The sequence below is a fragment of the Melospiza melodia genome, chromosome 3, assembly GCF_035770615.1.
Source record: "Melospiza melodia melodia isolate bMelMel2 chromosome 3, bMelMel2.pri, whole genome shotgun sequence".
In the NCBI taxonomy this organism is placed as follows: Eukaryota; Metazoa; Chordata; class Aves; order Passeriformes; family Passerellidae; genus Melospiza; species Melospiza melodia.
Genome location: NC_086196.1, coordinates 90,946,669 through 91,017,659, shown reverse-complemented (window position 1 = coordinate 91,017,659; position 70,991 = coordinate 90,946,669).

The window sequence follows — 70,991 nt, the reverse complement described above, 5'->3', positions numbered from 1 at the left end:
TCCAAGGTGGCACCAGTGCCAAGTCGGGCTGGTTTGATAGTACCAAGTGTCTCCTGCAATCTGCCATCCAGAAGCAGGGCAGCTTACTTTTGTTTGCCAGAGAAATAGGCCTAGGTTTTTGTTTGGGGGCCTGTGGCTAGGAGTGGCCGGCTGGCTCCTTAGAATCCACGATACGCAGGATGGTTCCCAGACCCAAGGTGGCACCAGTGCCAAGTCGGGCTGGTTTGATTACACCAAGTGCCTCCTGCAATCTCCCATCCAGAAGCGGGGCAGCTGAGTTTTGTTTGCCTGTGAAACGGGCCGTTGTTTTTAATTGGGGTCTGTGGCCGAGAGTGTTCGGCTGGCTCCTGACAACCCACAATACGCAGGATGGTTCCCAGACCCAAGGTGGCACCAGTGCCAAGTCGGGCTGGTTTGATAGTACCAAGTGGCTCCTGCAATCTGCCATCCAGAAGCGGTGCAGTTGAGTTTTGTTTGCCAGAGAAAAGGGCCGTGGGTTGTGTTTGGGGGCATATGGCTGGGAGTGGCCGGCTGTCTCAGTAAAAAGATCGATACGCAGGATGGTTCCCAGACCCAAGGGGGCACCAGTGCCAAGTCGGGCTGTTTTTATAGTACCAAGTGCGTCCTGCAATTTGCCATCCAGAAGAGGGGCAGTTGAGTTTTGTTTTCCAGAGAATAGCGCCGTTGCTTGTGTTTGGGGGCTTGTGGCTCGTAGTGGCCGACTGGCGCCTTAGAATCTGTGTTACGCAGCATGGTTCCCAGACCCAAGGTGGCACCAGTGCCAAGTTGGGCTGGTTTGATAGTACCAAGTGGCTCCTGCAATCTGCCATCCAGAAGCGGGGTAGCTTACTTTTGTTTGCCAGGGAAACGGGCCGAGGTTTGTGACTGGGGACCTATGGCTGGGAGTGACCGGCTGGCTCCTGGAAAGCTACAATAGGCAGGATGGTTACCAGACCCATGGTGGCACCAGTGCCAAGTTGGGCTGGTTTGATAGTATCAAGTGGCTCCTGCAATCTGCCATCAAAAAGTTGGCAGGCGAGTTTTGTTTTCCAGGGAAAAGCGACATTGTTTGTATTTGGGGGCCTGTGGCTGGGAGTGACCGGCTGGCTCCTTTGAACCCACGATACGCAGGATGGTTCCCAGACCCAAGGTGGCACCAGTGCTAAGTTTTGCTGGTTTGATACTACCAAGTGCGTCCTGCAATCTGCCATCCAGAAGCGGGGCAGCTTAGTTTTGTTTGCCAGGGAAACGGGCCGTGGGTTTTGTTTGGGGGTATATAGCTGAGAGTGGCCGGCTGGCTCCTGAAAATCCACGCTAGGCAGCATGGTTCCCAGATGCAATGTGGCACCAGTGCCAAGTCGGGCTGGTTTGATGGTGCAAAGTGGCTCCTGCAATCTGCCATCCAGAAGCGAGGCAGCTGATTTTTGTTTGCCAGAGGAAAATTCCGTGGATTGTTTTTGGGGGCATATTGCTGGGAGTGGCCGGCTGGCTCCTTAAAATGCTCGATACGCATGATGGTTCCCAGGCCCAAGGTGTCACCACTACCAAGTCGGCCTGCGGTTTTAGTATCAAGTTCATCCTGCAATTTGCCATCCAGAAGAGGGGCAGTTGAGTTTTGTTTGCCAGAGAAACGGGCCGAGGTTTCTGTTTGGGGACATATGGCTGAGAGTGGCCGGCTGGCCCCTGAATATCCACGATACAGAGCATGGTTCCCAGATCCAAGGTGGCACCAGTGCCAAGTCGGGCTGGTTTGATAGTACCAAGTGTCTCCTGCAATCTGCCATCCAGAAGCAGGGCAGCTTACTTTTGTTTGCCAGAGAAATAGGCCTAGGTTTTTGTTTGGGGGCCTGTGGCTAGGAGTGGCCGGCTGGCTCCTTAGAATCCACGATACGCAGGATGGTTCCCAGACCCAAGGTGGCACCAGTGCCAAGTCGGGCTGGTTTGATTACACCAAGTGCCTCCTGCAATCTCCCATCCAGAAGCGGGGCAGCTGAGTTTTGTTTGCCTGTGAAACGGGCCGTTGTTTTTAATTGGGGTCTGTGGCCGAGAGTGTTCGGCTGGCTCCTGACAACCCACAATACGCAGGATGGTTCCCAGACCCAAGGTGGCACCAGTGCCAAGTCGGGCTGGTTTGATAGTACCAAGTGGCTCCTGCAATCTGCCATCCAGAAGCGGTGCAGTTGAGTTTTGTTTGCCAGAGAAAAGGGCCGTGGGTTGTGTTTGGGGGCATATGGCTGGGAGTGGCCGGCTGTCTCATTAAAAAGATCGATACGCAGGATGGTTCCCAGACCCAAGGGGGCACCAGTGCCAAGTCGGGCTGTTTTTATAGTACCAAGTGCGTCCTGCAATTTGCCATCCAGAAGAGGGGCAGTTGAGTTTTGTTTGCAAGAGAATAGCGCCGTTGTTTGTGTTTGGGGGCTTGTGGCTCGTAGTGGCCGACTGGCGCCTTAGAATCTGTGTTACGCAGCATGGTTCCCAGACCCAAGGTGGCACCAGTGCCAAGTTGGGCTGGTTTGATAGTACCAAGTGGCTCCTGCAATCTGCCATCCAGAAGCGGGGTAGCTTACTTTTGTTTGCCAGGGAAACGGGCCGAGGTTTGTGACTGGGGACCTATGGCTGGGAGTGACCGGCTGGCTCCTGGAAAGCTACAATAGGCAGGATGGTTACCAGACCCATGGTGGCACCAGTGCCAAGTTGGGCTGGTTTGATAGTACCAAGTGGCTCCTGCAATCTGCCATCAAAAAGTTGGCAGGCGAGTTTTGTTTTCCAGGGAAAAGCGACATTGTTTGTATTTGGGGGCCTGTGGCTGGGAGTGACCGGCTGGCTCCTTTGAACCCACGATACGCAGGATGGTTCCCAGACCCAAGGTGGCACCAGTGCCAAGTTTTGCTGGTTTGATACTACCAAGTGCGTCCTGCAATCTGCCATCCAGAAGCGGGGCAGCTTAATTTTGTTTGCCAGGGAAACGGGCCGTGGGTTTTGTTTGGGGGTATATAGCTGAGAGTGGCCGGCTGGCTCCTGAAAATCCACGCTAGGCAGCATGGTTCCCAGATGCAATGTGGCACCAGTGCCAAGTCGGGCTGGTTTGATGGTGCAAAGTGGCTCCTGCAATCTGCCATCCAGAAGCGAGGCAGCTGATTTTTGTTTGCCAGAGGAAAATTCCGTGGATTGTTTTTGGGGGCATATTGCTGGGAGTGGCCGGCTGGCTCCTTAAAATGCTCGATACGCATGATGGTTCCCAGGCCCAAGGTGTCACCACTACCAAGTCGGCCTGCGGTTTTAGTATCAAGTTCATCCTGCAATTTGCCATCCAGAAGAGGGGCAGTTGAGTTTTGTTTGCCAGAGAAACGGGCCGAGGTTTCTGTTTGGGGACATATGGCTGAGAGTGGCCGGCTGGCCCCTGAATATCCACGATACAGAGCATGGTTCCCAGATCCAAGGTCGCACCAGTGCCAAGTCGGGCTGGTTTGATAGTACCAAGTGTCTCCTGCAATCTGCCATCCAGAAGCAGGGCAGCTTACTTTTGTTTGCCAGAGAAATAGGCCTAGGTTTTGGTTTGGGGGCCTATGGCTGAGAGTGGCCGGCTGGCCCCTGAAAATCAACGATAGGCAGGATGGTTCCCAGATCCAAGGTGGCACCAGTGCCAAGTAAGGCTGGTTGTATGGTTCAAAGTGACTCCTGCAATCTGCCATCCAGAAGCGGGACAGCTGAGTTTTTTTTGCCAGAGAAAAGGTCCATGGTTTCTTTTTGGGGCATACGGCTTGGAATTGCCGGCTGGCTCCTTAAAATGCTCGATACGCAGGATGGTTCCCAGAGCCAAGGTGGCACCACTGCCAAGTCGGGCTCTTTTTGTAGTACCAAGTGCGTCCTGCAATTTGCCATCCAGAAGAGGGGCAGTTGAGTTTTGTTTGCCAGAGAAAAGGGCCGTTGTTTGTGTTTGGGGGCCTGTGGCTGGGAGTGTTCGGCTGGTTCCTGAATATGTACAATACGCAGGATTGTTCCCAGATCCAAGGTGGCAGCAGTGCCATGTTGTGCTGGTGTGATAGTACCAAGTGGCTCCTGCAATCTGCCATCCAGAAGTGGGGCAGCTGATTTTTGTTTGCCAGAGAAAAGGTCCGTGGTTTGTTTTTGGGGGCATGTGGCTGAGAGTGGCCGGCTGGCCCCTGAAAATCCACGATACACAGGATGGTTCCCAGATCCAAGGTGGCACCTGTGCCAAGTCGGGCTGATTTGATAGTACTAAGTAGCTCCTGCAATCTGCCATGCAGAAGCGGGGCAGCTTACTTTTGTTTGCCAGGGAAACGGGCCGAGGTTTGTGTTTGGGGGCCTATGGCTGAGAGTGACCGGCTGGCTCCTGAAAAGCTACAATAGGCAGGATGGTGACCAGACCCATGGTGGCACCAGTGCCAAGTTGGGCTGGTTTGATAGTACCAAGTGGTTCCTGCAATCTGCCATCCAGAAGCAGGGCAGCTGAGTTTTGTTTGCCAGAGAAAAGGGCCTTGGTTTGTGTTTGGGGGCATATGGCTGGGTGTGGCCAGCTGGCTCCTTAAAATGCACGATATGCAACATGGCTCCCAGACCCAAGGTGGCACAAGTGCCAAGTTGGGCTGGTTTGATAGTACCAAGTGGCTCCTGCAATCTTCCATGATCACGTGGAGAAATACTTTCTGGTTTCAGCCTCATGCTCTTTCTTCTCTCCCTCAACTTCTCTATCACCTCTCATCTGGTTCACATGCGCTGTCTTCAAGGTCCACAGGCTACTTTTCACAGAATCTTCTGGCCTGATGAAGTAAGGATGATGAATAGAACAGAGCTGGGATCTATTTTCCAGTTTGGATAAAATGCATTCTGCACACAAATCCAAGGAGAACGGGCTGCCCCGATGCCCAGAAAATCTTTCACTCCTGCTAGTGTTCTACGTCAACCGCAACTTAGTCTGAAAGAAAAGCTTTTTCTCTGAGAGCATCTGAGAGGTTTGCATGAAGCACTGATATCTGACATATGCAATTTTGAATAGGAGAGGAAAAAGAAAATGGCAAGGAGTTTTTAATTTTAGTGGTTTCAATTTTAATTTCCGTGCACTTTTTCAAAACTTGTCAGCTCAAATGCCCATCAACATCTTTTAGTCATCTGTAAGTCAGTATTCATATAAAATGTGCTTCAAATCCAAAGAATTTCAAATTTGCACTCCAAGCTTCTATGCCTAGATTTATGATTTCCTACACATATTAGATGAAAGGAAGGCCTTTTTTACTGTGGGAGTGCTGGAACACTGGAACAGGTTGCCCAGAGAAGTTGTGGGTGTCCCATCCCTGAAAGTATTCAAGGTCACCTTGGACGGGGCTTGGAGCAGCAACAAAGGAGAAGCTTGATGGTAGAGAAACAAAGTTGGACTATAGAAGAAACTCGGATTGAAGTATAGGATCAAGTTTTCTCTCAGCTCTTGGGGTAAATTCAAAGTTGTACAAAATGACATTTATCTGTGCTATTCACTACTGTAACAGAAAGTTTCATGAAAACTGTACAGAAGATAGTAAATTTTAAAAGAGATAAGAATTACAGCATAAAATCCATGGGATAGGTTACAACATGAGACACTCTCTAAGAGAAAATCTCTGTGTTTCAGCACTTCATCGGGGTAAGATTTCATGAAGTGCCAAAGAAGGCGGCAAAATATCATTCGGGACATTATTTACTGGAATTCAGCCTGGCCATTAGTAGGAACTGCCTTTGAACATATCATGTAGATATACCACACACACTTTCCCTTCACTGAAAAATTACTGTTTACAACAAATAAGCAATTGACGATCAAAATTGATTGAAAGCATCTTAAACATGTCAAGTATTTCATTGTAGATGATCTGTGATCCAAATGCTTCTTCCACCTTCGAGAGGGACAGAAGAATTCTTCCATATCATGATGGTTTAAAATTGTATCAACCAATGTTTTCTGCTGAAAAGATATCATCTATTTTTTTCTATTTTTGGAAGAAAATATTCCTAGACATACAACAGGTGAGAACTAAGTAATTTTAAAGAAACAAATGAAATGAAAATATTCTGTAAATAGAATGAAATGAAAAGCTGTGTTTTAAATAGGAGCTAAATATTAAACAGAATTTTTGTACCAGGCATTTGAATTACTGCACCAGCTCTTTTGCCCATCAAGAGAGGCATTTAGCATTTCAGTCTTTTCCAAGGTGTTCATGATCTGCTATGCTGATCTCTGTGTGTGCCTAGGTGTGTGTGGAGGGGGGGGCATATGAAGGGGAGTGTGTATGTTTGCTTTACAATTGTTGTGGCAGATTCATGCCTCAGCTCCACATTTTGTTTTAAAAAGGTCACACCGAGTGGATATGAAGTTTACTATCAACAAGAGATCGATTCCCAAATCATCCATTTGACTCTCCCTTATAAATCATGTGCTTTGTTGCATATTTTATCAAATATACTTTCAAGCCAGATGGAGGAAGGAGGATGTGGGAATCCCTCCACCATCTTGCAACTTTTATGTAAGTAGGTTTTCAAGAAAATCATCATTTCTCTTTTAAATATGTCTGGAACAGGCATGATGGTAGTGTCAACCTGTTGGAGTTTTTGTTGCTGGAAGAAGTTGTACAAAAGGATTGGTTTTTACATTGACCAGTTACTGAATCAAGCGCAGGAATACATTGGAAATTTAGCTGGGGGTTCCTTTTCCCAGCAGACTACTTCTAGAACGAGCTTGTACACTGAAGCTGACTCTTTTGCTCTCTTTTTGTTTCTTTCCTATTTTCTTGGCTTCTTTGCCACTATCTAGACAATTTTGGAACTTTGTTCCCAACTAAAATGGTTTCAATAGTCTGATTGTGATCATACATTTTTACAAGGAATTTTTAAAATCTTTCCTCGAGTCCAGAAAGTCAAGGACTTAGATCTTTTTCTTCCCTTATCAATATTGCCATGAAATTGATAAATAAAGACCAACTCTTTATTTTTGTTTTTAACCCACGTAGATAATTCCCATCCATTAATCCATTTTGTGGACCAATAGCTGCCATTCTGATGGAAGCTGTCACTTCTTAACAATAGGCATTCTGTGACTATGTTGACAGCACTTTGGGTGAAGATCCTAACTGGTCTTAGATATACATAGGGAGAAATTTGCTCAGCCAGTGTCAGTCTTAAGCATGCGTATCAGAAGATCTTTCTAGAGCTGGGAATTTTCCCATGAAAGGGATTCAGTTAGGGAAGAGACACTTGTGCCAGAGTTTTACATTCTTCTTGAACACTGCTTAAGGAACTTAGATGCCATGTCCATTTGGATCTCTGTCTGCACAGAACTTTGTCATGCCAGTGCTTTGAAATGCATCTTGAAGAGAATTCACTAGCACAGAATGAAAGAGAGTGGAAGGGGTTGGTGGGGCTAACCAGGCCCAACCCCCCTGCCTAAACCAGGATACCTAGAGCCTCTTGCCCAGGATTCTATCTGGGTGTACTTTTAATGTCTTCAAAGATCCAGGCTCCACAATCTTTCTGGGCAGTCTGTGCCGTGGTTCAGTCACCCTGACAGTAAAGAAACATTTACTGATGTTCAAAGGCAATCTCCTGTATTTCAGTGTGTGCCCACTGCCTCTTGTCTTTTCCCTCAGCATCACTGAAAAGACACTGATTCCCTCCCCTTTGCACTATTGCTTCCATATATATGTGTGATGCCATGTAGAGGTATGTCAAAAACCTCCCTGAAGCCCAGGCAGATAATATTCCCTTCATCTACCAGTCAAGTTGATTCATCAGAGGAGTTTAAAGTGATGTTCAGCATGAAATTCCCCTGAAAAATCATGCTAACTACATTATTTGGTCATCTGTCATGTGCCTGGCAAGGATTTCCAGGAAGAGCTGCTTCATCAACTTCCTGGGGATAAAAAAGAGGCTGGCTGGTTTGTACTATGGCGAGTCCTCTTAATTGCCTTTTTTGAAGATGGGTGTCATTTGCTAACATCCACTCTTTAGCCTCTCTTGTCGTCTACATCTTAGCAAAACGCTTTTCCACTATGTCTGGCTAGGAAAAACTGTGCCAGCACAGAAAACATCTCCCATCGTGTTCTAGAAGTTGCACGGATGTCTGCCAAGTGTTTGGCAGGAAGAAAAGAAAAGTTGTCCAAAACAGCTTCCAATCGAATGTTCCTGTGATTGGAAAAGTCAGGAGAGTGCAAAGGTACTGTTTTCTATCAGTTGGCAAGGTGCGCACACAATCCCAGTGTTGTACAGCTTGCTTCTTCACCTTCCCGAAGCTGCCGCTCTCGCCGGCTGCCGGAGCCCAAGAAGCGGCTTCTTCGCGCAAAGACGATTGTGCCGCTCACAGTGCTCTCCTTAGCGCGGCTTCTGCCGAAAGACGCCCGGCAGCGGCTCTTACCTCCGGAGAGCATCCTACCTTCGTCTTTCGCGTCTTTTGTAGTCTACATCTTAGCAAAACGCTTTTCCACTATGTCTGGCTAGGAAAAACTGTGCCAGCACAGAAAACATCTCCCATCGTGTTCTAGAAGTTGCACGGATGTCTGCCAAGTGTTTGGCAGGAAGAAAAGAAAAGTTGTCCAAAACAGCTTCCAATCGAATGTTCCTGTGATTGGAAAAGTCAGGAGAGTGCAAAGGTACTGTTTTCTATCAGTTGGCAAGGTGCGCACACAATCCCAGTGTTGTACAGCTTGCTTCTTCACCTTCCCGAAGCTGCCGCTCTCGCCGGCTGCCGGAGCCCAAGAAGCGGCTTCTTCGCGCAAAGACGATTGTGCCGCTCACAGTGCTCTCCTTAGCGCGGCTTCTGCCGAAAGACGCCCGGCAGCGGCTCTTACCTCCGGAGAGCATCCTACCTTCGTCTTTCGCGTCTTTTGTAGTCTACATCTTAGCAAAACGCTTTTCCACTATGTCTGGCTAGGAAAAACTGTGCCAGCACAGAAAACATCTCCCATCGTGTTCTAGAAGTTGCACGGATGTCTGCCAAGTGTTTGGCAGGAAGAAAAGAAAAGTTGTCCAAAACAGCTTCCAATCGAATGTTCCTGTGATTGGAAAAGTCAGGAGAGTGCAAAGGTACTGTTTTCTATCAGTTGGCAAGGTGCGCACACAATCCCAGTGTTGTACAGCTTGCTTCTTCACCTTCCCGAAGCTGCCGCTCTCGCCGGCTGCCGGAGCCCAAGAAGCGGCTTCTTCGCGCAAAGACGATTGTGCCGCTCACAGTGCTCTCCTTAGCGCGGCTTCTGCCGAAAGACGCCCGGCAGCGGCTCTTACCTCCGGAGAGCATCCTACCTTCGTCTTTCGCGTCTTTTGTAGTCTACATCTTAGCAAAACGCTTTTCCACTATGTCTGGCTAGGAAAAACTGTGCCAGCACAGAAAACATCTCCCATCGTGTTCTAGAAGTTGCACGGATGTCTGCCAAATGTTTGGCAGGAAGAAAAGAAAAGTTGTCCAAAACAGCTTCCAATCGAATGTTCCTGTGATTGGAAAAGTCAGGAGAGTGCAAAGGTACTGTTTTCTATCAGTTGGCAAGGTGCGCACACAATCCCAGTGTTGTACAGCTTGCTTCTTCACCTTCCCGAAGCTGCCGCTCTCGCCGACTGCCGGAGCCGATGAATCGGCCTCTTCGCGCAAAGACGATTGTGCCGCTCACAGTGCTCTCCTTAGCGCGGCTTCTGCCGAAAGACGCCCGGCAGCGGCTCTTACCTCCGGAGAGCATCCTACCTTCGTCTTTCTCGTCTTTTGTAGTCTACATCTTAGCAAAACGCTTTTCCACTATGTCTGGCTAGGAAAAACTGTGCCAGCACAGAAAACATCTCCCATCGTGTTCTAGAAGTTGCACGGATGTCTGCCAAGTGTTTGGCAGGAAGAAAAGAAAAGTTGTCCAAAACAGCTTCCAATCGAATGTTCCTGTGATTGGAAAAGTCAGGAGAGTGCAAAGGTACTGTTTTCTATCAGTTGGCAAGGTGCGCACACAATCCCAGTGTTGTACAGCTTGCTTCTTCACCTTCCCGAAGCTGCCGCTCTCGCCGGCTGCCGGAGCCCAAGAAGCGGCTTCTTCGCGCAAAGACGATTGTGCCGCTCACAGTGCTCTCCTTAGCGCGGCTTCTGCCGAAAGACGCCCGGCAGCGGCTCTTACCTCCGGAGAGCATCCTACCTTCGTCTTTCGCGTCTTTTGTAGTCTACATCTTAGCAAAACGCTTTTCCACTATGTCTGGCTAGGAAAAACTGTGCCAGCACAGAAAACATCTCCCATCGTGTTCTAGAAGTTGCACGGATGTCTGCCAAGTGTTTGGCAGGAAGAAAAGAAAAGTTGTCCAAAACAGCTTCCAATCGAATGTTCCTGTGATTGGAAAAGTCAGGAGAGTGCAAAGGTACTGTTTTCTATCAGTTGGCAAGGTGCGCACACAATCCCAGTGTTGTACAGCTTGCTTCTTCACCTTCCCGAAGCTGCCGCTCTCGCCGGCTGCCGGAGCCCAAGAAGCGGCTTCTTCGCGCAAAGACGATTGTGCCGCTCACAGGGCTCTCCTTAGCGCGGCTTCTGCCGAAAGACGCCCGGCAGCGGCTCTTACCTCCGGAGAGCATCCTACCTTCGTCTTTCGCGTCTTTTGTAGTCTACATCTTAGCAAAACGCTTTTCCACTATGTCTGGCTAGGAAAAACTGTGCCAGCACAGAAAACATCTCCCATCGTGTTCTAGAAGTTGCACGGATGTCTGCCAAGTGTTTGGCAGGAAGAAAAGAAAAGTTGTCCAAAACAGCTTCCAATCGAATGTTCCTGTGATTGGAAAAGTCAGGAGAGTGCAAAGGTACTGTTTTCTATCAGTTGGCAAGGTGCGCACACAATCCCAGTGTTGTACAGCTTGCTTCTTCACCTTCCCGAAGCTGCCGCTCTCGCCGACTGCCGGAGCCGATGAATCGGCTTCTTCGCGCAAAGACGATTGTGCCGCTCACAGTGCTCTCCTTAGCGCGGCTTCTGCCGAAAGACGCCCGGCAGCGGCTCTTACCTCCGGAGAGCATCCTACCTTCGTCTTTCTCGTCTTTTGTAGTCTACATCTTAGCAAAACGCTTTTCCACTATGTCTGGCTAGGAAAAACTGTGCCAGCACAGAAAACATCTCCCATCGTGTTCTAGAAGTTGCACGGATGTCTGCCAAGTGTTTGGCAGGAAGAAAAGAAAAGTTGTCCAAAACAGCTTCCAATCGAATGTTCCTGTGATTGGAAAAGTCAGGAGAGTGCAAAGGTACTGTTTTCTATCAGTTGGCAAGGTGCGCACACAATCCCAGTGTTGTACAGCTTGCTTCTTCACCTTCCCGAAGCTGCCGCTCTCGCCGGCTGCCGGAGCCCAAGAAGCGGCTTCTTCGCGCAAAGACGATTGTGCCGCTCACAGTGCTCTCCTTAGCGCGGCTTCTGCCGAAAGACGCCCGGCAGCGGCTCTTACCTCCGGAGAGCATCCTACCTTCGTCTTTCGCGTCTTTTGTAGTCTACATCTTAGCAAAACGCTTTTCCACTATGTCTGGCTAGGAAAAACTGTGCCAGCACAGAAAACATCTCCCATCGTGTTCTAGAAGTTGCACGGATGTCTGCCAAGTGTTTGGCAGGAAGAAAAGAAAAGTTGTCCAAAACAGCTTCCAATCGAATGTTCCTGTGATTGGAAAAGTCAGGAGAGTGCAAAGGTACTGTTTTCTATCAGTTGGCAAGGTGCGCACACAATCCCAGTGTTGTACAGCTTGCTTCTTCACCTTCCCGAAGCTGCCGCTCTCGCCGGCTGCCGGAGCCCAAGAAGCGGCTTCTTCGCGCAAAGACGATTGTGCCGCTCACAGGGCTCTCCTTAGCGCGGCTTCTGCCGAAAGACGCCCGGCAGCGGCTCTTACCTCCGGAGAGCATCCTACCTTCGTCTTTCGCGTCTTTTGTAGTCTACATCTTAGCAAAACGCTTTTCCACTATGTCTGGCTAGGAAAAACTGTGCCAGCACAGAAAACATCTCCCATCGTGTTCTAGAAGTTGCACGGATGTCTGCCAAGTGTTTGGCAGGAAGAAAAGAAAAGTTGTCCAAAACAGCTTCCAATCGAATGTTCCTGTGATTGGAAAAGTCAGGAGAGTGCAAAGGTACTGTTTTCTATCAGTTGGCAAGGTGCGCACACAATCCCAGTGTTGTACAGCTTGCTTCTTCACCTTCCCGAAGCAGCCGCTTTCGCCGGCTGCCGGAGCCCAAGAAGCGGCTTCTTCGCGCAAAGACGATTGTGCCGCTCACAGTGCTCTCCTTAGCGCAGCTTCTGCCGAAAGACGCCCGGCAGCGGCTCTTACCTCCTGAGAGTGGCAGCTTCGGGAAGATGAAGAAGCAAGCTGTACAACACTGGGATTGTGTGCGTACCTTGCCAACTGATAGAAAACAGTACCTTTGCACTCTCCTGACTTTTCCAATCACATGAACATTCGATTGGAAGCTGTTTTGGACAACTTTTCTTTTCTTCCTGCCAAACACTTGGCAGACATCCGTGCAACTTCTAGAACACGATGGGAGATGTTTTCTGTGCTGGCACAGTTTTTCCTAGCCAGACATAGTGGAAAAGCGTTTTGCTAAGATGTAGACTACAAAAGACGCGAAAGACGAAGGTAGGATGCTCTCCGGAGGTAAGAGCCGCTGCCGGGCGTCTTTCGGCAGAAGCCGCGCTAAGGAGAGCACTGTGAGCGGCACAATCGTCTTTGCGCGAAGAAGCCGCTTCTTGGGCTCCGGCAGCCGGCGAGAGCGGCAGCTTCGGGAAGGTGAAGAAGCAAGCTGTACAACACTGGGATTGTGTGCGCACCTTGCCAACTGATAGAAAACAGTATCTTTGCACTCTCCTGACTTTTCCAATCACAGGAACATTCGATTGGAAGCTGTTTTGGACAACTTTTCTTTTCTTCCTGCCAAACACTTGGCAGACATCCGTGCAACTTCTAGAACACGATGGGAGATGTTTTCTGTGCTGGCACAGTTTTTCCTAGCCAGACATAGTGGAAAAGCTTTTTGCCGAGGTGTAGATGAGAAGAGGAGCTAAAGACGAAGGTAGGATGCTCTCCGGAGGTAAGAGCCGCTGCCGGGCGTCTTTCGGCAGAAGCCGCGCTAAGGAGAGCACTGTGAGCGGCACAATCGTCTTTGCGCGAAGAAGCCGCTTCTTGGGCTCCGGCAGCCGGCGAGAGCGGCAGCTTCGGGAAGGTGAAGAAGCAAGCTGTACAACACTGGGATTGTGTGCGCACCTTGCCAACTGATAGAAAACAGTACCTTTGCACTCTCCTGACTTTTCCAATCACAGGAACATTCGATTGGAAGCTGTTTTGGACAACTTTTCTTTTCTTCCTGCCAAACACTTGGCAGACATCCGTGCAACTTCTAGAACACGATGGGAGATGTTTTCTGTGCTGGCACAGTTTTTCCTAGCCAGACATAGTGGAAAAGCGTTTTGCTAAGATGTAGACTACAAAAGACGCGAAAGACGAAGGTAGGATGCTCTCCGGAGGTAAGAGCCGCTGCCGGGCGTCTTTCGGCAGAAGCCGCGCTAAGGAGAGCACTGTGAGCGGCACAATCGTCTTTGCGCGAAGAAGCCGCTTCTTGGGCTCCGGCAGCCGGCGAGAGCGGCAGCTTCGGGAAGGTGAAGAAGCAAGCTGTACAACACTGGGATTGTGTGCGCACCTTGCCAACTGATAGAAAACAGTACCTTTGCACTCTCCTGACTTTTCCAATCACAGGAACATTCGATTGGAAGCTGTTTTGGACAACTTTTCTTTTCTTCCTGCCAAACACTTGGCAGACATCCGTGCAACTTCTAGAACACGATGGGAGATGTTTTCTGTGCTGGCACAGTTTTTCCTAGCCAGACATAGTGGAGAAGCTTTTTGCCGAGGTGTAGATGAGAAGAGGAGCTAAAGACGAAGGTAGGGTGCTCTCCGGAGGTAAGAGCCGCTGCCGGGCGTCTTTCGGCAGAAGCCGCGCTAAGGAGAGCACTGTGAGCGGCACAATCGTCTTTGCGCGAAGAAGCCGCTTCTTGGGCTCCGGCAGCCGGCGAGAGCGGCAGCTTCGGGAAGGTGAAGAAGCAAGCTGTACAACACTGGGATTGTGTGCGCACCTTGCCAACTGATAGAAAACAGTACCTTTGCACTCTCCTGACTTTTCCAATCACAGGAACATTCGATTGGAAGCTGTTTTGGACAACTTTTCTTTTCTTCCTGCCAAACACTTGGCAGACATCCGTGCAACTTCTAGAACACGATGGGAGATGTTTTCTGTGCTGGCACAGTTTTTCCTAGCCAGACATAGTGGAAAAGCGTTTTGCTAAGATGTAGACGACAAGAGAGGCTAAAGAGTGGATGTTAGCATATGACACCCATCTTCAAAAAAGGCAATTAAGAGGACTCGCCATAGTACAAACCAGCCAGCCTCTTTTTTATCCCCAGGAAGTTGATGAAGCAGCTCTTCCTGGAAATCCTTGCCAGGCACATGACAGATGACCAAATAATGTAGTTAGCATGATTTTTCAGGGGAATTTCATGCTGAACATCACTTTAAACTCCTCTGATGAATCAACTTGACTGGTAGATGAAGGGAATATTATCTGCCTGGGCTTCAGGGAGGTTTTTGACATACCTCTACATGGCATCACACATACATATGGAAGCAATAGTGCAAAGGGGAGGGAATCAGTGTCTTTTCAGTGATGCTGAGGGTAAAGACAAGAGGCAGTGGGCACACACTGAAATACAGGAGATTGCCTTTGAACATCAGTAAATGTTTCTTTACTGTCAGGGTGACTGAACCACGGCACAGACTGCCCAGAAAGATTGTGGAGCCTGGATCTTTGAAGACATTAAAAGTACACCCAGATAGAATCCTGGGCAAGAGGCTCTAGGTATCCTGGTTTAGGCAGGGGGGTTGGGCCTGGTTAGCCCCACCAACCCCTTCCACTCTCTTTCATTCTGTGCTAGTGAATTCTCTTCAAGATGCATTTCAAAGCACTGGCATGACAAAGTTCTGTGCAGACAGAGATCCAAATGGACATGGCATCTAAGTTCCTTAAGCAGTGTTCAAGAAGAATGTAAAACTCTGGCACAAGTGTCTCTTCCCTAACTGAATCCCTTTCATGGGAAAATTCCCAGCTCTAGAAAGATCTTCTGATACGCATGCTTAAGACTGACACTGGCTGAGCAAATTTCTCCCTATGTATATCTAAGACCAGTTAGGATCTTCACCCAAAGTGCTGTCAACATAGTCACAGAATGCCTATTGTTAAGAAGTGACAGCTTCCATCAGAATGGCAGCTATTGGTCCACAAAATGGATTAATGGATGGGAATTATCTACGTGGGTTAAAAACAAAAATAAAGAGTTGGTCTTTATTTATCAATTTCATGGCAATATTGATAAGGGAAGAAAAAGATCTAAGTCCTTGACTTTCTGGACTCGAGGAAAGATTTTAAAAATTCCTTGTAAAAATGTATGATCACAATCAGACTATTGAAACCATTTTAGTTGGGAACAAAGTTCCAAAATTGTCTAGATAGTGGCAAAGAAGCCAAGAAAATAGGAAAGAAACAAAAAGAGAGCAAAAGAGTCAGCTTCAGTGTACAAGCTCGTTCTAGAAGTAGTCTGCTGGGAAAAGGAACCCCCAGCTAAATTTCCAATGTATTCCTGCGCTTGATTCAGTAACTGGTCAATGTAAAAACCAATCCTTTTGTACAACTTCTTCCAGCAACAAAAACTCCAACAGGTTGACACTACCATCATGCCTGTTCCAGACATATTTAAAAGAGAAATGATGATTTTCTTGAAAACCTACTTACATAAAAGTTGCAAGATGGTGGAGGGATTCCCACATCCTCCTTCCTCCATCTGGCTTGAAAGTATATTTGATAAAATATGCAACAAAGCACATGATTTATAAGGGAGAGTCAAATGGATGATTTGGGAATCGATCTCTTGTTGATAGTAAACTTCATATCCACTCGGTGTGACCTTTTTAAAACAAAATGTGGAGCTGAGGCATGAATCTGCCACAACAATTGTAAAGCAAACATACACACTCCCCTTCATATGCCCCCCCCTCCACACACACCTAGGCACACACAGAGATCAGCATAGCAGATCATGAACACCTTGGAAAAGACTGAAATGCCTCTCTTGATGGGCAAAAGAGCTGGTGCAGTAATTCAAATGCCTGGTACAAAAATTCTGTTTAATATTTAGCTCCTATTTAAAACACAGCTTTTCATTTCATTCTATTTACAGAATATTTTCATTTCATTTGTTTCTTTAAAATTACTTAGTTCTCACCTGTTGTATGTCTAGGAATATTTTCTTCCAAAAATAGAAAAAAATAGATGATATCTTTTCAGCAGAAAACATTGGTTGATACAATTTTAAACCATCATGATATGGAAGAATTCTTCTGTCCCACTCGAAGGTGGAAGAAGCATTTGGATCACAGATCATCTACAATGAAATACTTGACATGTTTAAGATGCTTTCAATCAATTTTGATCGTCAATTGCTTATTTGTTGTAAACAGTAATTTTTCAGTGAAGGGAAAGTGTGTGTGGTATATCTACATGATATGTTCAAAGGCAGTTCCTACTAATGGCCAGGCTGAATTCCAGTAAATAATGTCCCGAATGATATTTTGCCGCCTTCTTTGGCACTTCATGAAATCTTACCCCGATGAAGTGCTGAAACACAGAGATTTTCTCTTAGAGAGTGTCTCATGTTGTAACCTATCCCATGGATTTTATGCTGTAATTCTTATCTCTTTTAAAATTTACTATCTTCTGTACAGTTTTCATGAAACTTTCTGTTACAGTAGTGAATAGCACAGATAAATGTCATTTTGTACAACTTTGAATTTACCCCAAGAGCTGAGAGAAAACTTGATCCTATACTTCAATCCGAGTTTCTTCTATAGTCCAACTTTGTTTCTCTACCATCAAGCTTCTCCTTTGTTGCTGCTCCAAGCCCCGTCCAAGGTGACCTTGAATACTTTCAGGGATGGGACACCCACAACTTCTCTGGGCAACCTGTTCCAGTGTTCCAGCACTCCCACAGTAAAAAAGGCCTTCCTTTCATCTAATATGTGTAGGAAATCATAAATCTAGGCATAGAAGCTTGGAGTGCAAATTTGAAATTCTTTGGATTTGAAGCACATTTTATATGAATACTGACTTACAGATGACTAAAAGATGTTGATGGGCATTTGAGCTGACAAGTTTTGAAAAAGTGCACGGAAATTAAAATTGAAACCACTAAAATTAAAAACTCCTTGCCATTTTCTTTTTCCTCTCCTATTCAAAATTGCATATGTCAGATATCAGTGCTTCATGCAAACCTCTCAGATGCTCTCAGAGAAAAAGCTTTTCTTTCAGACTAAGTTGCGGTTGACGTAGAACACTAGCAGGAGTGAAAGATTTTCTGGGCATCGGGGCAGCCCGTTCTCCTTGGATTTGTGTGCAGAATGCATTTTATCCAAACTGGAAAATAGATCCCAGCTCTGTTCTATTCATCATTCTTACTTCATCAGGCCAGAAGATTCTGTGAAAAGTAGCCTGTGGACCTTGAAGACAGCGCATGTGAACCAGATGAGAGGTGATAGAGAAGTTGAGGGAGAGAAGAAAGAGCATGAGGCTGAAACCAGAAAGTATTTCTCCACGTGATCATGGAAGATTGCAGGAGCCACTTGGTACTATCAAACCAGCCCAACTTGGCACTGGTGCCACCTTGGGTCTGGGAGCCATGTTGCATATCGTGCATTTTAAGGAGCCAGCTGGCCACACCCAGCCATATGCCCCCAAACACAAACCAAGGCCCTTTTCTCTGGCAAACAAAACTCAGCTGCCCTGCTTCTGGATGGCAGATTGCAGGAACCACTTGGTACTATCAAACCAGCCCAACTTGGCACTGGTGCCACCATGGGTCTGGTCACCATCCTGCCTATTGTAGCTTTTCAGGAGCCAGCCGGTCACTCTCAGCCATAGGCCCCCAAACACAAACCTCGGCCCGTTTCCCTGGCAAACAAAAGTAAGCTGCCCCGCTTCTGCATGGCAGATTGCAGGAGCTACTTAGTACTATCAAATCAGCCCGACTTGGCACAGGTGCCACCTTGGATCTGGGAACCATCCTGTGTATCGTGGATTTTCAGGGGCCAGCCGGCCACTCTCAGCCATATGCCCCCAAAAACAAACCACGGACCTTTTCTCTGGCAAACAAAAATCAGCTGCCCCACTTCTGGATGGCAGATTGCAGGAGCCACTTGGGACTATCACACCAGCACAACATGGCACTGCTGCCACCTTGGATCTGGGAACAATCCTGCGTATCGTACATATTCAGGAACCAGCCGAACACTCCCAGCCACAGGCCCCCAAACACAAACAACGGCCCATTTCCCTGGCAAACAAAACTCAGCTGCCCCGCTTCTGGATGGCAGTTTGCAGGAGCCACTTGGGACTATCAAACCAGCCCGACTTGGTAATGGTACCACCTTGGATCTGGGAACCATCCTTCCTATCGTGGATTTTCAGGGGCCAGCCGGTCATTCCCAGCCATATGCCCCCAAACACAAACCTCGGCCCTTTCCTCTGGCAAACAAAACTCAACTGCCCCTCTTCTGGATGGCAAATTGCAGGACGCACTTGGTACTACAAAAAGAGCCCGACTTGGCAGTGGTGCCACCTTGGCTCTGGGAACCATCCTGCGTATCGAGCATTTTAAGGAGCCAGCCGGCAATTCCCAGCCGTATGCCCCAAAAAGAGACCATGGACATTTTCTCTGGCAAAAAAAACTCAGCTGTCCCGCTTCTGGATGGCAGATTGCAGGAGTCACTTTGAACCATACAACCAGCCTTACTTGGCACTGGTGCCACCTTGGATCTGGGAACCATCCTGCCTATCGTTGATTTTCAGGGGCCAGCCGGCCACTCTCAGCCATAGGCCCCCAAACACAAACCACAGCCCTTTTCTCTAGCAAACAAAATTCAACTGCCCCGCTTCTGGATGGCAAATTGCAGGAGCCACTGGGTACTACAAAAACAGCCTGACTTGGCACTGGTGCCACCTTGCGTCTGGTTACCATGCGGCGTATCGTGCATTTTAAGGAGCCAGGTGGCCACTCCCAGCCATATGCCCCCAAACACAACCCACGGCCCTTTTCTCTGGCAAACAAAACTCAGCTGCCCCGCTTCTGGATGGCAGATTGCAGGAGACACTTGGTACTATCAAACCAGCCCGACTTGGCACTGGTGCCACCTTGGGTCTGGGAACCATCCTGCGTATTGTGGATTGTCCGGAGACAGCCGACCACTCTCGGCCACAGAGCCCAATCAAAAACAAAGGTCCGTTTCCCTGGCAAAAAAAACTCAGCTGCCCCGCTTCTGGATGGGAGATTGCAGGAGGCACTTGACACTGTCAAACGAGCCCCACTTGGCACTGGTGCCACCTTGGGTCTGGGAACCATGCTGCGTATCGTGGATTTTCAGGAGCCAGCCGGCCACTGCCAGCCACAGGCCCCCAAACACAAACCACAGCCTTTTCCTCTGGCAAACAAAACTCAGCTGCCCCGCTTCTGGATGGCAGATTGCAGGAGCCACTTGGTACTATCAAACCAGCCCGACTTGGCACTGGTGCCACCTTGGGTCTGGGAACCATCCTGCCTATCGTGGATTTTAAGGAGCCAGCCGGCTACTCCCAGCCACAGGCCCCCAACAAAAACCACGGCCCTTTTTTCTCGCAAACAAAACTTAGCTGCCTCACTTCTGGATGGCAGATTGCAGGAGCCACTTGGTGTAATCAAACCAGCCCGACTTGGCACTGGTGCCACCTTGGGTCTGGGAACCATCCTGCGTATCGTGGATTCTAAGGAGCCAGCCGGCCACTCCCAGCCACAGGCCCCCAAACAAAATCAACGGCGCTGTTCCCTGGAAAACAAAACACGCCTGCCAACTTTTTGATGGAGTTTGCAGGAGCCACTTGGTACTATCAAACCAGCCCGACTTGGCACTGGTGCCACCTTGGGTCTGGGAAACATCCTGCGTATCGTGGATTCTTAGGAGCCAGCCGGCCACTCCTAGCCACAGACCCCCAAACAAAAACCTAGGCCTATTTCTCTGGCAAACAAAAGTAAGCTGCCCTGCTTCTGGATGGCAGATTGCAGGAGACACTTGGTACTATCAAACCAGCCCGACTTGGCACTGGTGCCACCTTGGATCTGGGAACCATGCTGTGTATCGTGGATATTCAGGGGCCAGCTGGCCACTCTCAGCCATATGTCCCCAAACAGAAACCTCGGCCCGTTTCTCTGGCAAACAAAACTCAACTGCCCCTCTTCTGGATGGCAAATTGCAGGATGAACTTGATACTAAAACCGCAGGCCGACTTGGTAGTGGTGACACCTTGGGCCTGGGAACCATCATGCGTATCGAGCATTTTAAGGAGCCAGCCGGCCACTCCCAGCAATATGCCCCCAAAAACAATCCACGGAATTTTTCTCTGGCAAACAAAAATCAGCTGCCCCGCTTCTGGATGGCAGATTGCAGGAGCCACTTTGCACCATCAAACCAGCCCGACTTGGCACTGGTGCCACCTTGCATCTGGGAAGCATGCTGCCTAGCGTGGATTTTCAGGAGCCAGCCGGCCACTCTCAGCTATATGCCCCCAAACAAAACCCACGGCCCGTTTCCCTGGCAAACAAAATTAAGCTGCCCCGCTTCTGGATGGCAGATTGCAGGACGCACTTGGTAGTATCAAACCAGCCCGACTTGGCACTGGTGCCACCTTGGGTCTGGGAACCATCCTGCGTATCGTGGGTTCAAAGGAGCCAGCCGGCCACTCCCAGCCACAGGCCCCCAAATACAAACAATGGCGCTTTTCCCTGGAAAACAAAACTCGCCTGCCAACTTTTGGTGGCAGATTGCAGGAGCCACTTGGTACTATCAAATCAGCCCAACTTGGCACTGCTGCCACCATGGGTCTGGTAACCATCCTGCCTATTGTAGCTTTTCAGGAGCCAGCCGGTCACTCCCAGCCATAGGTCCCCAGTCACAAACCTCGGCCCGTTTCCCTGGCAAACAAAAGTAAGCTGCCCCGCTTCTGGATGGCAGATTGCAGGAGCCACTTGGTACTATCAAACCAGCCCAACTTGGCACTGGTGCCACCTTGGGTCTGGGAACCATGCTGCGTAACACAGATTCTAAGGAGCCAGTCGGCCACTCCCAGCCACAAGCCCCCAAACACAAACAACGGCGCTATTCTCTGGCAAACAAAACTCAACTGCCCCTCTTCTGGATGGCAAATTGCAGGACGCACTTGGTACTATAAAAACAGCCCGACTTGGCACTGGTGCCACCTTGGGTCTGGGAACCATCCTGCGTATTGTGGGTTGTCAGGAGCCAGCCGAACACTCTCGGCCACAGACCCCAATTAAAAACAACGGCCCGTTTCACAGGCAAACAAAACTCAGCTGCCCCGCTTCTGGATGGGAGATTGCAGGAGGCACTTGACACTGTGAAACCAGCCCCACTTGGCACTGGTGCCACCTTGGGTCTGGGAACCATGCTGCGTATCATGGATTTTCAGGAGCCAGCCGGTCACTCTCAGCCATAGGCCCCCAAACACAAACCTCGGCCCGTTTCCCTGGCAAACAAAAGTAAGCTGCCCCGCTTCTGCATGGCAGATTGCAGGAGCTACTTAGTACTATCAAATCAGCCCGACTTGGCACAGGTGCCACCTTGGATCTGGGAACCATCCTGTGTATCGTGGATTTTCAGGGGCCAGCCGGCCACTCTCAGCCATATGCCCCCAAAAACAAACCACGGACCTTTTCTCTGGCAAACAAAAATCAGCTGCCCCACTTCTGGATGGCAGATTGCAGGAGCCACTTGGGACTATCACACCAGCACAACATGGCACTGCTGCCACCTTGGATCTGGGAACAATCCTGCGTATCGTACATATTCAGGAACCAGCCGAACACTCCCAGCCACAGGCCCCCAAACACAAACAACGGCCCATTTCCCTGGCAAACAAAACTCAGCTGCCCCGCTTCTGGATGGCAGTTTGCAGGAGCCACTTGGGACTATCAAACCAGCCCGACTTGGTAATGGTACCACCTTGGATCTGGGAACCATCCTTCCTATCGTGGATTTTCAGGGGCCAGCCGGTCATTCCCAGCCATATGCCCCCAAACACAAACCTCGGCCCTTTCCTCTGGCAAACAAAACTCAACTGCCCCTCTTCTGGATGGCAAATTGCAGGACGCACTTGGTACTACAAAAAGAGCCCGACTTGGCAGTGGTGCCACCTTGGCTCTGGGAACCATCCTGCGTATCGAGCATTTTAAGGAGCCAGCCGGCAATTCCCAGCCGTATGCCCCAAAAAGAGACCATGGACATTTTCTCTGGCAAAAAAAACTCAGCTGTCCCGCTTCTGGATGGCAGATTGCAGGAGTCACTTTGAACCATACAACCAGCCTTACTTGGCACTGGTGCCACCTTGGATCTGGGAACCATCCTGCCTATCGTTGATTTTCAGGGGCCAGCCGGCCACTCTCAGCCATAGGCCCCCAAACACAAACCACAGCCCTTTTCTCTAGCAAACAAAATTCAACTGCCCCGCTTCTGGATGGCAAATTGCAGGAGCCACTGGGTACTACAAAAACAGCCTGACTTGGCACTGGTGCCACCTTGCGTCTGGTTACCATGCGGCGTATCGTGCATTTTAAGGAGCCAGGTGGCCACTCCCAGCCATATGCCCCCAAACACAACCCACGGCCCTTTTCTCTGGCAAACAAAACTCAGCTGCCCCGCTTCTGGATGGCAGATTGCAGGAGACACTTGGTACTATCAAACCAGCCCGACTTGGCACTGGTGCCACCTTGGGTCTGGGAACCATCCTGCGTATTGTGGATTGTCCGGAGACAGCCGACCACTCTCGGCCACAGACCCCAATCAAAAACAAAGGTCCGTTTCCCTGGCAAAAAAAACTCAGCTGCCCCGCTTCTGGATGGGAGATTGCAGGAGGCACTTGACACTGTCAAACGAGCCCCACTTGGCACTGGTGCCACCTTGGGTCTGGGAACCATGCTGCGTATCGTGGATTTTCAGGAGCCAGCCGGCCACTGCCAGCCACAGGCCCCCAAACACAAACCACAGCCTTTTCCTCTGGCAAACAAAACTCAGCTGCCCCGCTTCTGGATGGCAGATTGCAGGAGCCACTTGGTACTATCAAACCAGCCCGACTTGGCACTGGTGCCACCTTGGGTCTGGGAACCATCCTGCCTATCGTGGATTTTAAGGAGCCAGCCGGCTACTCCCAGCCACAGGCCCCCAACAAAAACCACGGCCCTTTTTTCTCGCAAACAAAACTTAGCTGCCTCACTTCTGGATGGCAGATTGCAGGAGCCACTTGGTGTAATCAAACCAGCCCGACTTGGCACTGGTGCCACCTTGGGTCTGGGAACCATCCTGCGTATCGTGGATTCTAAGGAGCCAGCCGGCCACTCCCAGCCACAGGCCCCCAAACAAAATCAACGGCGCTGTTCCCTGGAAAACAAAACACGCCTGCCAACTTTTTGATGGAGTTTGCAGGAGCCACTTGGTACTATCAAACCAGCCCGACTTGGCACTGGTGCCACCTTGGGTCTGGGAAACATCCTGCGTATCGTGGATTCTTAGGAGCCAGCCGGCCACTCCTAGCCACAGACCCCCAAACAAAAACCTAGGCCTATTTCTCTGGCAAACAAAAGTAAGCTGCCCTGCTTCTGGATGGCAGATTGCAGGAGACACTTGGTACTATCAAACCAGCCCGACTTGGCACTGGTGCCACCTTGGATCTGGGAACCATGCTGTGTATCGTGGATATTCAGGGGCCAGCTGGCCACTCTCAGCCATATGTCCCCAAACAGAAACCTCGGCCCGTTTCTCTGGCAAACAAAACTCAACTGCCCCTCTTCTGGATGGCAAATTGCAGGATGAACTTGATACTAAAACCGCAGGCCGACTTGGTAGTGGTGACACCTTGGGCCTGGGAACCATCATGCGTATCGAGCATTTTAAGGAGCCAGCCGGCCACTCCCAGCAATATGCCCCCAAAAACAATCCACGGAATTTTTCTCTGGCAAACAAAATCAGCTGCCCCGCTTCTGGATGGCAGATTGCAGGAGCCACTTTGCACCATCAAACCAGCCCGACTTGGCACTGGTGCCACCTTGCATCTGGGAACCATGCTGCCTAGCGTGGATTTTCAGGAGCCAGCCGGCCACTCTCAGCTATATGCCCCCAAACAAAACCCACGGCCCGTTTCCCTGGCAAACAAAATTAAGCTGCCCCGCTTCTGGATGGCAGATTGCAGGACGCACTTGGTAGTATCAAACCAGCCCGACTTGGCACTGGTGCCACCTTGGGTCTGGGAACCATCCTGCGTATCGTGGGTTCAAAGGAGCCAGCCGGCCACTCCCAGCCACAGGCCCCCAAATACAAACAATGGCGCTTTTCCCTGGAAAACAAAACTCGCCTGCCAACTTTTTGATGGCAGATTGCAGGAGCCACTTGGTACTATCAAATCAGCCCAACTTGGCACTGCTGCCACCATGGGTCTGGTACCCATCCTGCCTATTGTAGCTTTTCAGGAGCCAGCCGGTCACTCCCAGCCATAGGTCCCCAGTCACAAACCTCGGCCCGTTTCCCTGGCAAACAAAAGTAAGCTGCCCCGCTTCTGGATGGCAGATTGCAGGAGCCACTTGGTACTATCAAACCAGCCCAACTTGGCACTGGTGCCACCTTGGGTCTGGGAACCATGCTGCGTAACACAGATTCTAAGGAGCCAGTCGGCCACTCCCAGCCACAAGCCCCCAAACACAAACAACGGCGCTATTCTCTGGCAAACAAAACTCAACTGCCCCTCTTCTGGATGGCAAATTGCAGGACGCACTTGGTACTATAAAAACAGCCCGACTTGGCACTGGTGCCACCTTGGGTCTGGGAACCATCCTGCGTATTGTGGGTTGTCAGGAGCCAGCCGAACACTCTCGGCCACAGACCCCAATTAAAAACAACGGCCCGTTTCACAGGCAAACAAAACTCAGCTGCCCCGCTTCTGGATGGGAGATTGCAGGAGGCACTTGACACTGTGAAACCAGCCCCACTTGGCACTGGTGCCACCTTGGGTCTGGGAACCATGCTGCGTATCATGGATTTTCAGGAGCCAGCCGGTCACTCTCAGCCATAGGCCCCCAAACACAAACCTCGGCCCGTTTCCCTGGCAAACAAAAGTAAGCTGCCCCGCTTCTGCATGGCAGATTGCAGGAGCTACTTAGTACTATCAAATCAGCCCGACTTGGCACAGGTGCCACCTTGGATCTGGGAACCATCCTGTGTATCGTGGATTTTCAGGGGCCAGCCGGCCACTCTCAGCCATATGCCCCCAAAAACAAACCACGGACCTTTTCTCTGGCAAACAAAAATCAGCTGCCCCACTTCTGGATGGCAGATTGCAGGAGCCACTTGGGACTATCACACCAGCACAACATGGCACTGCTGCCACCTTGGATCTGGGAACAATCCTGCGTATCGTACATATTCAGGAACCAGCCGAACACTCCCAGCCACAGGCACCCAAACACAAACAACGGCCCATTTCCCTGGCAAACAAAAGTAAGCTGCCCCGCTTCTGGATGGCAGTTTGCAGGAGCCACTTGGGACTATCAAACCAGCCCGACTTGGTAATGGTACCACCTTGGATCTGGGAACCATCCGGCGTATCGTGGATTTTCAGGGGCCAGCCGGTCATTCCCAGCCATATGCCCCCAAACACAAACCTCGGCCCTTTTCTCTGGCAAACAAAACTCAACTGCCCCTCTTCTGGATGGCAAATTGCAGGACGCACTTGGTACTACAAAAAGAGCCCGACTTGGCAGTGGTGCCACCTTGGCTCTGGGAACCATCCTGCGTATCGAGCATTTTAAGGAGCCAGCCGGCAATTCCATGCCGTATGCCCCAAAAAGAAACCATGGACATTTTCTCTGGCAAAAAAAACTCAGCTGTCCCGCTTCTGGATGGCAGATTGCAGGAGTCACTTTGAACCATACAACCAGCCTTACTTGGCACTGGTGCCACCTTGGATCTGGGAACCATCCTGCCTATCGTTGATTTTCAGGGGCCAGCCGGCCACTCTCAGCCATAGGCCCCCAAACACAAACCACAGCCCTTTTCTCTAGCAAACAAAATTCAACTGCCCCGCTTGTGGATGGCAAATTGCAGGAGCCACTGGGTACTACAAAAACAGCCTGACTTGGCACTGGTGCCACCTTGCGTCTGGTTACCATGCGGCGTATCGTGCATTTTAAGGAGCCAGGTGGCCACTCCCAGCCATATGCCCCCAAACACAACCCACGGCCCTTTTCTCTGGCAAACAAAACTCAGCTGCCCCGCTTCTGGATGGCAGATTGCAGGAGACACTTGGTACTATCAAACCAGCCCGACTTGGCACTGGTGCCACCTTGGGTCTGGGAACCATCCTGCGTATTGTGGATTGTCAGGAGACAGCCGACCACTCTCGGCCACAGAGCCCAATCAAAAACAAAGGTCCGTTTCCCTGGCAAAAAAAACTCAGCCGCCCCGCTTCTGGATGGGAGATTGCAGGAGGCACTTGACACTGTCAAACGAGCCCCACTTGGCACTGGTGCCACCTTGGGTCTGGGAACCATGCTGCGTATCGTGGATTTTCAGGAGCCAGCCGGCCACTGCCAGCCACAGGCCCCCAAACACAAACCACAGCCTTTTTCTCTGGCAAACAAAATTCAGCTGCCCCGCTTCTGGATGGCAGATTGCAGGAGCCACTTGGTACTATCAAACCAGCCCGACTTGGCACTGGTGCCACCTTGGGTCTGGGAACCATCCTGCCTATCGTGGATTTTAAGGAGCCAGCCGGCTACTCCCAGCCACAGGCCCCCAACAAAAACCACGGCCCTTTTTTCTCGCAAACAAAACTTAGCTGCCTCACTTCTGGATGGCAGATTGCAGGAGCCACTTGGTGTAATCAAACCAGCCCGACTTGGCACTGGTGCCACCTTGGGTCTGGGAACCATCCTGCGTATCGTGGATTCTAAGGAGCCAGCCGGCCACTCCCAGCCACAGGCCCCCAAACAAAATCAACGGCGCTGTTCCCTGGAAAACAAAACACGCCTGCCAACTTTTTGATGGAGTTTGCAGGAGCCACTTGGTACTATCAAACCAGCCCGACTTGGCACTGGTGCCACCTTGGGTCTGGGAAACATCCTGCGTATCGTGGATTCTTAGGAGCCAGCCGGCCACTCCTAGCCACAGGCCCCCAAACAAAAACCTAGGCCTATTTCTCTGGCAAACAAAAGTAAGCTGCCCCGCTTCTGGATGGCAGATTGCAGGAGACACTTGGTACTATCAAACCAGCCCGACTTGGCACTGGTGCCACCTTGGATCTGGGAACCATGCTGTGTATCGTGGATATTCAGGGGCCAGCCGGCCACTCTCAGCCATATGTCCCCAAACAGAAACCTCGGCCCGTTTCTCTGGCAAACAAAACTCAACTGCCCCTCTTCTGGATGGCAAATTGCAGGATGAACTTGATACTAAAACCGCAGGCCGACTTGGTAGTGGTGACACCTTGGGCCTGGGAACCATCATGCGTATCGAGCATTTTAAGGAGCCAGCCGGCCACTCCCAGCAATATGCCCCCAAAAACAATCCACGGAATTTTTCTCTGGCAAACAAAAATCAGCTGCCCCGCTTCTGGATGGCAGATTGCAGGAGACACTTTGCACCATCAAACCAGCCCGACTTGGCACTGGTGCCACCTTGCATCTGGGAACCATGCTGCCTAGCGTGGATTTTCAGGAGCCAGCCGGCCACTCTCAGCTATATGCCCCCAATCAAAACCCACGGCCCGTTTCCCTGGCAAACAAAAGTAAGCTGCCCCGCTTCTGGATGGCAGATTGCAGGACGCACTTGGTAGTATCAAACCAGCCCGACTTGGCACTGGTGCCACCTTGGGTCTGGGAACCATCCTGCGTATCGTGGGTTCAAAGGAGCCAGCCGGCCACTCCCAGCCACAGGCCCCCAAATACAAACAATGGCGCTTTTCCCTGGAAAACAAAACTCGCCTGCCAACTTTTTGATGGCAGATTGCCGGAGCCACTTGTTACTATCAAACCAGCCCAACTTGGCACTGGTGCCACCATGGGTCTGGTAACCATCCTGCCTATTGTAGATTTTCAGGAGCCAGCCGGTCACTCCCAGCCATAGGTCCCCAGTCACAAACCTCGGCCCGTTTCCCTGGCAAACAAAAGTAAGCTGCCCCGCTTCTGGATGGCAGATTGCAGGAGCCACTTGGTACTATCAAACCAGCCCAACTTGGCACTGGTGCCACCTTGGGTCTGGGAACCATGCTGCGTAACACAGATTCTAAGGAGCCAGTCGGCCACTACCAGCCACAAGCCCCCAAACACAAACAACGGCGCTATTCTCTGGCAAACAAAACTCAACTGCCCCTCTTCTGGATGGCAAATTGCAGGACGCACTTGGTACTATAAAAACAGCCCGACTTGGCACTGGTGCCACCTTGGGTCTGGGAACCATCCTGCGTATTGTGGGTTGTCAGGAGCCAGCCGAACACTCCCAGCCACAGGCCCCCAAATACAAACCAAAGCCTTTTTCTCTGGCAAACAAAACTCAGCTGCCCCGCTTCTGGATGGCAGATTGCAGGAGCCACTTGGGACTATCACACCAGAACAACATGGCACTGCTGCCACCTTGGATCTGGGAACCATCCTTCCTATCGTGGATTTTCAGGGGCCAGCCGGTCACTCTCAGCCATAGGCCCCAAACACAAACCACGGCCCTTTTCTCTGGAAAACAAAACTCAACTGCCCCTCTTCTGGATGGCAGATTGCAGGAGCCACTGGGTACTATGAAACCAGCCCTACTTGGCACTGATGCCACCTTGGGTCTGGGAACCATGCTGCGTATCATGGATTTTCAGGAGCCAGCCGGCCACTGCCAGCCACAGGCCCCGAAACACAAACAACAGCCTTTTTCTCTGGCAAACAAAATTCAGCTGCCCCGCTTCTGGATGGCAGATTGCAGGAACCACTTGGTACTAACAAACCAGCCCGACTTGGCACTGGTGCCACCTTGGGTCTGGGAACCATCCTGCGTATCGTGGATTCTAAGGAGCCAGCTGGCCACTCCCAGCCACAGGCCCCAAAACACGCACAACGGTGCTTTTCCCTGGAAAACAAAACTCGCCTGCCAAACTTTTGATGGCAGATTGCAGGAGCCACTTGGTACTATCAAACCAGCCCAACTTGGCACTGGTGCCACCATGGGTCTGGTCACCATCCTGCCTATCGTAGCTTTTCAGGAGCCAGCCAGCCACCCCAATCCAGAGGCCCCCAGACAAATATTTCGGCCCGTTTCCCTGGCAAACAAAAGTAAGCTGCCCCGCTTCTGCATGGCAGATTGCAGGAGCCACTTTGCACCATCAAACCAGCCCAACTTGGCACTGGTGCCACCTCAGGTCTGGGAACCATCCTGCGTATCGTGGGTTCTAAGGAGCCAGCCGGCCACTCCCAGCCACAGGCCCCCAAACACAAACAACGGCGCTTTTCCCTGGAAAACACAACTCGCCTGCCAACTTTTTGATGGCAGATTGCAGGAGCCACTTGGTACTATCAAACCAGCCCAACTTGGCACTGGTGCCACCATGGGTCTGGTCACCATCCTGCCTATCGTAGCTTTTCAGGAGCCAGCCAGCCACCCCCAGCCAGAGGCACCTAGACACAAACCTCGGCCCGTTTCCCTGGCAAACAAAAGTAAGCTGCCCCGCTTCTGCATGGCAGATTGCAGGAGCTGCTTAGTACTATCAAACCAGCCCGACATGGCACTGGTGCCACCTCAGGTCTGGGAACCATCCTGCCTATCGTGGATTTTCAGGGGCCAGCCGGCCACTCTCAGCCATATGCCCCCAAAAACAAACCACGGCCCTTTTCTCTGGCAAACAAAACTCAACTGCCCCTCTTCTGGATGGCAAATTTTAGGACGCCCTTAGTACTACGAACACCGCCCGACGTGGCCCTGGTGCCACCTTGTGTCAGGGAACCATCCTGCATATCGAGCTTTTTAAGGAGCCAGACGGCCACGCCCAGCCATAAACCCCCAAAAACAAACCACGGACTATTTCTCTTGGAAACAAAAATCCGCTGCCCCGCGTCTGGATGGCAGATTGCAGGAGCCACTTTGCACCATCAAACCAGCCCGACTTGGCACTGGTGCCACCTTGGGTCTGGGAACAATCCTGCATATCGTGGATTCTAAGGAGCCAGCCGGCCACTCCCAGCCACAGGCCCCCAAACACAAACAACGGCGCTTTTCCCTGGAAAACAAAATTCGCCTGCCAACTTTTTGATGGCAGATTGCAGGAGCCACTTGGTACTATCAAACCAGCCCAACTTGGCACTGGTGCCACCTCTGGTCTGGGAACCATCCTGCCTATCGTAGCTTTTCAGGAGCCAGCGGGTCACTCCCAGCCATAGACCCCCAGACACAAACCTCGGCCCGTTTCCCTGGAAAACAAAAGTAAGCTACCCCAATTCTGGATGGCAGATTGCAGGAGCCACTTGGTACTATCAAATCAGCCCAACTTGGCACTGGTGCCGCCATGGGTCTGGTAAACATCCTGCCTATCGTAGCTTTTCAGGAGCCAGCCGGTCACTCCCTGCCATAGGCCCCTGGACACAAACCTCGGCCCGTTTCCCTGGCAAACAAAAGTAAGCTGCCCCGCTTTTGGATGGCAGATTGCAGGATGCACTTGGTACTTACAAACCAGCCCGACTTGGCCCTGGTGCCACCTTGGCTCTGGGAACCATGCTGCGTAACGTAGATTCTACGAGGACAGGCGGCCACTCCCAGCCACAGGCCTCTAAACAAAAACAACGGCGCTTTTCCCTGGAAAACAAAACTCGCCTGCCAACTTCTTGATGGCAGATTGCAGGAGCCACTTGGTACTATCAAACCAGCCCAACTTGGCACTGGTGCCACCATGGGTCTGGTCACCATCCTGCCTATCGTAGCTTTTTAGGAGCCAGCAGCTCACTCCCAGCCATAGGCCTCCAGACAAATACCTCGGCACGTTTCCCTGGCAAACAAAAGTAGGCTGCCCCGCTTCTGGATGGCAAATTGCAGGACGCACTTGGTACTACGAAAACAGCCCGACTTGGCACTGATGCCACCTTGGGTCAGGGAACAATCCTGCGTATAGAGCTTTTTAAGGAGCCAGCCGGCCACGTCCAGTCATATACCCCCAAAAAAAACCACGGAACATTTCTCCAGCAAACAAAAATCCGCTGCCCCGCGTCTGGATGGCAGATTGCAGGAGCTATTTAGTATTATCAAACCAGGCCGACTTGGCACTGGTGGCACCATGAGTCTGGTAACCATCCTGCCTATCGTAGCTTTTCAGTAGCCAGCCGGTCACTCCCAGCCATAGGCCCCCAGACAAATACCTCGGCCCGTTTCCCTGGGAAACAAAAGTAAGCTGTCCCGCTTCTGGATGGAAGATTGCAGGAGCCACTTGGTACTCTCAAACCAGCCCAACTTGTTCCCAGACCCAAGGTGGCACCAGTGCCAAGTCGGGCTGGTTTGATGGTGCAACGTGGCTCCTGCAATCTGCCATCCAAAAGCGGGGCAGCTTACTTTTGTTTGCCAGGGAAACGGGCCGAGGTTTGTGTCTGGGGGCCTATGGCAGGGAGTGACCGGCTGGCTCCTGAAAAGCTACGATAGGCAGGATGGTGACCAGACCCATGGTGGCACCAGTGCCAAGTTGGGCTGGTTTGATAGTACCAAGTGGCTCCTGCAATCTGCCATCAAAAAGTTGTCAGGCGAGTTTTGTTTTCCAGGGAAAAGCGCCGTTGTTTGTGTTTGGGTGCCTGTGGCTGGGAGTGGCCGGCTGGCTCCTTAGAATCCACGATACGCAGGATGGTTCCCAGACCAGTGGTGGCACCAGTGCCAAGTCGGGCTGGTTTGATAGTAAAAAGTGCGTCCTACTATCTGCCATCCAGAAGCGGGGCAGCTTACTTTTGTTTGCCAGGGAAACGGGCCGAGCTTTGTGTCTGGGGGCCTATGGCTGGGAGTGACCGGCTGGCTCCTGAAAAGCTACGATAGGCAGGATGGTGACCAGACCCATGGTGGCACCAGTGCCAAGTTGGCCTGGTTTGATAGTACCAAGTGGCTCCTGCAATCTGCCATCAAAAAGTTGTCAGGCGAGTTTTGTTTTCCAGGGAAAAGCGCCGTTGTTTGTGTTTGGGAGCCTGTGGCTGGGAGTGGCCGGCTGGCTCCTTAGAATCCACGATACGCAGGATGGTTCCCAGACCAGAGGTGGCAACAGTGACAAGTCGGGCCAGTTTGATGGTGCAAAGTGGCTCCTGCAATCTGCCATCCAGAAGCAGGGCTGCTTACTTTTGTTTGCCAGGGAAAGGAGCCGAGGTTTGTGTCTGGGGGCCTATGGCTGGGAGTGACCAGCTGGCTCGTGAAAAGGTACGATAGGCAGGATGGTTACCAGACCCATGGTGGCACCAGTGCCAAGTTCGGCTGATTTGATAGTACCAAGTGGCTCCTGCAATCTGCCATCAAAATGTTGGTAGGCGAGTTTTGTTTTCCAGAGAAAAGCGCCGTTGTTTGTGTTTGGGGGCCTGTGGGTGGGAGTGGCCGGATGGCTAATTAGAATCCACGATACGCAGGATGGTTCCCAGACCTAAAGTGGCACCAGTGACAAGTCGGGCCAGTTTGATGGTGCAAAGTTGCTACTGAAATCTGCCATCCAGAAACGGGGCAGCTTACTTTTGTTTGCCAGGGAAACGGGCCAAGGTTTGTGTCTGGGGGCCTATGGCTGTGCGTGACCGGCTAGGTCCTGAAAAGCTACGAGAGGCATGATGGTGACCAGACCCATGGTGGCACCAGTGCCAAGTTGGGCTGGTTTGATAGTACCAAGTGGCTCCTGCAATCTGCCATCAAAAAGTCGGGAAGCGAGTGTTGATTTCCAGGGAAAAGCGCCGTTGTTTTTGTTTGGGGGCCTATGGGTGGGAGTGGCCGGCTGGCTCCTTAGAATCCACGAGACGCAGGATGGTTCCCAGACCTGAGGTGGCACCAGTGCCAAGTTGGGCTGGTTTGATAGTACCAAGTGCGTCCTGCAATCTGCCATCCAGAAGCGGGGTAGCTTACTTTTGTTTGCCAGGGAAACGGTCCGAGGTTTGTGTCTCGGGGCCTATGGCTGGGAGTGACCGGCTGGCTCCTGAAAAGCTACGATAGGCAGGATGGTGACCAGACCCATGGTGGCACCAGTGCCAAGTTGGGCTGGTTTGATAGTACCAAGTGGCTCCTGCAATCTGCCATCAAAAATTTGGCAGGCGAGTTTGTTATCCAGAGAAAAGCGCCGTTGTTTGTGCCTGGGGCCCTATGGCCTGGAGTGGACGGATGGCTAATTAGAATCCACGATACACAGGATGGTTCCCAGACCCATGGTGGCACCAGTGCCAAGTTGGGCTGGTTTGATAGTACCAAGTGGTTCCTGCAATCTGCCATCCAGAAGCGGGGCAGCTTACTTTTGTTTGCCAGGGAAACGGTCCGAGGATTGTGTCTGGGGGCCTAAGCCTGGAAGTGACCGGCTGGCTCGTGAAAAGCTACGATAGGCAGGATGGAGACCAGACCCATGACGGCACCAGTGCCAAGTTGGGCTGGTTTGATAGTACCAAGTGGCTCCTGCAATCTGCCATCAAAAACTTGGCAGGCGAGTTTTGTTTTCCAGGGAAAAGCGCCGTTGTTTGTGTTTGGGGGCCTGTGGCTGGGAGTGGCCGGCTGGCTCCTTAGAATCCACGATACTCAGCATGGTTCCCAGACCAGAGGTGGCACCAGTGCCAAGTTGGGCTGGTTTGATTGTAACAAGTGCGTCCGGGAATCTGCCATCCAGAAGCGGGGCAGCTTACTTTTGTTTGCCAGGGAAACGGGCCGAGGTTTGTGTCTGGGGGCCTATGGCTGGGAGTGGCCGGCTGGCTCATGAAAAGCTACGATAGGCAGGATGGTGACCAGACCCATGGTGGCACCAGTGCCAAGTTGGGCTGGTTTGATAGTACCAAGTGGCTCCTGCAATCTGCCATCAAAAACTCGGCAAGCGAGTGTTGATTTCCAGGGAAAAGCGTCGTTGTTTGTGTTTGGGGGCCTGTGGCTGGGAGTGGCCGGCTGGCTCCTTAGAATCCACGATACGCAGCATGGTTCCCAGACCCAAGGTGGCACCAGTGCCAAGTCGGGCTGGCTTGATAATACCAAGTGGTTCCTGCAATCGGCCATCAAAATGTTCGCAGGCGAGTTTTGTTTTCCAGGGAAAAGCGCCGTTGTTTGTGCCTGGGGCCCTATGGCCTGGAGTGGACGGATGGCTAATTAGAATCCACGATACACAGGATGGTTCCCAGACCCATGGTGGCACCAGTGCCAAGTTGGGCTGGTTTGATAGTACCAAGTGGTTCCTGCAATCTGCCATCCAGAAGCGGGGCAGCTTACTTTTGTTTGCCAGGGAAACGGTCCGAGGTTTGTGTCTGGGGGCCTATGGCTGGGAGTGACCGGCTGGCTCCTGAAAAGCTACGATAGGCAGGATGGTGACCAGACCCATGGTGGCACCAGTGCCAAGTTGGGCTGGCTTGATAATACCAAGTGGTTCCTGCAATCGGCCATCAAAAAGTTGGCAGGCGAGTTTTGTTTTCCAGGGAAAAGCGCCGTTGTTTGTGCCAGGGGCCCTATGGCCTGGAGTGGACGGATGGCTAATTAGAACCCACGAGACGCAGGATGGTTCCCAGACCTGAGGTGGCACCAGTGCCAAGTTGGGCTGGTTTGACGGTGCAAAGTGGCTCCTGCAATCTGCCATGCAGAAGCGGGGCAGCTTACTTTTGTTTGCCAGGGAAACGGGCCGAAATATTTGTCTGGGGGCCTCTGGCTGGGGGTGGCTGGCTGGCTCCTGAAAAGCTACGATAGGCAGGATGGTGACCAGACCCATGGTGGCACCAGTGCCAAGTTGGGCTGGCTAGATAATACCAAGTGGTTCCTGCAATCGGCCATCAAAATGTTGGCAGGCGAGTTTTGTTTTCCAGGGAAAAGCGCTGTTGTTTGTGCCTGGGGCCCTATGGCCTGGAGTGGACGGATGGCTAATTAGAATCCACGATACACAGGATGGTTCCCAGACCCATGGTGGCACCAGTGCCAAGTTGGGCTGGTTTGATAGTACCAAGTGGTTCCTGCAATCTGCCATCCAGAAGCGGGGCAGCTTACTTTTGTTTTCCAGCGAAACGGGCCGAGGTTTTTGTCTGGGGGCCTATGGCTGGGAGTGACCGGCTGGCTCGTGAAAAGCTACGATAGGCAGGATGGTGACCAGACCCATGACGGCACCAGTGCCAAGTTGGGCTGGTTTGATAGTACCAAGTGGCTCCTGCAATCTGCCATCACAAACTTGGCGGGCGAGTTTTGTTTTCCAGGGAAAAGCGCCGTTGTTTGTGTTTGGGGGCCTGTGGCTGGGAGTGGCCGGCTGGCTCCTTAGAATCCACGATACTCAGCATGGTTCCCAGATCAGAGGTGGAACCAGTGCCAAGTTGGGCTGGTTTGATAGTACCAAGTGCGTCCGGGAATCTGCCATCCAGAAGCGGGGCAGCTTACTTTTGTTTGCCAGGGAAACGGGCCGTGGGTTTTGTTTGGGGGCCTATGGCTGAGAGTGACCGGCTGGCTCCTGAAAAGTTACGATAGGCAGGATGGTGACCAGACCCATGGTGGCACCAGTGCCAAGTTGGGCTGGTTTGATAGTACCAAGTTGCTCCTGCAATCTGCCATCAAAAAGTTGTCAGGCGAGTTTTGTTTTCCAGGGAAAAGCGCCGTTGTTTGTGTTTGGGGGCCTGTGGCAGGGAGTGGCCGGCTGGCTCCTTAGAATCCACGATACGCAGGATGGTTCCCAGACTTGACGTGGCACCAGTGCCAAGTCGGGCTGGTTTGATAGTACCAAGTGCGTCCTGCAATCTGCCATCCAGAAGCGGGGCAGCTTAATTTTGTTTTCCAGGGAAACGGGCCGAGGTATTTGTCTGGGGGCCTATGGCTGGGAGTGACCGGCTGGCTCCTGAAAAGCTACGATAGGCAGGATGGTGACCAGACCCATGGTGGCACCAGTGCCAAGTTGGGCTGGTTTGATAGTACCAAGTGGCTCCTGCAATCTGCCATCAAAAATTTGGCAGGCGAGTTTTGTTTTCCAGGGAAAAGCGCAGTCGTTTGTGTTTGGGTGCCTGTGGCTGGGAGTGGCCAGCTGGCTAATTAGAATCCACGATACGCAGGATGGTTCCCAGACCAGTGGTGGCACCAGTGCCAAGTCGGGCTGGTTTGATAGTACCAAGTGGCTCCTGCAATCTGCCATCCAGAAGCGGGGCAGCTTACTTTTGTTTGCCAGGGAAACGGGCCGAGGTTTGTGTCTCGGGGCCTATGGCTGGGAGTGACCGGCTGGCTCCTGAAAAGCTACGATAGGCAGGATGGTGACCAGACCCATGGTGGCACCAGTGCCAAGTTGGGCTGGTTTGATAGTACCAAGTGGCTCCTGCAATCTGCCATCAAAAATTTGGCAGGCGAGTTTGTTATCCAGGGAAAAGCGCCGTTGTTTGTGCCTGGGGCCCTATGGCCTGGAGTGGACGGATGGCTAATTAGAATCCACGATACCCAGGATGGTTCCCAGACCCATGGTGGCACCAGTGCCAACTTGGGCTGGTTTGATAGTACCAAGTGGTTCCTGCAATCTGCCATCCAGAAGCGGGGCAGCTTACTTTTGTTTGCCAGGGAAACGGTCCGAGGATTGTGTCTGGGGGCCTAAGCCTGGAAGTGACCGGCTGGCTCGTGAAAAGCTACGATAGGCAGGATGGTGACCAGACCCATGACGGCACCAGTGCCAAGTTGGGCTGGTTTGATAGTACCAAGTGGCTCCTGCAATCTGCCATCAAAAACTTGGCAGGCGAGTTTTGTTTTCCAGGGAAAAGCGCCGTTGTTTGTGTTTGGGGGCCTGTGGCTGGGAGTGGCCGGCTGGCTCCTTAGAATCCACGATACTCAGCATGGTTCCCAGACCAGAGGTGGCACCAGTGCCAAGTTGGGCTGGTTTGATTGTAACAAGTGCGTCCGGGAATCTGCCATCCAGAAGCGGGGCAGCTTACTTTTGTTTGCCAGGGAAACGGGCCGAGGTTTGTGTCTGGGGGCCTGTGGCTGGGAGTGGCCGGCTGGCTCATGAAAAGCTACGATAGGCAGGATGGTGACCAGACCCATGGTGGCACCAGTGCCAAGTTGGGCTGGTTTGATAGTACCAAGTGGCTCCTGCAATCTGCCATCAAAAAGTCGGCAAGCGAGTGTTGATTTCCAGGGAAAAGCGTCGTTGTTTGTGTTTGGGGGCCTGTGGCTGGGAGTGGCCGGCTGGCTCCTTAGAATCCACGATACGCAGCATGGTTCCCAGACCCAAGGTGGCACCAGTGCCAAGTCGGGCTGGCTTGATAATACCAAGTGGTTCCTGCAATCGGCCATCAAAAAGTTGGCAGGCGAGTTTTGTTTTCCAGGGAAAAGCGCCGTTGTTTGTGCCTGGGGCCCTATGGCCTGGAGTGGACGGATGGCTAATTAGAATCCACGATACACAGGATGGTTCCCAGACCCATGGTGGCACCAGTGCCAAGTTGGGCTGGTTTGATAGTACCAAGTGGTTCCTGCAATCTGCCATCCAGAAGCGGGGCAGCTTACTTTTGTTTGCCAGGGAAACGGTCCGAGGTTTGTGTCTGGGGGCCTATGGCTGGGAGTGACCGGCTGGCTCCTGAAAAGCTACGATAGGCAGGATGGTGACCAGACCCATGGTGGCACCAGTGCCAAGTTGGGCTGGCTTGATAATACCAAGTGGTTCCTGCAATCGGCCATCAAAATGTTGGCAGGCGAGTTTTGTTTTCCAGGGAAAAGCGCCGTTGTTTGTGCCTGGGGCCCTATGGCCTGGAGTGGACGGATGGCTAATTAGAACCCACGAGACGCAGGATGGTTCCCAGACCTGAGGTGGCACCAGTGCCAAGTTGGGCTGGTTTGACGGTGCAAAGTGGCTCCTGCAATCTGCCATGCAGAAGCGGGGCAGCTTACTTTTGTTTGCCAGGGAAACGGGCCGAAATATTTGTCTGGGGGCCTCTGGCTGGGGGTGGCTGGCTGGCTCCTGAAAAGCTACGATAGGCAGGATGGTGACCAGACCCATGGTGGCACCAGTGCCAAGTTGGGCTGGTTTGATAGTACCAAGTGGCTCCTGCAATCTGCCATCAAAAACTTGGCAGGCGAGTTTTGTTTTCCAGGGAAAAGCGCCGTTGTTTGTGTTTGGGGGCCTGTGGCAGGGAGTGGCCGGCTGGCTCCTTAGAATCCACGATACGCAGCATGGTTCCCAGACCCAAGGTGGCACCAGTGCCAAGTCGGGCTTGCTTGATAATACCAAGTGGTTCCTGCAATCGGCCATCAAAAAGTTGGCAGGCGAGTTTTGTTTTCCAGGGAAAAGCGCCGTTGTTTGTGCCTGGGGCCCTATGGCCTGGAGTGGACGGATGGCTAATTAGAATCCACGATACACAGGATGGTTCCCAGACCCATGGTGGCACCAGTGCCAAGTTGGGCTGGTTTGATAGTAACAAGTGGTTCCTGCAATCTGCCATCCAGAAGCGGGGCAGCTTACTTTTGTTTGCCAGGGAAACGGTCCGAGGTTTGTGTCTGGGGGCCTATGGCTGGGAGTGACCGGCTGGCTCCTGAAAAGCTACGATAGGCAGGATGGTGACCAGACCCATGGTGGCACCAGTGCCAAGTTGGGCTGGCTAGATAATACCAAGTGGTTCCTGCAATCGGCCATCAAAATGTTGTCAGGCGAGTTTTGTTTTCCAGGGAAAAGCGCTGTTGTTTGTGCCTGGGGCCCTATGGCCTGGAGTGGACGGATGGCTAATTAGAATCCACGATACAAAGGATGGTTCCCAGACCCATGGTGGCACCAGTGCCAAGTTGGGCTGGTTTGATAGTACCAAGTGGTTCCTGCAATCTGCCATCCAGAAGCGGGGCAGCTTACTTTTGTTTTCCAGGGGAACGGGCCGAGGTTTTTGTCTGGGGGCTTGTGGCTGGGAGTGACCGGCTGGCTCGTGAAAAGCTACGATAGGCAGGATGGTGACCAGACCCATGACGGCACCAGTGCCAAGTTGGGCTGGTTTGATAGTACTAAGTGGCTCCTGCAATCTGCCATCACAAACTTGGCGGGCGAGTTTTGTTTTCCAGGGAAAAGCGCCGTTGTTTGTGTTTGGGGGCCTGTGGCTGGGAGTGGCCGGCTGGCTCCTTAGAATCCACGATACTCAGCATGGTTCCCAGATCAGAGGTGGAACCTGTGCCAAGTTGGGCTGGTTTGATAGTACCAAGTGCGTCCGGGAATCTGCCATCCAGAAGCGGGGCAGCTTACTTTTGTTTGCCAGGGAAACGGGCCGTGGGTTTTGTTTGGGGGCCTATGGCTGAGAGTGACCGGCTGGCTCCTGAAAAGTTACGATAGGCAGGATGGTGACCAGACCCATGGTGGCACCAGTGCCAAGTTGGGCTGGTTTGATAGTACCAAGTTGCTCCTGCAATCTGCCATCAAAAAGTTGGCAGGCGAGTTTTGTTTTCCAGGGAAAAGCGCCGTTGTTTGTGTTTGGGGGCCTGTGGCTGGGAGTGGCCGGCTGGCTCCTAAGAATCCACGATACGCAGGATGGTTCCCAGACTTGACGTGGCACCAGTGCCAAGTCGGGCTGGTTTGATAGTACCAAGTGGCTCCTGCAATCAGCCATCCAGAAGCGGGGCAGCTTACTTTTGTTTGCCAGGGAAACGGGCCGAGCTTTGTTTTTGGGCGCCTATGGCTGGGAGTGACCGGCTGGCTCCTGAAAAGCTACGATAGGCAGGATGGTGACCAGACCCATGGTGGCACCAGTGCCAAGTTGGGCTGGTTTGATAGTACCAAGTGGCTCCTGCAATCTGCCATCAAAAAGTTGTCAGGCGAGTTTTGTTTTCCAGGGAAAAGCGCCGTTGTTTGTGTTTGGGGGCCTGTGGCTGGGAGTGGCCGGCTGGCTAATTAGAACCCACGATACGCAGGATGGTTCCCAGACCAGAGGTGGCAACAGTGACAAGTCGGGCCAGTTTGATGGTGCAAAGTGGCTCCTGCAATCTGCCATCCAGAAGCAGGGCTGCTTACTTTTGTTTGCCAGGGAAAGGAGCCGAGGTTTTTGTCTGGGGGCCTATGGCTGGGAGTGACCAGCTGGCTCCTGAAAAGGTACGATAGGCAGGATGGTTACCAGACCCATGGTGGCACCAGTGCCAAGTTCGGCTGATTTGATAGTACCAAGTGGCTCCTGCAATCTGCCATCAAAATGTTGGTAGGCGAGTTTTGTTTTCCAGGGAAAAGCGCCGTTGTTTGTGTTTGGGGGCCTGTGGGTGGGAGTGGCCGGATGGCTAATTAGAATCCACGATACGCAGGATGGTTCCCAGACCTAAAGTGGCACCAGTGACAAGTCGGGCCAGTTTGATGGTGCAAAGTTGCTACTGAAATATGCCATCCAGAAACGGGGCAGCTTACTTTTGTTTGCCAGGGAAACGGGCCAAGGTTTGTGTCTGGGGGCCTATGGCTGTGAGTGACCCGCTAGGTCCTTAAAAGCTACGAGAGGCATGATGGTGACCAGACCCATGGTGGCACCAGTGCCAAGTTGGGCTGGTTTGATAGTACCAAGTGGCTCCTGCAATCTGCCATCAAAAAGTCGGCAAGCGAGTGTTGATTTCCAGGGAAAAGCGCCGTTGTTTGTGTTTGGGGGCCTGTGGCAGGGAGTGGCCGGCTGGCTCCTTAGAATCCACGATACGCAGCATGGTTCCCAGACCCAAGGTGGCACCAGTGCCAAGTCGGGCTGGCTTGATAATACCAAGTGGTTCCTGCAATCGGCCATCAAAAAGTTGGCAGGCGAGTTTTGTTTTCCCGGGAAAAGCGCCGTTGTTTTTGTTTGGGGGCCTATGGGTGGGAGTGGCCGGCTGGCTCCTTAGAATCCACGAGACGCAGGATGGTTCCCAGACCTGAGGTGGCACCAGTGCCAAGTTGGGCTGGTTTGATAGTACCAAGTGCGTCCTGCAATCTGCCATCCAGAAGCGGGGTAGCTTACTTTTGTTTGCCAGGGAAACGGGCCGAGGTTTGTGTCTCGGGGCCTATGGCTGGGAGTGACCGGCTGGCTCCTGAAAAGCTACGATAGGCAGGATGGTGACCAGACCCATGGTGGCACCAGTGCCAAGTTGGGCTGGTTTGATAGTACCAAGTGGCTCCTGCAATCTGCCATCAAAAAGTTGGCAGGTGAGTTTTGTTTTCCAGGGAAAAGCGCCGTTGTTTGTGTTTGGGGGCCTGTGGTTGGGAGTGGCCAGCTGGCTCCTTAGAATCCACGATACGCAGGATGGTTCCCAGACCAGAGGTCGCAGCAGTGCCAAGTCGGGCTGGTTTGATGGTGCAAAGTGGCTCCTGCAATCTGCCATCCAGAAGCGGGGTAGCTTACTTTTGTTTGCCAGGGAAACGGGCCGAGGTTTGTGACTGGGGGCCTATGGCTGGGAGTGACCGGCTGGCGCCTGAAAAGCTACGATAGGCAGGATGGTGACCAGACCCATGGTGGCACCAGTGCCAAGTTGGGCTGGTTTGATAGTACCAAGTGGCTCCTGCAATCTGCCATCAAAAACTTGGCAGGCCAGTTTTGTTTTCCAGGGAAAAGCGCCGTTGTTTCTGTTTGGGGGCCTGTGGCTGGGAGTGGCCGGCTGCCTCCTTTGAACCCAGGATACGCAGGATGGTTCCCAGAGCCAAGGTTACGCCAGTGCCAAGTTCGGCTGGTTTGATAGTACCAAGTGGATCCTGCAAACTGCCATCCAGAAGCGGGGCAGCTTACTTTTGTTTGCCAGGGAAACGGTCCGAGGTTTGTGTCTGGGGGCCTATGGCTGGGAGTGACCGGCTGGCTCCTGAAAAGCTACGATAGGCAGGATGGTGACCAGACCCATGGTGGCACCAGTGCCAAGTTGGGCTGGCTAGATAATACCAAGTGGTTCCTGCAATCGGCCATCAAAATGTTGTCAGGCGAGTTTTGTTTTCCAGGGAAAAGCGCTGTTGTTTGTGCCTGGGGCCCTATGGCCTGGAGTGGACGGATGGCTAATTAGAATCCACGATACAAAGGATGGTTCCCAGACCCATGGTGGCACCAGTGCCAAGTTGGGCTGGTTTGATAGTACCAAGTGGTTCCTGCAATCTGCCATCCAGAAGCGGGGCAGCTTACTTTTGTTTTCCAGGGGAACGGGCCGAGGTTTTTGTCTGGGGGCCTATGGCTGGGAGTGACCGGCTGGCTCGTGAAAAGCTACGATAGGCAGGATGGTGACCAGACCCATGACGGCACCAGTGCCAAGTTGGGCTGGTTTGATAGTACTAAGTGGCTCCTGCAATCTGCCATCACAAACTTGGCGGGCGAGTTTTGTTTTCCAGGGAAAAGCGCCGTTGTTTGTGTTTGGGGGCCTGTGGCTGGGAGTGGCCGGCTGGCTCCTTAGAATCCACGATACTCAGCATGGTTCCCAGATCAGAGGTGGAACCTGTGCCAAGTTGGGCTGGTTTGATAGTACCAAGTGCGTCCGGGAATCTGCCATCCAGAAGCGGGGCAGCTTACTTTTGTTTGCCAGGGAAACGGGCCGTGGGTTTTGTTTGGGGGCCTATGGCTGAGAGTGACCGGCTGGCTCCTGAAAAGTTACGATAGGCAGGATGGTGACCAGACCCATGGTGGCACCAGTGCCAAGTTGGGCTGGTTTGATAGTACCAAGTTGCTCCTGCAATCTGCCATCAAAAAGTTGGCAGGCGAGTTTTGTTTTCCAGGGAAAAGCGCCGTTGTTTGTGTTTGGGGGCCTGTGGCTGGGAGTGGCCGGCTGGCTAATTAGAACCCACGATACGCAGGATGGTTCCCAGACCAGAGGTGGCAACAGTGACAAGTCGGGCCAGTTTGATGGTGCAAAGTGGCTCCTGCAATCTGCCATCCAGAAGCAGGGCTGCTTACTTTTGTTTGCCAGGGAAAGGAGCCGAGGTTTTTGTCTGGGGGCCTATGGCTGGGAGTGACCAGCTGGCTCCTGAAAAGGTACGATAGGCAGGATGGTTACCAGACCCATGGTGGCACCAGTGCCAAGTTCGGCTGATTTGATAGTACCAAGTGGCTCCTGCAATCTGCCATCAAAATGTTGGTAGGCGAGTTTTGTTTTCCAGGGAAAAGCGCCGTTGTTTGTGTTTGGGGGCCTGTGGGTGGGAGTGGCCGGATGGCTAATTAGAATCCACGATACGCAGGATGGTTCCCAGACCTAAAGTGGCACCAGTGACAAGTCGGGCCAGTTTGATGGTGCAAAGTTGCTACTGAAATATGCCATCCAGAAACGGGGCAGCTTACTTTTGTTTGCCAGGGAAACGGGCCAAGGTTTGTGTCTGGGGGCCTATGGCTGTGAGTGACCCGCTAGGTCCTTAAAAGCTACGAGAGGCATGATGGTGACCAGACCCATGGTGGCACCAGTGCCAAGTTGGGCTGGTTTGATAGTACCAAGTGGCTCCTGCAATCTGCCATCAAAAAGTCGGCAAGCGAGTGTTGATTTCCAGGGAAAAGCGCCGTTGTTTGTGTTTGGGGGCCTGTGGCAGGGAGTGGCCGGCTGGCTCCTTAGAATCCACGATACGCAGCATGGTTCCCAGACCCAAGGTGGCACCAGTGCCAAGTCGGGCTGGCTTGATAATACCAAGTGGTTCCTGCAATCGGCCATCAAAAAGTTGGCAGGCGAGTTTTGTTTTCCCGGGAAAAGCGCCGTTGTTTTTGTTTGGGGGCCTATGGGTGGGAGTGGCCGGCTGGCTCCTTAGAATCCACGAGACGCAGGATGGTTCCCAGACCTGAGGTGGCACCAGTGCCAAGTTGGGCTGGTTTGATAGTACCAAGTGCGTCCTGCAATCTGCCATCCAGAAGCGGGGTAGCTTACTTTTGTTTGCCAGGGAAACGGGCCGAGGTTTGTGTCTCGGGGCCTATGGCTGGGAGTGACCGGCTGGCTCCTGAAAAGCTACGATAGGCAGGATGGTGACCAGACCCATGGTGGCACCAGTGCCAAGTTGGGCTGGTTTGATAGTACCAAGTGGCTCCTGCAATCTGCCATCAAAAAGTTGGCAGGCGAGTTTTGTTTTCCAGGGAAAAGCGCCGTTGTTTGTGTTTGGGGGCCTGTGGTTGGGAGTGGCCAGCTGGCTCCTTAGAATCCACGATACGCAGGATGGTTCCCAGACCAGAGGTCGCAGCAGTGCCAAGTCGGGCTGGTTTGATGGTGCAAAGTGGCTCCTGCAATCTGCCATCCAGAAGCGGGGTAGCTTACTTTTGTTTGCCAGGGAAACGGGCCGAGGTTTGTGACTGGGGGCCTATGGCTGGGAGTGACCGGCTGGCGCCTGAAAAGCTACGATAGGCAGGATGGTGACCAGACCCATGGTGGCACCAGTGCCAAGTTGGGCTGGTTTGATAGTACCAAGTGGCTCCTGCAATCTGCCATCAAAAACTTGGCAGGCCAGTTTTGTTTTCCAGGGAAAAGCGCCGTTGTTTCTGTTTGGGGGCCTGTGGCTGGGAGTGGCCGGCTGCCTCCTTTGAACCCAGGATACGCAGGATGGTTCCCAGAGCCAAGGTTACGCCAGTGCCAAGTTCGGCTGGTTTGATAGTACCAAGTGGATCCTGCAAACTGCCATCCAGAAGCGGGACAGCTTAATTTTGTTTCCCAGGGAAACGGGCCGAGGTATTTGTCTGGGGGCCTATGGCTGGGCGTGACTGGCTGGCTACTGAAAAGCTACGATAGGCAGGATGGTTACCAGGCTCATGGTGGCCCCACTGCCAAGTCGGGCTGGTTTGATAATACTAAATAACTCCTGAAATCTGCCATCCAGACGCGGGGCAGCGGATTTCTCTTTGCTGGAGAAAAGTTCCGTGGTTTTTTTTTGGGGGTATATGGCTGGACGTGGCCGGCTGGCTCCTTAAAAATCTCGATACGCAGGATTGTTCCCTGACCCAAGGTGGCATGAGTGCCAAGTCGGGCTGTTTTCGTAGTACCAAGTGCGTCCTGCAATTTGCCATCCAGAAGAGGGGCAGTTGAGTTTTGTTTGCCAGAGAAAAGGACCGTGGTATATGTTTGGGGGCATATGGCTGAGAGTGGCCGGCTGGCCCCTGAAAATCCACGATAGGCAGGATGGTTCCCAGAACCAAGGTGGCACCAGTGCCATGTTGGCCTGGTTTGATAGTACCATGTGGCTCCTGCAATCTGCCATCCAGAAGCGGGGCTGCTTACTTTTGCTTGCCAGGGAAACGGGCCGAGATATTTGTCTGGGGGCCTATGGCTGGGAGTGACCGGCTGGCTCCTGAAAAGCTACGATAGGCAGGATGGTGACCAGACCCATGGTGGCACCAGTGCCAAGTTGGGCTGGTTTGATAGTACCAAGTGGCTCCTGCAATCTGCCATCCAAAAGTTGTCAGGCGAGTTTTGTTTTCCAGGGAAAAGCGCCGTTGTTCTTGTTTAGAGGCCTGTGGCTGGGAGTGGCCGGCTGCCTCCTTTGAACCCAGGATACGCAGGATGGTTCCCAGAGCCAAGGTGGCACCAGTGCCAAGTTGGGCTGGCTTGATAGTACCAAGTGGCTCCTGCAATCTGCCATCCAGAAGCGGGACAGCTTACTTTTGTTTCCCAGGGAAACGGGCCGAGGTATTTGTCTGGGGGCCTATGGCTGGGAGTGACCGGCTGGCTACTGAAAAGCTACGATAGGCAGGATGGTTACCAGACTCATGGTGGCACCAGTGCCAAGTCGGGCTGGTTTGATAATACTAAATAGCTCCTGAAATCTGCCATTCAGACGCGGGGCAGCGGATTTTTGTTTGCTGGAGGAAAGTTCCGTGGTTTTTTTTTGGGGGTATATGGCTGGACGTGGCCGGCTGGCTCCATAAAAAGATCGATACGCAGGATTGTTCCCTGACCCAAGGTGGCATCAGTGCCAAGTCGGGCTGTTTTCGTAGTACCAAGTGCGTCCTGCAATTTGCCATCCAGAAGAGGGGCAGTTGAGTTCTGTTTGTCAGAGAAAAGGGCCGTGGTATGTGTTTGGATCCATATGGCTGAGATTGGCCGGCTGGCCCCTGAAAATCCACGATAGGCAGTATGGTTTCCAGAGCCAAGGTGGCACCAGTGCCATGTTTGCCTGGTATGATAGTACCATGTGCCTCCTGCTATCTGCCATCAAAATGTTGGCAGGCGAGTTTTGTTTTCCAGGGAAAACGCCGTTGTTTGTGTTTGGGCGCCTGTGGCTCAGAGTGGCCGGGTGGCTGCTTAGAATCCACGATACGCAGGATGGTTCCCAGACCCAAGGTGGCACCAGTGCCAAGTCGGGCTGGTTTGACACTACCAAGTGGCTCCTGCAATCTGCCATCCAGAATCGGGGCAGCTTAATTTTGTTTGCCAGGGAAACGGTCCGAGGTTTGTGTCTGGGGGCCTATGGCTGGGAGTGACCGGCTGGCTCCTGAAATGCTACAATAGGCAGGATGGTTCCCAGACCCATAGTGGCACCAGTACCAAGTTGGGATGATTTGATAGTACCAAGTGGCTCCTGCAAACTGCCATCAAAAAGCTGGCAGGCGAGTTTTGTTTTCCAGGGAAAAGCGCCGTTGTTTGTGTTTGGGGGCCTGTGGCTGGGAGTGGCCGGCTGGCTCCTTAGAATCCACGATACGCAGGATGGTTCCCAGACTTGACGTGGCACCAGTGCCAAGTCGGGCTGGTTTGATGGTGCAAAGTGGCTCCTGCAATCTGCCATCCAGACGCGGGGCAGCGGATTTTTGTTTCCATGAGAAATGGTCCGTGGTTTGTTTTTGGGGGTATATGGCTCGGCGTGGCCGGCTGGCTCCTTAAAAAGCTCGATATGCAGGATGGTTCCCTGACACAAGGTGGGACCAGTGCCACGTCGGGCGGTTTTCGTAGTACAATGTGCGTCCTAAAATTTGCCATCCAGAAGAGGGGCAGTTGAGTTTTGTTTGCCTGTGAAACGGGCCGTTGTTTTTGATTGGGGTCTGTGGCCGAGAGTGTTCGGCTGGCTCCTGACAACCCACAATACGCAGGATGGTTCCCAGACCCAAGGTGGCACCAGTGCCAAGTCGGGCTGGTTTGATAGTACCAAGTGGCTCCTGCAATCTGCCATCCAGAAGCGGTGCAGTTGAGTTTTGTTTGCCAGAGAAAAGGGCCGTGGGTTGTGTTTGGGGGCATATGGCTGGGAGTGGCCGGCTGTCTCATTAAAAAGATCGATACGCAGGATGGTTCCGAGACCCAAGGTGGCACCAGTGCCAAGTCGGGCTGTTTTTATAGTACCAAGTGCGTCCTGCAATTTGCCATCCAGAAGAGGGGCAGTGGAGTTTTGTTTGCCAGAGAATAGCGCCGTTGTTTGTGTTTGGGGGCTTGTGGCTCGTAGTGGCCGACTGGCGCCTTAGAATCTGTGTTACGCAGCATGGTTCCCAGACCAGAGGTGGCACCAGTTCCAAGTCGGGCTGGTTTGATAGTACCAAGGGGCTCCTGCAATCTGCCATCCAGAAGCGGGGCAGCTTACTTTTGTTTGCCAGGGAAACGGGCCGAGGTTTGTGACTGGGGACCTATGGCTGGGAGTGACCGGCTGGCTCCTGAAAAGCTACGATAGGCAGGATGGTGACCAGACCCATGGTGGCACCAGTGCCAAGTTGGGCTGGTTTGATAGTACCAAGTGGCTCCTGCAATCTGCCATCAAAAAGTTGGCAGGCGAGTTTTGTTTTCCAGGGAAAAGCGCCGTTGTTTGTGTTTGAGGGCCTGTGGCTGGGAGTGGCCGGCTGGCTCCTTAGAATCCACGATACGCAGGATGGTTCCCAGACCAGAGGTGGCACCTTTGCCAAGTTGGGCTGGTTTGATAGTACCAAGTGCGTCCTGCAATCTGCCATCCAGAAGCGGGGCAGCTTACTTTTGTTTGCCAGGGAAACGGGCCGAGGTTTGTGTCTGGGGGCCTATGGCTGGGAGTGACCTGCTAGGTCCTGAAAAGCTGCGATAGGCAGGATGGTGACCAGACCCATGGTGGCACCAGTGCCAAGTTGGGCTGGTTTGATACTACCAAGTGGCTCCTGCAATCTGCCATCCAGAAGCGGGGTAGCTTACTTTTGTTTGCCAGGGAAACGGGCAGAGCTTTGTGTCTGGGGGCATATGGCTGAGAGTGGCCGTCTGGCCCCTGAAAATCCACGATAGGCAGGATGGTTCCCAGACCAGAGGTGGCACCAGTGCCAAGTTGGGCTGGTTTGATAGTACTAAATAGCACCTGCAATCTGCCATCAAAAAGTTGGCAGGCCAGTTTTGTTTTCCAAGGAAAAGCACCGTTGTTTGTGTTTGGGGGACTGTGGCTGGGAGTGGCCGGCTGGCTCCTTAGAACACACGATACGCAGGATGGTTCCCAGACCCAAGGTGGCACCAGTGCCACGTCGGGCTGGTTTGATGGTGAAAAGTGGCTCCTGCAATCTGCCATCCTGAAGCGGGGTAGCTTACTTTTGTGTGCCAGGGAAACGGGCCGAGGTTTATGACTGGGGGCCTAGGGCTAGGAGTGACAGGCTGGCTCCTGAAAAGCTACAATAGGCAGGATGGTTCCCAGACCCATGGTGGCACCAGTGCCAAGTTGGGCTGGTTTGATAGTCCCAAGTGTCTCCTGCAATCTGCCATCCAGAAGCGGGGCAGCTTACTTTTGTTTGCCAGAGAAATAGGCCTAGGTTTTTGTTTGGGGGCCTGTGGCTAGGAGTGGCCGGCTGGCTCCTAAGAATCCACGATACGCAGGATGTTTACCAGACCCATGGTGGCACCAGTGCCAAGTTGGGCTGGTTTGATAGTACCTTTGGCTCCTGCAAACTCCATCAAAAAGTTGGCAGGCGTGTTTTGTTTTCCAGGGAACAGCGCCGTTGATTTTGTTTGGGGGCCTGTGGCTGGGAGTGGCCGGCTGGCTCCTTAGAGACCACGATACGCAGGATGGTTCCCAGACCCAAGGTGGCACCAGTGCCAAGTCGGGCTGGTTTGATAGTACCAAGTGGCTCCTGCAATCTGCCATCCAGAAGTGAGGAAGCTAAGTTTTGTTTGCCAGAAAAAAGGGCCGTGGTTTTTGTTGGGGGCCTGTGGCTGGGAGTAGCCGGCTGGCTCCTTAAAATCCACGATACGCAGGATGGTTCCCAGACCCAAGGTGGCACCAGTGCCAAGTTGGGCTGGTTTGATAGTACCAAGTGCGTCCTGCAATCTGCCATCCACAAGCGGCGCCGCTTAGTTTTGTTTGCCACGGAAACGGGCCGAGGTTTGTGTCTGGGGGCCTATGGCTGGGAGTGACCGGCTAGGTCCTGAAAATCTACGATAGGCAGGATGGTGACCAGACCCATGGTGGCACCAGTGCCAAGTTGGGCTGGTTTGATAGTACCAAGTGGCTCCGGCAATCTGCCATCAAAATTTGGCAGGCGAGTTTTGTTTTCCAGGGAAAAGCGCCGTTGTTTGTGTTTCAGGGCCTGTGGCTGGGAGTGGCCGGCTGGCTCCTTAGAATCCACGATACGCAGGATGGTTCCCAGACCTGAGGTGGCACCAGTGCCAAGTCGGGCTAGTTTGATGGTGCAAAGTGGCTCCTGCAATCTGCCATCCAGAAGCGGGGCAGCTTACTTTTGTTTTCCAGGGAAACGGGCCGAGCTTTTTGTCTGGGGTCTATGGCTGGGAGTGACCGGCTGGCTCCTGAAAAGCTACGATAGGCAGGATGGTGACCAGACCCATGGTGGCACCAGAGCCATGTTCGGCTGATTTCAAAGTACAAAGTTGCTCCTGCAATCTTCCATCAAAAAGTCAGCAGGCGAGTTTTGTTTTCCAGGGAAAAGCGCCGTTGTTTGTGTCTGCGGGCCTGTGGCTGGAGTGGCCGGCTGGCTCCTTTCAACACACGATACGCCGGATGGTTCCCAGACCTGAGGTGGCACCAGTGCCAAGTTGGGCTGGTTTGATAGTACCAAGTGGTTCCTGCAATCTGCCATCAAAATGTTGGCAGACGAGTTTTGTTTTCCAGGGAAAAGCGCCGTTGTTTTTTTTTGGGGGCCTGTGGCTGGGAGTGGCCGGCTGGCTCCTTAGAATCCACGATACGCAGGATGGTTCCCAGACCAGAGGTGGCACCAGTACCAAGTCGGGCTGGTTTGATAATAACAAGTGGATCCTGCAATCTGCCATCCAGAAGCGGGGCAGCTTACTTTTGTTTGCCAGGGAAACGGGCCGAGCTTTGTGTCTGGGGGCCTATGGCTGGGAGTGACCGGCTGGCTCCTGAAAAGCTACGATAGGCAGGATGGTGACCAGACCCATGGTGGCACCAGTGCCAAGTTGGGCTGGTTTGATAGTACCAAGTGGCTCCTGCAATCTGCCATCAAAAAGTTGGCAGGCGAGTTTTGTTTTCCAGGGAAAAGCGTCGTTGTTTGTGTTTGGGGGCCTGTGGCTGGGAGTGGCCGTCTTGCTAATTGGAATCCACGATACGCATGATGGTTCCCAGACCTGAGGTGGCACCAGTGACAAGTCGGGCCAGTTTGATGGTGCAAAGTGGCTCCTGCAATCTGCCATCCAGAAGCGGGGCAGCTTACTTTTGTTTGCCAGGGAAACGGGCCGAGGTTTGTGTCTGGGGGCCTATGGCTGGGAGTGACCGGCTGGCTCCTGAAAAGCTACGATAATCAGGATGGTGACCAGACCCATGGTGGCACCAGTGCCAAGTTGGGCTGATTTGATAGTACCAAGTGGCTCCTGCGATCTGCCATCAAAAAGTTGGCAGGCGAGTTTTGTTTTCCAGGGAAAAGCGCTGTTGTTTGTATTTGGGGGCCTGTGGCTGGGAGTGACCGGCTGGCTCCTTAGAATCCACGATACGCAGGATGGTTCCCAGACCCAAGGTGGCACCAGTGCCAAGTTGGGCTGGTTTGATTATACCAAGTGGTTCCTGCAATCTGCCATCCAGAAGCGGGGCAGCTTACTTTTGTTTGCCAGGGAAACGGGCCGAGCTTTGTGTCTGGGGGCCTATGGCTGGGAGTGACCTGCTAGGTCCTGAAAAGCTACGATAGGCAGGATGGTGACCAGACCCATGGTGGCACCAGTGCCAAGTTGGGCTGGTTTGATAGTACCAAGTGGCTCCTGCAATCTGCCATCAAAAAGTTGGCAGGCGAGTTTTGTTTTCCAGGAAAAAGCGCCGTTGTTTGTGTTTGGGGGCCTGTGGCTGGGAGTGGCCGGCTGGCTCCTTAGAATCCACGATACGCAGCATTGTTCCCAGACCAGAGGTGGCACCAGTGCCAAGTCGGGCTAGTTTGATGGTGCAAAGTGGCTCCTGCAATCTGCCATCCAGTAGCGGGGTAGCTTACTTTTTTTTGCCAGGGAAACGGGCCGAGGTTTTTGTCTGGAGGCCTATGGCTGGGAGTGACCGGCTAGGTCCTGAAAAGCTACGATAGGCAGGATGGTGACCAGACCCATGGTGGCACAAGTGCCAAGTTGGGCTGGTTTGATAGTACCAAGTGGCTCCTGCAATCTGCCATCAAAACGTTGTCAGGCGAGTTTTGTTTTCCAGGGAAAAGCGCCGTTGTTTGTGTTTGCGGGCCTGTGGCTGGGAGTGGCCGGCTGACTCCTTAGAATCCACGATACGCAGGATGGTTCCCAGACCCAAGATGGCACCAGTGCCAAGTCGGGCTGGTTTGATAGTACCAAGTGGTTCCTGCAATCTGCCATCCAGAAGCGGGTTAGCTTACTTTTGTTTGCCAGGGAAACGGGCCGAGCTTTGTTTTTGGGGGCCTGTGGCTGGCAGTGGCCAGCTGGCTCCTGAAAATCCATGATACGCAGCATGGTTCCCAGACCCAAGGTGGCACCAGTGCCAAGTGGGGCTGGTTTGACAGTGTCAAGTGCCTCATGCAATCTCCCATCCAGAAACGGGGCAGCTGAGTTCTTTTGCCTGTGAACCGGCCGTTGTTTTTGATTGGGGTCTGTGGCCGAGAATGGTCGACTGGCTACTGACAATCCACAATACGCAGGATGGTTCCCAGACTCAAGGTGGCACCAGGGCCAAGTCGGGCTCGTTTGATAGTACCAAGTGGCTCCTGCAATCTGCCATCCTGACGCGGGGCAGCGGATCTTTGTTTGCCAGAGTAAAGTTCCGTGGTTTGTTTTTGGGGGCATATGGCTGGGAGTGGCCGGCTGGCTCCTTAAGAAGCTCGATACGCAGGATGGTTCCCAGATCCATGGTGGCACCATTGCCTAGTTTGGCTGTTTTTGTAGTACCAAGTGCGTCCTGCAATTTTCCATCCAGAAGAAGGGCAGTTGAGTTTTGTTTTCCAGGGAAAAGCGCCGTTGTTTTTGTTTGGAGGCCTGTGGCTGGGAGTGGCCGGCTGGCTCCTTTCAACACACGATACGCCGGATGGTTCCCAACCCAAGGTGGCACCAGTGCCAAGTTGGGCTGGTTTGATAGTACCAAGTGGCTCCTGCAATCTGCCATCCAGAAGCGGGGCAGCTTACTTTTGTTTGCCAGGGAAACGGGCCGAGGTTTGTGACTGGGGGCCTATGGCTGGGAGTGACCGGCTGGCTCCTGAAAAGCTACGATAATCAGGATGGTGACCAGACCCATGGTGGCACCAGTGCCAAGTTGGGCTGATTTGATAGTACCAAGTGGCTCCTGCGATCTGCCATCAAAAAGTTGGCAGGCGAGTTTTGTTTTCCAGGGAAAAGCGCTGTTGTTTGTATTTGGGGGCCTGTGGCTGGGAGTGACCGGCTGGCTCCTTAGAATCCACGATACGCAGGATGGTTCCCAGACCCAAGGTGGCACCAGTGCCAAGTTGGGCTGGTTTGATTATACCAAGTGGTTCCTGCAATCTGCCATCCAGAAGCGGGGCAGCTTACTTTTGTTTGCCAGGGAAACGGGCCGAGCTTTGTGTCTGGGGGCCTATGGCTGGGAGTGACCTGCTAGGTCCTGAAAAGCTACGATAGGCAGGATGGTGACCAGACCCATGGTGGCACCAGTGCCAAGTTGGGCTGGTTTGATAGTACCAAGTGGCTCCTGCAATCTGCCATCAAAAAGTTGGCAGGCGAGTTTTGTTTTCCAGGAAAAAGCGCCGTTGTTTGTGTTTGGGGGCCTGTGGCTGGGAGTGGCCGGCTGGCTCCTTAGAATCCACGATACGCAGCATTGTTCCCAGACCAGAGGTGGCACCAGTGCCAAGTCGGGCTAGTTTGATGGTGCAAAGTGGCTCCTGCAATCTGCCATCCAGTAGCGGGGTAGCTTACTTTTTTTTGCCAGGGAAACGGGCCGAGGTTTTTGTCTGGAGGCCTATGGCTGGGAGTGACCGGCTAGGTCCTGAAAAGCTACGATAGGCAGGATGGTGACCAGACCCATGGTGGCACCAGTGCCAAGTTGGGCTGGTTTGATAGTACCAAGTGGCTCCTGCAATCTGCCATCAAAACGTTGTCAGGCGAGTTTTGTTTTCCAGGGAAAAGCGCCGTTGTTTGTGTTTGCGGGCCTGTGGCTGGGAGTGGCCGGCTGGCTCCTTAGAATCCACGATACGCAGGATGGTTCCCAGACCCAAGATGGCACCAGTGCCAAGTCGGGCTGGTTTGATAGTACCAAGTGGTTCCTGCAATCTGCCATCCAGAAGCGGGGTAGCTTACTTTTGTTTGCCAGGGAAACGGGCCGAGCTTTGTTTTTGGGGGCCTGTGGCTGGCAGTGGCCAGCTGGCTCCTGAAAATCCATGATACGCAGCATGGTTCCCAGACCCAAGATGGCACCAGTGCCAAGTGGGGCTGGTTTGACAGTGTCAAGTGCCTCATGCAATCTCCCATCCAGAAACGGGGCAGCTGAGTTCTTTTGCCTGTGAACCGGCCGTTGTTTTTGATTGGGGTCTGTGGCCGAGAATGGTCGACTGGCTACTGACAATCCACAATACGCAGGATGGTTCCCAGACTCAAGGTGGCACCAGGGCCAAGTCGGGCTCGTTTGATAGTACCAAGTGGCTCCTGCAATCTGCCATCCTGACGCGGGGCAGCGGATCTTTGTTTGCCAGAGTAAAGTTCCGTGGTTTGTTTTTGGGGGCATATGGCTGGGAGTGGCCGGCTGGCTCCTTAAGAAGCTCGATACGCAGGATGGTTCCCAGATCCATGGTGGCACCATTGCCTAGTTTGGCTGTTTTTGTAGTACCAAGTGCGTCCTGCAATTTTCCATCCAGAAGAAGGGCAGTTGAGTTTTGTTTTCCAGGGAAAAGCGCCGTTGTTTTTGTTTGGAGGCCTGTGGCTGGGAGTGGCCGGCTGGCTCCTTTCAACACACGATACGCCGGATGGTTCCCAACCCAAGGTGGCACCAGTGCCAAGTTGGGCTGGTTTGATAGTACCAAGTGGCTCCTGCAATCTGCCATCCAGAAGCGGGGCAGCTTACTTTTGTTTGCCAGGGAAACGGGCCGAGGTTTGTGACTGGGGGCCTATGGCTGGGAGTGACCGGCTGGCTCCTGAAAAGCTACGATAATCAGGATGGTGACCAGACCCATGGTGGCACCAGTGCCAAGTTGGGCTGATTTGATAGTACCAAGTGGCTCCTGCGATCTGCCATCAAAAAGTTGGCAGGCGAGTTTTGTTTTCCAGGGAAAAGCGCTGTTGTTTGTATTTGGGGGCCTGTGGCTGGGAGTGACCGGCTGGCTCCTTAGAATCCACGATACGCAGGATGGTTCCCAGACCCAAGGTGGCACCAGTGCCAAGTTGGGCTGGTTTGATTATACCAAGTGGTTCCTGCAATCTGCCATCCAGAAGCGGGGCAGCTTACTTTTGTTTGCCAGGGAAACGGGCCGAGCTTTGTGTCTGGGGGCCTATGGCTGGGAGTGACCTGCTAGGTCCTGAAAAGCTACGATAGGCAGGATGGTGACCAGACCCATGGTGGCACCAGTGCCAAGTTGGGCTGGTTTGATAGTACCAAGTGGCTCCTGCAATCTGCCATCAAAAAGTTGGCAGGCGAGTTTTGTTTTCCAGGAAAAAGCGCCGTTGTTTGTGTTTGGGGGCCTGTGGCTGGGAGTGGCCGGCTGGCTCCTTAGAATCCACGATACGCAGCATTGTTCCCAGACCAGAGGTGGCACCAGTGCCAAGTCGGGCTAGTTTGATGGTGCAAAGTGGCTCCTGCAATCTGCCATCCAGTAGCGGGGTAGCTTACTTTTTTTTGCCAGGGAAACGGGCCGAGGTTTTTGTCTGGAGGCCTATGGCTGGGAGTGACCGGCTAGGTCCTGAAAAGCTACGATAGGCAGGATGGTGACCAGACCCATGGTGGCACCAGTGCCAAGTTGGGCTGGTTTGATAGTACCAAGTGGCTCCTGCAATCTGCCATCAAAACGTTGTCAGGCGAGTTTTGTTTTCCAGGGAAAAGCGCCGTTGTTTGTGTTTGCGGGCCTGTGGCTGGGAGTGGCCGGCTGGCTCCTTAGAATCCACGATACGCAGGATGGTTCCCAGACCCAAGATGGCACCAGTGCCAAGTCGGGCTGGTTTGATAGTACCAAGTGGTTCCTGCAATCTGCCATCCAGAAGCGGGGCAGCTTACTTTTGTTTGCCAGGGAAACGGGCCGAGCTTTGTTTTTGGGGGCCTGTGGCTGGCAGTGGCCAGCTGGCTCCTGAAAATCCATGATACGCAGCATGGTTCCCAGACCCAAGATGGCACCAGTGCCAAGTGGGGCTGGTTTGACAGTGTCAAGTGCCTCATGCAATCTCCCATCCAGAAACGGGGCAGCTGAGTTCTTTTGCCTGTGAACCGGCCGTTGTTTTTGATTGGGGTCTGTGGCCGAGAATGGTCGACTGGCTACTGACAATCCACAATACGCAGGATGGTTCCCAGACTCAAGGTGGCACCAGGGCCAAGTCGGGCTCGTTTGATAGTACCAAGTGGCTCCTGCAATCTGCCATCCTGACGCGGGGCAGCGGATCTTTGTTTGCCAGAGTAAAGTTCCGTGGTTTGTTTTTGGGGGCATATGGCTGGGAGTGGCCGGCTGGCTCCTTAAGAAGCTCGATACGCAGGATGGTTCCCAGATCCATGGTGGCACCATTGCCTAGTTTGGCTGTTTTTGTAGTACCAAGTGCGTCCTGCAATTTTCCATCCAGAAGAAGGGCAGTTGAGTTTTGTTTTCCAGGGAAAAGCGCCGTTGTTTTTGTTTGGAGGCCTGTGGCTGGGAGTGGCCGGCTGGCTCCTTTCAACACACGATACGCCGGATGGTTCCCAACCCAAGGTGGCACCAGTGCCAAGTTGGGCTGGTTTGATAGTACCAAGTGGCTCCTGCAATCTGCCATCCAGAAGCGGGGCAGCTTACTTTTGTTTGCCAGGGAAACGGGCCGAGGTTTGTGACTGGGGGCCTATGGCTGGGAGTGACCGGCTGGCTCCTGAAAAGCTACGATAGGCAGGATGGAGACCAGACCCATGGTGGCACCAGTGCCAAGTTGGGCTGGTTTGATAGTACCAAGTGGCTCCTGCAATCTGCCATCAAAAACTTGGCAGGCGAGTTTTGTTTTCCAGGGAAAAGCGCCGTTGTTTGTGTTTGGGGGCCTGTGGGTGGGAGTGGCCGGCTGGCTCCTTAGAATCCACGATATGCAGGATGGTTCCCAGACCCAAGGTGGCACCAGTGCCAAGTCGGACTGGTTTGATAGTACCAAGTGGCTCCTGCAATCTGCCATCCAGAAGTGGGGTAGCTTACTTTTGTTTGCCAGGGAAACGGGCCGAGGTTTGTGTCTGGGGGCCTATGGTTGGGAGTAACCGGCTGGCTCCTGAAAAGCTACGATAGGCAGGATGGTTCCCAGATCCAAGGTGGCACCAGTGCCAAGTCGGGCTGGTTTGATGGTGCAAAGTGGCTCCTGCAATCTGCCATCCAGACGCAGGGCAGCAGATTTTTGTTTCCAAGAGAAATGGTCCGTGGTTTGTTTTTGGGGGTATATGGCTGGGCGTGGCCTGCTGGCTCCTTAAAAAGCTACGATAGGCAGGATGGTTCCCTGACCCAAGGTGGCACCAGTGCCAAGTCGGGCGGTTTTCGTAGTACAAAGTGCGTCCTAAAATTTGCCATCCAGAAGAGGGGCAGTTGAGTTTTGTTTATCAGAGAAAAGGGCCGTGGTTTTTTTTTGGGGGCATATGGCTGAGAGTGGCCGTCTGGCCCCTGAAAATCCACGATAGGCAGGATGGTTCCCAGACCAGAGGTGGCACCAGTGCCAAGTCGGGCTGGTTTGATAGTACTAAATAGCACCTGCAATCTGCCATCAAAAAGTTGGCAGGCCAGTTTTCTTTTCCAGGGAAAAGCACCGTTGTTTGTGTTTGGGGGACTGTGGCTGGGAGTGGCCGGCTGGCTCCTTAGAACACACGATACGCAGGATGGTTCCCAGACCCAAGGTGGCACCAGTGCCACGTCGGGCTGGTTTGATGGTGAAAAGTGGCTCCTGCAATCTGCCATCCTGAAGCGGGGTAGCTTACTTTTGTGTGCCAGGGAAACGGGCCGAGGTTTATGACTGGGGGCCTAGGGCTAGGAGTGACAGGCTGGCTCCTGAAAAGCTACAATAGGCAGGATGGTTCCCAGACCCAAGGTGGCACCAGTGCCAAGTTGGGCTGGTTTGATGGTACCAAGTGGCTCCTGCAATCTGCCATCAAAAAGTTGGCAGGCCAGTTTTGTTTTCCAGGGAAAAGCGCCGTTGTTTGTGTTTGGGGGACTGTGGCTGGGAGTGGCCGGCTGGCTCCTTAGAACACAAGATACGCAGGATGGTTCCCAGACCAGAGGTGGCACCAGTGCCAAGTTGGGCTGGTTTGATAGTCCCAAGTGTCTCCTGCAATCTGTCATCCAGAAGCGGGGCAGCTTACTTTTGTTTGCCAGAGAAATAGGCCTAGGTTTTTGTTTGGGGGCCTGTGGCTAGGAGTGGCCGGCTGGCTCCTAAGAATCCACGATACGCAGGATGTTTACATGACCCATGGTGGCACCAGTGCCAAGTTGGGCTGGTTTGATAGTACCAAGTGGCTCCTGCAAACTCCATCAAAAAGTTGGCAGGCGTGTTTTGTTTTCCAGGGAACAGCGCCGTTGATTTTGTTTGGGGGCCTGTGGCTGGGAGTGGCCGGCTGGCTCCTTAGAATCCACGATACGCAGGATGGTTCCCAGACCCAAGGTGGCACCAGTGGCAAGTCGGGCTGGTTTGATTATACCAAGTGGCTCCGGCAATCTGCCATCCAGAAGTGAGGCAGCTAAGTTTTGTTTGCCAGAAAAAAGGGCCGTGGTTTTTGTTGGGGGCCTGTGGCTGGGAGTAGCCGGCTGGCTCCTTAAAATCCACGATAGGCAGGATGGTTCCCAGACCCAAGGTGGCACCAGTGCCAAGTCGGGCTGGTTTGATAGTACCAAGTGGCTCCTGCAATCTGCCATCCAGAAGCGGGGCAGCTGAGTTTTGTTTGCCAGAGAAAAAGGCTGTGGTTTGTGTTTGGGGGCCTGTGGCTGGCAGTGGCCGGCTGGCTCCTGAAAATCCACGATACGCAGCATGGTTCCCAGACCCAAGGTGGCACCAGTGCCAAGTGGGTCTCGTTTGACAGTGTAAAGTGCCTCCTGCAATCTCCCATCCAGAAGCGGGGCAGCTGAGTTTTTTTTGCCAGGGAAACGGACCTTTGTTTTTGATTGGGGTCTGTGGCCGAGAGTGGTCGGCTGTCTCCTGACAATCCACAATACGCAGGATGGTTCCCAGACCAAAGGTGGCACCAATGCCAAGTCGGGCTGGTTTGATAGTACCAAGTGTCTCCTGCAATCTGCCATCCAGAAGCGGGGCAGCTGAGTTTTGTTTGCCAGAGAAAAGGGCCGTGGGTTGTGTTTGGGGGCATATGGCTGGGAGTGGCCACCTGGCTCCTTAAAATGCACGATACGCCGCATGGTAACCAGACGCAAGGTGGCACCAGTGCCAAGTCGGGCTGTTTTTGTAGTACCCAGTGGCTTCTGCAATTTGCCATCCAGAAGCGGGGCAGCTAAATTTTGTTTGCTAGAGAAAAGGGCTGTGGTTTGTGTTTGGGGGCCTATGGCTGAGAGTGGCCGGCTGGCCCCTGAAAATCAACGATAGGCAGGATGGTTCCCAGATCCAAGGTGGCACCAGTGCCAAGTAAGGCTGGTTGTATGGTTCAAAGTGACTCCTGCAATCTGCCATCCAGAAGCGGGACAGCTGAGTTTTTTTTGCCAGAGAAAAGGTCCATGGTTTCTTTTTGGGGCATACGGCTGGGAATTGCCGGCTGGCTCCTTAAAATGCTCGATACGCAGGATGGTTCCCAGAGCCAAGGTGGCACCACTGCCAAGTCGGGCTCTTTTTGTAGTACCAAGTGCGTCCTGCAATTTGCCATCCAGAAGAGGGGCAGTTGAGTTTTGTTTGCCAGAGAAAAGGGCCGAGGTTTGTGTTTGGGGGCATATGGCTGGGAGTGTTCGGCTGGTTCCTGAATATGTACGATACGCAGGATTGTTCCCAGATCCAAGGTGGCAGCAGTGCCATGTTGTGCTGGTGTGATAGTCCCAAGTGGCTCCTGCAATCTGCCATCCAGAAGTGGGGCAGCTGATTTTTGTTTGCCAGAGAAAAGGTCCGTGGTTTGTGTTTGGGGGCATATGGCTGAGAGTGGCCGGCTGGCCCCTGAAAATCCACGATACACAGGATGGTTCCCAGATCCAAGGTGGCACCTGTGCCAAGTCGGGCTGATTTGATAGTACTAAGTAGCTCCTGCAATCTGCCATGCAGAAGCGGGGCAGCTTACTTTTGTTTTCCAGGGAAACGGGCCGAGGTTTGTGTTTGGGGGCCTATGGCTGAGAGTGACCGGCTGGCTCCTGAAAAGCTACAATAGGCAGGATGGTGACCAGACCCATGGTGGCACCAGTGCCAAGTTGGGCTGGTTTGATAGTACCAAGTGGCTCCTGCAATCTGCCATCCAGAAGCAGGGCAGCTGAGTTTTGTTTGCCAGAGAAAAGCGCCGTTGTTTGTGTTTGGGGGCATATGGCTGGGTGTGGCCAGCTGGCTCCTTAAAATGCACGATATGCAACATGGCTCCCAGACCCAAGGTGGCACAAGTGCCAAGTTGGGCTGGTTTGATAGTACCAAGTGGCTCCTGCAATCTTCCATGATCACGTGGAGAAATACTTTCTGGTTTCAGCCTCATGCTCTTTCTTCTCTCCCTCAACTTCTCTATCACCTCTCATCTGGTTCACATGCGCTGTCTTCAAGGTCCACAGGCTACTTTTCACAGAATCTTCTGGCCTGATGAAGTAAGGATGATGAATAGAACAGAGCTGGGATCTATTTTCCAGTTTGGATAAAATGCATTCTGCACACAAATCCAAGGAGAACGGGCTGCCCCGATGCCCAGAAAATCTTTCACTCCTGCTAGTGTTCTACGTCAACCGCAACTTAGTCTGAAAGAAAAGCTTTTTCTCTGAGAGCATCTGAGAGGTTTGCATGAAGCACTGATATCTGACATATGCAATTTTGAATAGGAGAGGAAAAAGAAAATGGCAAGGAGTTTTTAATTTTAGTGGTTTCAATTTTAATTTCCGTGCACTTTTTCAAAACTTGTCAGCTCAAATGCCCATCAACATCTTTTAGTCATCTGTAAGTCAGTATTCATATAAAATGTGCTTCAAATCCAAAGAATTTCAAATTTGCACTCCAAGCTTCTATGCCTAGATTTATGATTTCCTACACATATTAGATGAAAGGAAGGCCTTTTTTACTGTGGGAGTGCTGGAACACTGGAACAGGTTGCCCAGAGAAGTTGTGGGTGTCCCATCCCTGAAAGTATTCAAGGTCACCTTGGACGGGGCTTGGAGCAGCAACAAAGGAGAAGCTTGATGGTAGAGAAACAAAGTTGGACTATAGAAGAAACTCGGATTGAAGTATAGGATCAAGTTTTCTCTCAGCTCTTGGGGTAAATTCAAAGTTGTACAAAATGACATTTATCTGTGCTATTCACTACTGTAACAGAAAGTTTCATGAAAACTGTACAGAAGATAGTAAATTTTAAAAGAGATAAGAATTACAGCATAAAATCCATGGGATAGGTTACAACATGAGACACTCTCTAAGAGAAAATCTCTGTGTTTCAGCACTTCATCGGGGTAAGATTTCATGAAGTGCCAAAGAAGGCGGCAAAATATCATTCGGGACATTATTTACTGGAATTCAGCCTGGCCATTAGTAGGAACTGCCTTTGAACATATCATGTAGATATACCACACACGCTTTCCCTTCACTGAAAAATTACTGTTTACAACAAATAAGCAATTGACGATCAAAATTGATTGAAAGCATCTTAAACATGTCAAGTATTTCATTGTAGATGATCTGTGATCCAAATGCTTCTTCCACCTTCGAGAGGGACAGAAGAATTCTTCCATATCATGATGGTTTAAAATTGTATCAACCAATGTTTTCTGCTGAAAAGATATCATCTATTTTTTTCTATTTTTGGAAGAAAATATTCCTAGACATACAACAGGTGAGAACTAAGTAATTTTAAAGAAACAAATGAAATGAAAATATTCTGTAAATAGAATGAAATGAAAAGCTGTGTTTTAAATAGGAGCTAAATATTAAACAGAATTTTTGTACCAGGCATTTGAATTACTGCACCAGCTCTTTTGCCCATCAAGAGAGGCATTTAGCATTTCAGTCTTTTCCAAGGTGTTCATGATCTGCTATGCTGATCTCTGTGTGTGCCTAGGTGTGTGTGGAGGGGGGGGCATATGAAGGGGAGTGTGTATGTTTGCTTTACAATTGTTGTGGCAGATTCATGCCTCAGCTCCACATTTTGTTTTAAAAAGGTCACACCGAGTGGATATGAAGTTTACTATCAACAAGAGATCGATTCCCAAATCATCCATTTGACTCTCCCTTATAAATCATGTGCTTTGTTGCATATTTTATCAAATATACTTTCAAGCCAGATGGAGGAAGGAGGATGTGGGAATCCCTCCACCATCTTGCAACTTTTATGTAAGTAGGTTTTCAAGAAAATCATCATTTCTCTTTTAAATATGTCTGGAACAGGCATGATGGTAGTGTCAACCTGTTGGAGTTTTTGTTGCTGGAAGAAGTTGTACAAAAGGATTGGTTTTTACATTGACCAGTTACTGAATCAAGCGCAGGAATACATTGGAAATTTAGCTGGGGGTTCCTTTTCCCAGCAGACTACTTCTAGAACGAGCTTGTACACTGAAGCTGACTCTTTTGCTCTCTTTTTGTTTCTTTCCTATTTTCTTGGCTTCTTTGCCACTATCTAGACAATTTTGGAACTTTGTTCCCAACTAAAATGGTTTCAATAGTCTGATTGTGATCATACATTTTTACAAGGAATTTTTAAAATCTTTCCTCGAGTCCAGAAAGTCAAGGACTTAGATCTTTTTCTTCCCTTATCAATATTGCCATGAAATTGATAAATAAAGACCAACTCTTTATTTTTGTTTTTAACCCACGTAGATAATTCCCATCCATTAATCCATTTTGTGGACCAATAGCTGCCATTCTGATGGAAGCTGTCACTTCTTAACAATAGGCATTCTGTGACTATGTTGACAGCACTTTGGGTGAAGATCCTAACTGGTCTTAGATATACATAGGGAGAAATTTGCTCAGCCAGTGTCAGTCTTAAGCATGCGTATCAGAAGATCTTTCTAGAGCTGGGAATTTTCCCATGAAAGGGATTCAGTTAGGGAAGAGACACTTGTGCCAGAGTTTTACATTCTTCTTGAACACTGCTTAAGGAACTTAGATGCCATGTCCATTTGGATCTCTGTCTGCACAGAACTTTGTCATGCCAGTGCTTTGAAATGCATCTTGAAGAGAATTCACTAGCACAGAATGAAAGAGAGTGGAAGGGGTTGGTGGGGCTAACCAGGCCCAACCCCCCTGCCTAAACCAGGATACCTAGAGCCTCTTGCCCAGGATTCTATCTGGGTGTACTTTTAATGTCTTCAAAGATCCAGGCTCCACAATCTTTCTGGGCAGTCTGTGCCGTGGTTCAGTCACCCTGACAGTAAAGAAACATTTACTGATGTTCAAAGGCAATCTCCTGTATTTCAGTGTGTGCCCACTGCCTCTTGTCTTTTCCCTCAGCATCACTGAAAAGACACTGATTCCCTCCCCTTTGCACTATTGCTTCCATATGTATGTGTGATGCCATGTAGAGGTATGTCAAAAACCTCCCTGAAGCCCAGGCAGATAATATTCCCTTCATCTACCAGTCAAGTTGATTCATCAGAGGAGTTTAAAGTGATGTTCAGCATGAAATTCCCCTGAAAAATCATGCTAACTACATTATTTGGTCATCTGTCATGTGCCTGGCAAGGATTTCCAGGAAGAGCTGCTTCATCAACTTCCTGGGGATAAAAAAGAGGCTGGCTGGTTTGTACTATGGCGAGTCCTCTTAATTGCCTTTTTTGAAGATGGGTGTCATTTGCTAACATCCACTCTTTAGCCTCTCTTGTCGTCTACATCTTAGCAAAACGCTTTTCCACTATGTCTGGCTAGGAAAAACTGTGCCAGCACAGAAAACATCTCCCATCGTGTTCTAGAAGTTGCACGGATGTCTGCCAAGTGTTTGGCAGGAAGAAAAGAAAAGTTGTCCAAAACAGCTTCCAATCGAATGTTCCTGTGATTGGAAAAGTCAGGAGAGTGCAAAGGTACTGTTTTCTATCAGTTGGCAAGGTGCGCACACAATCCCAGTGTTGTACAGCTTGCTTCTTCACCTTCCCGAAGCTGCCGCTCTCGCCGGCTGCCGGAGCCCAAGAAGCGGCTTCTTCGCGCAAAGACGATTGTGCCGCTCACAGGGCTCTCCTTAGCGCGGCTTCTGCCGAAAGACGCCCGGCAGCGGCTCTTACCTCCGGAGAGCATCCTACCTTCGTCTTTAGCTCCTCTTCTCATCTACACCTAGGCAAAAAGCTTCTCCACTATGTCTGGCTAGGAAAAACTGTGCCAGCACAGAAAACATCTCCCATCGTGTTCTAGAAGTTGCACGGATGTCTGCCAAGTGTTTGGCAGGAAGAAAAGAAAAGTTGTCCAAAACAGCTTCCAATCGAATGTTCCTGTGATTGGAAAAGTCAGGAGAGTGCAAAGGTACTGTTTTCTATCAGTTGGCAAGGTGCGCACACAATCCCAGTGTTGTACAGCTTGCTTCTTCACCTTCCCGAAGCTGCCGCTCTCGCCGGCTGCCGGAGCCCAAGAAGCGGCTTCTTCGCGCAAAGACGATTGTGCCGCTCACAGGGCTCTCCTTAGCGCGGCTTCTGCCGAAAGACGCCCGGCAGCGGCTCTTACCTCCGGAGAGCATCCTACCTTCGTCTTTCGCGTCTTTTGTAGTCTACATCTTAGCAAAACGCTTTTCCACTATGTCTGGCTAGGAAAAACTGTGCCAGCACAGAAAACATCTCCCATCGTGTTCTAGAAGTTGCACGGATGTCTGCCAAGTGTTTGGCAGGAAGAAAAGAAAAGTTGTCCAAAACAGCTTCCAATCGAATGTTCCTGTGATTGGAAAAGTCAGGAGAGTGCAAAGGTACTGTTTTCTATCAGTTGGCAAGGTGCGCACACAATCCCAGTGTTGTACAGCTTGCTTCTTCACCTTCCCGAAGCAGCCGCTTTCGCCGGCTGCCGGAGCCCAAGAAGCGGCTTCTTCGCGCAAAGACGATTGTGCCGCTCACAGTGCTCTCCTTAGCGCAGCTTCTGCCGAAAGACGCCCGGCAGCGGCTCTTACCTCCGGAGAGTGGCAGCTTCGGGAAGATGAAGAAGCAAGCTGTACAACACTGGGATTGTGTGCGCACCTTGCCAACTGATAGAAAACAGTACCTTTGCACTCTCCTGACTTTTCCAATCACAGGAACATTCGATTGGAAGCTGTTTTGGACAACTTTTCTTTTCTTCCTGCCAAACACTTGGCAGACATCCGTGCAACTTCTAGAACACGATGGGAGATGTTTTCTGTGCTGGCACAGTTTTTCCTAGCCAGACATAGTGGAAAAGCGTTTTGCTAAGATGTAGACTACAAAAGACGCGAAAGACGAAGGTAGGATGCTCTCCGGAGGTAAGAGCCGCTGCCGGGCGTCTTTCGGCAGAAGCCGCGCTAAGGAGAGCACTGTGAGCGGCACAATCGTCTTTGCGCGAAGAAGCCGCTTCTTCGGCTCCGGCAGCCGGCGAGAGCGGCAGCTTCGGGAAGGTGAAGAAGCAAGCTGTACAACACTGGGATTGTGTGCGCACCTTGCCAACTGATAGAAAACAGTATCTTTGCACTCTCCTGACTTTTCCAATCACAGGAACATTCGATTGGAAGCTGTTTTGGACAACTTTTCTTTTCTTCCTGCCAAACACTTGGCAGACATCCGTGCAACTTCTAGAACACGATGGGAGATGTTTTCTGTGCTGGCACAGTTTTTCCTAGCCAGACATAGTGGAAAAGCGTTTTGCTAAGATGTAGACTACAAAAGACGCGAAAGACGAAGGTAGGATGCTCTCCGGAGGTAAGAGCCGCTGCCGGGCGTCTTTCGGCAGAAGCCGCGCTAAGGAGAGCACTGTGAGCGGCACAATCGTCTTTGCGCGAAGAAGCCGCTTCTTGGGCTCCGGCAGCCGGCGAGAGCGGCAGCTTCGGGAAGGTGAAGAAGCAAGCTGTACAACACTGGGATTGTGTGCGCACCTTGCCAACTGATAGAAAACAGTACCTTTGCACTCTCCTGACTTTTCCAATCACAGGAACATTCGATTGGAAGCTGTTTTGGACAACTTTTCTTTTCTTCCTGCCAAACACTTGGCAGACATCCGTGCAACTTCTAGAAAACGATGGGAGATGTTTTCTGTGCTGGCACAGTTTTTCCTAGCCAGACATAGTGGAGAAGCGTTTTGCTAAGATGTAGACTACAAAAGACGCGAAAGACGAAGGTAGGATGCTCTCCGGAGGTAAGAGCCGCTGCCGGGCGTCTTTCGGCAGAAGCCGCGCTAAGGAGAGCACTGTGAGCGGCACAATCGTCTTTGCGCGAAGAAGCCGCTTCTTGGGCTCCGGCAGCCGGCGAGAGCGGCAGCTTCGGGAAGGTGAAGAAGCAAGCTGTACAACACTGGGATTGTGTGCGCACCTTGCCAACTGATAGAAAACAGTACCTTTGCACTCTCCTGACTTTTCCAATCACAGGAACATTCGATTGGAAGCTGTTTTGGACAACTTTTCTTTTCTTCCTGCCAAACACTTGGCAGACATCCGTGCAACTTCTAGAAAACGATGGGAGATGTTTTCTGTGCTGGCACGGGTTTTCCTAGCCAGACATAGTGGAAAAGCGTTTTGCTAAGATGTAGACTACAAAAGACGCGAAAGACGAAGGTAGGATGCTCTCCGGAGGTAAGAGCCGCTGCCGGGCGTCTTTCGGCAGAAGCCGCGCTAAGGAGAGCCCTGTAAGCGGCACAATCGTCTTTGCGCGAAGAAGCCGCTTCTTGGGCTCCGGCAGCCGGCGAGAGCGGCAGCTTCGGGAAGGTGAAGAAGCAAGCTGTACAACACTGGGATTGTGTGCGCACCTTGCCAACTGATAGAAAACAGTACCTTTGCACTCTCCTGACTTTTCCAATCACAGGAACATTCGATTGGAAGCTGTTTTGGACAACTTTTCTTTTCTTCCTGCCAAACACTTGGCAGACATCCGTGCAACTTCTAGAACACGATGGGAGATGTTTTCTGTGCTGGCACAGTTTTTCCTAGCCAGACATAGTGGAAAAGCTTTTTGCCGAGGTGTAGATGAGAAGAGGAGCTAAAGACGAAGGTAGGATGCTCTCCGGAGGTAAGAGCCGCTGCCGGGCGTCTTTCGGCAGAAGCCGCGCTAAGGAGAGCACTGTGAGCGGCACAATCGTCTTTGCGCGAAGAAGCCGCTTCTTGGGCTCCGGCAGCCGGCGAGAGCGGCAGCTTCGGGAAGGTGAAGAAGCAAGCTGTACAACACTGGGATTGTGTGCGCACCTTGCCAACTGATAGAAAACAGTACCTTTGCACTCTCCTGACTTTTCCAATCACAGGAACATTCGATTGGAAGCTGTTTTGGACAACTTTTCTTTTCTTCCTGCCAAACACTTGGCAGACATCCGTGCAACTTCTAGAAAACGATGGGAGATGTTTTCTGTGCTGGCACAGTTTTTCCTAGCCAGACATAGTGGAGAAGCGTTTTGCTAAGATGTAGACTACAAAAGACGCGAAAGACGAAGGTAGGATGCTCTCCGGAGGTAAGAGCCGCTGCCGGGCGTCTTTCGGCAGAAGCCGCGCTAAGGAGAGCCCTGTGAGCGGCACAATCGTCTTTGCGCGAAGAAGCCGCTTCTTGGGCTCCGGCAGCCGGCGAGAGCGGCAGCTTCGGGAAGGTGAAGAAGCAAGCTGTACAACACTGGGATTGTGTGCGCACCTTGCCAACTGATAGAAAACAGTACCTTTGCACTCTCCTGACTTTTCCAATCACAGGAACATTCGATTGGAAGCTGTTTTGGACAACTTTTCTTTTCTTCCTGCCAAACACTTGGCAGACATCCGTGCAACTTCTAGAAAACGATGGGAGATGTTTTCTGTGCTGGCACGGGTTTTCCTAGCCAGACATAGTGGAAAAGCGTTTTGCTAAGATGTAGACTACAAAAGACGCGAAAGACGAAGGTAGGATGCTCTCCGGAGGTAAGAGCCGCTGCCGGGCGTCTTTCGGCAGAAGCCGCGCTAAGGAGAGCCCTGTAAGCGGCACAATCGTCTTTGCGCGAAGAAGCCGCTTCTTGGGCTCCGGCAGCCGGCGAGAGCGGCAGCTTCGGGAAGGTGAAGAAGCAAGCTGTACAACACTGGGATTGTGTGCGCACCTTGCCAACTGATAGAAAACAGTACCTTTGCACTCTCCTGACTTTTCCAATCACAGGAACATTCGATTGGAAGCTGTTTTGGACAACTTTTCTTTTCTTCCTGCCAAACACTTGGCAGACATCCGTGCAACTTCTAGAACACGATGGGAGATGTTTTCTGTGCTGGCACAGTTTTTCCTAGCCAGACATAGTGGAAAAGCGTTTTGCTAAGATGTAGACTACAAAAGACGCGAAAGACGAAGGTAGGATGCTCTCCGGAGGTAAGAGCCGCTGCCGGGCGTCTTTCGGCAGAAGCCGCGCTAAGGAGAGCACTGTGAGCGGCACAATCGTCTTTGCGCGAAGAAGCCGCTTCTTCGGCTCCGGCAGCCGGCGAGAGCGGCAGCTTCGGGAAGGTGAAGAAGCAAGCTGTACAACACTGGGATTGTGTGCGCACCTTGCCAACTGATAGAAAACAGTATCTTTGCACTCTCCTGACTTTTCCAATCACAGGAACATTCGATTGGAAGCTGTTTTGGACAACTTTTCTTTTCTTCCTGCCAAACACTTGGCAGACATCCGTGCAACTTCTAGAACACGATGGGAGATGTTTTCTGTGCTGGCACAGTTTTTCCTAGCCAGACATAGTGGAAAAGCGTTTTGCTAAGATGTAGACTACAAAAGACGCGAAAGACGAAGGTAGGATGCTCTCCGGAGGTAAGAGCCGCTGCCGGGCGTCTTTCGGCAGAAGCCGCGCTAAGGAGAGCACTGTGAGCGGCACAATCGTCTTTGCGCGAAGAAGCCGCTTCTTGGGCTCCGGCAGCCGGCGAGAGCGGCAGCTTCGGGAAGGTGAAGAAGCAAGCTGTACAACACTGGGATTGTGTGCGCACCTTGCCAACTGATAGAAAACAGTACCTTTGCACTCTCCTGACTTTTCCAATCACAGGAACATTCGATTGGAAGCTGTTTTGGACAACTTTTCTTTTCTTCCTGCCAAACACTTGGCAGACATCCGTGCAACTTCTAGAACACGATGGGAGATGTTTTCTGTGCTGGCACAGTTTTTCCTAGCCAGACATAGTGGAAAAGCGTTTTGCTAAGATGTAGACTACAAAAGACGCGAAAGACGAAGGTAGGATGCTCTCCGGAGGTAAGAGCCGCTGCCGGGCGTCTTTCGGCAGAAGCCGCGCTAAGGAGAGCCCTGTAAGCGGCACAATCGTCTTTGCGCGAAGAAGCCGCTTCTTGGGCTCCGGCAGCCGGCGAGAGCGGCAGCTTCGGGAAGGTGAAGAAGCAAGCTGTACAACACTGGGATTGTGTGCGCACCTTGCCAACTGATAGAAAACAGTACCTTTGCACTCTCCTGACTTTTCCAATCACAGGAACATTCGATTGGAAGCTGTTTTGGACAACTTTTCTTTTCTTCCTGCCAAACACTTGGCAGACATCCGTGCAACTTCTAGAAAACGATGGGAGATGTTTTCTGTGCTGGCACGGGTTTTCCTAGCCAGACATAGTGGAAAAGCGTTTTGCTAAGATGTAGACTACAAAAGACGCGAAAGACGAAGGTAGGATGCTCTCCGGAGGTAAGAGCCGCTGCCGGGCGTCTTTCGGCAGAAGCCGCGCTAAGGAGAGCACTGTGAGCGGCACAATCGTCTTTGCGCGAAGAAGCCGCTTCTTGGGCTCCGGCAGCCGGCGAGAGCGGCAGCTTCGGGAAGGTGAAGAAGCAAGCTGTACAACACTGGGATTGTGTGCGCACCTTGCCAACTGATAGAAAACAGTACCTTTGCACTCTCCTGACTTTTCCAATCACAGGAACATTCGATTGGAAGCTGTTTTGGACAACTTTTCTTTTCTTCCTGCCAAACACTTGGCAGACATCCGTGCAACTTCTAGAACACGATGGGAGATGTTTTCTGTGCTGGCACAGTTTTTCCTAGCCAGACATAGTGGAAAAGCGTTTTGCTAAGATGTAGACTACAAAAGACGAGAAAGACGAAGGTAGGATGCTCTCCGGAGGTAAGAGCCGCTGCCGGGCGTCTTTCGGCAGAAGCCGCGCTAAGGAGAGCACTGTGAGCGGCACAATCGTCTTTGCGCGAAGAAGCCGCTTCTTGGGCTCCGGCAGCCGGCGAGAGCGGCAGCTTCGGGAAGGTGAAGAAGCAAGCTGTACAACACTGGGATTGTGTGCGCACCTTGCCAACTGATAGAAAACAGTACCTTTGCACTCTCCTGACTTTTCCAATCACAGGAACATTCGATTGGAAGCTGTTTTGGACAACTTTTCTTTTCTTCCTGCCAAACACTTGGCAGACATCCGTGCAACTTCTAGAACACGATGGGAGATGTTTTCTGTGCTGGCACAGTTTTTCCTAGCCAGACATAGTGGAAAAGCGTTTTGCTAAGATGTAGACTACAAAAGACGCGAAAGACGAAGGTAGGATGCTCTCCGGAGGTAAGAGCCGCTGCCGGGCGTCTTTCGGCAGAAGCCGCGCTAAGGAGAGCCCTGTAAGCGGCACAATCGTCTTTGCGCGAAGAAGCCGCTTCTTGGGCTCCGGCAGCCGGCGAGAGCGGCAGCTTCGGGAAGGTGAAGAAGCAAGCTGTACAACACTGGGATTGTGTGCGCACCTTGCCAACTGATAGAAAACAGTACCTTTGCACTCTCCTGACTTTTCCAATCACATGAACATTCGATTGGAAGCTGTTTTGGACAACTTTTCTTTTCTTCCTGCCAAACACTTGGCAGACATCCGTGCAACTTCTAGAAAACGATGGGAGATGTTTTCTGTGCTGGCACGGGTTTTCCTAGCCAGACATAGTGGAAAAGCGTTTTGCTAAGATGTAGACTACAAAAGACGCGAAAGACGAAGGTAGGATGCTCTCCGGAGGTAAGAGCCGCTGCCGGGCGTCTTTCGGCAGAAGCCGCGCTAAGGAGAGCCCTGTGAGCGGCACAATCGTCTTTGCGCGAAGAAGCCGCTTCTTGGGCTCCGGCAGCCGGCGAGAGCGGCAGCTTCGGGAAGGTGAAGAAGCAAGCTG